This window comes from Ambystoma mexicanum, chromosome 7q, assembly GCF_040938575.1.
Source record: "Ambystoma mexicanum isolate Mex_15411 chromosome 7q, UKY_AmexF1_1, whole genome shotgun sequence".
Classification (NCBI taxonomy): Eukaryota; Metazoa; Chordata; class Amphibia; order Caudata; family Ambystomatidae; genus Ambystoma; species Ambystoma mexicanum.
The window spans coordinates 352,573,654-352,645,742 of record NC_090941.1 but is presented as its reverse complement, the minus strand read 5'-3'; positions in this window follow the sequence as shown (position 1 = coordinate 352,645,742).

Sequence of the window (72,089 nt, the reverse complement as noted above, 5' to 3'; positions counted from 1 at the left end):
CATTACCAACACACAGCCAACACACACAGACCTTGCCCAATTAACAGATCACACAAACTCCAATACAACGGCATGCCACCTGCCATGCAGCAAATGCTAAAAGTCCCCCTCAAACAACCCTGTGTGACACACCTGTAAGACATCAATGCATGATTAATGAGATACTCCACAGCACCATAGAATGCATCTGGCATGTAACACCATCACTGATGCCCTGCATCTCTTCTACACCCCCAGGCACCGATGGAGAAGATACCAGCCAGGATACCACCACAAGGGCATCCACGTCCCGGCCACAGAAAACAGCAACAGACACCGCCACCTCCGGGGCAGCCTTGCAGCCCACACCTACACCCAGTGCGCCTGACACTGTGGACACCCAGCTGCCCACACCTACACCCAGTGTGCCTGACACTGTGGACACCCAGCTGCCCACACCTACACCAGTGGAAGGTGAGGCCCTACAACCACTGGACACCACCGAAGATGACGTGGAGGAGTATGTGGACCAGGAAGGAGTCATGCATGTGGGATGTCCACACTCCCCAAGCCTCATTTTCACCCCCACCCCAAACTCAGCCCTCACCCACCTACAGCAGTGCCGATCCCAGCCTGCACGATTCCAACCTGAGCCCCATCCACGAGGACAGCACTGATAATGCAGGACCCGTCACTGCACCCTCGACCACTGCTGCACCCACCAACAGCCTTGAGGTACGGCTGGCGAGGGTGGAGGCCAGACAGGAGTCAATGTTGGACCTGCTGTGTCAATATATCGCGGATGGCGAGGACACCAGGCGGGAGATAGCCACAGCCATAGCGGGGACCACAACTGCCATAACGGCCAACAATGCCTCGGCAGTGCTGATGAGGGACTGTCTGGGGGCCATCACACAGATCCTGACATCCATCCTGCTGCACATGCAGCGGCCATGACTTGCAACAGGCGTGGAAATCCCCACCGACTCCTCACCAGCAACCACACTTGCTTCCTCTGTCCCCACGTCCTCTGGACCACCCATCCCTGTGCATCCTACTAGAAGGAGTGCGAGGCACACTGAAATGCTGCCCCCGGCCAGCAAGAAGTCCCGCAAATAGTGTGGGAGAACTATGGGAGTGACTCAGATGGTGTTGGGGGTGAATGGGAGCATTAGGGGGAGTTTACTGGGTGGGTTTGGGAGTTCACTTGGAGTTTGGGAGTTCACTGGGGTTTTTTGGGAGTTTACTGGGGGGGTTTGGGAGTTCACTGGGGGTTTAGGGGGGGGTTGTCACATTTTTGCAGTTTGAATCAATACACCCGTTGTGTGAAAAAACATTCAATGCCTGGACATTGTTCATTTTGTGTGTATCCATTTAATGTATGACGGTGTTCAGTGCCCAACTCCCAACATTCCTTGTGTGCATGTCCACATGGACCCAGTGTGTCACTGACATATATCTATCAAAGTCCCTGTGGTTCAGAAGTTTTTGTGAATCAGTGATTGGCGTACTGCCAGGTCATCCTGTGCATCACGTACTAGCAGGGGTGCTGCTTCACCTCCATCTCCATCCTCATCATCCTCACCCACTGCATGCATGTCAATGTCAGGTGGCAGTGGTACATTCCTCCGGACGCACATGTTGTGCAGCATGACACAGGCCATGGTGATCTTTGCCACCTTCTCAGGCCTATAAAGGAGTGCTCCACCAGACCTGCTTAGGCAGCAGAACCGTGCCTTCAACAGGGCAAAGGTCTGCTCAATCACAACATGGGTACGGGTGTTAACCCGATTGTACTCCTCTTCATGGCTGTTCCGCGGGTTCCATACAGGGGTAAGTAGCCACTGCTTCAAGGGATATCCTCTATCACCTGCAAGCAAATACAAATAGGTGTGTGTCACTCTGAGATGCCACCTTCACGTTCCTTTATGTAAGCACAAATATTATCTAGATGCATTCTATACTGCTATGAGGTGTAGTAGTCTGGATGGCGTTGAATAGATGATTCAGGGTGAAATAATGCATGCTGATGCGGATGTACTATGGTTATATGACAATGTTTCACCTCCCATTTTTGCTGTGTATACTACACTGTGCATGGTCACACTAGCCACATTGGCACAGTTGCGATCCTGTGTAGTCATGCATTGCTTGACATACACATGGTGGCCAGGTTGTGCGTCTTACATGTGTTCATTTATATACGTTAATGGTCAGATGTGTGCCAATGATGTGTCATGTTGGTGTTCGGGGGTTCAGGTCAGGAGTCATTAGGTCTGCGTGCATTCTCCACTCACCGTCCATTCCCACCCAGGTGGAGTATGCATCCCCCCCATTCCCACCGAGGTGGAGTATGCACCCCCTCTTCCCACCCATGTGGAGTATGTATCCCCCCCATTCCCACCCAGGTGGAGTATGCATCCCAACACATCACTACCCCGATGCACTGCCATGGGCCAGTCAGGCAACTCACCAAGCAGCCAGGCATGTGGTCCAGCATGTCGCTCCATGTGACGGGGTAGCGTGGAGTTACGCAGTACCATAGCATCATGTGCTGATCCGGGAAATCGTGCGCAGCAATGTGTAATGATCTTGCTGGAGTCACATACCATCTGCACATTGATGGAGTGGTATTGCTTGCGATTGTGGTACACCGCCTCTACAGCATGGGGGACTACCAATTCTGCATGGGTGCAGTCCAGGGCACCAACACAATTGGGCATGCCTGCCAGTGCATGGAAGCCTACTTTGGTGTCGGCTATCTCATGGGCAGTCAATGGTAGAGATATGTGGGTGCTAGCGTGCTTCCGGAGGGCATCCAGCACTTGGGTCAGCATGCTTGAAAATAGTGGTTGTGAAATGCCATGCAGCTGGCCCACTGAAGTGGAGAACAGACACCACCTTTAGTAGTGGGGGGATGGCAGTGCGTATTTCTATGAGGCTGGCAATTTCATTGCCTATCATGTCCACTATGGTGGTGATGGTGTCCCGGTCCAACCGGTACAGGGTGTGGATCTGGTCAGGGGTTAGATTGAATGGGCTGGGTCTGATACGAGGGATTGGTGGCTGCCTAAGAGGTACTACTGGCTGCACTGGTGGTAATTGCTGGGCCTGTCTCACTCGCATTCTCCTCCTGCATCTCCTCTGTGCTGCCTGTTGTTGCTGCTGTAGTTGTTGTTGTAGTTGCTGTTGTTGCTGTAGTTGTAGCAGAATAGGCATGTCCTCCAGCGCCATGATTGCAACAGCTAGTGGTAGCATTTTGGTGTAGGAAGTGGTGTGGTGTGTGGGTGTACTCCTTTTATACTGGGCCAGGCTCCATTGGGTCCACCTGTGGTGATTGTGTGCACCTGTGGCAGTTGGCTTGATTGCTGATTGCTGTTTACGGGTGGTCCGCGATGCCTGTATGGCCGCCATCGTGCAGGCTCTGATTGCCGGCTTCGGGATGCCGGTATTTACTCCCCGAAGGGGCGCGTGTTTGCGCCCATGCCAGTATGAGGGGGCATGGTACGGACGGTGCCGGTATGGGCGGGTTGTCGGGTCGGAATGCCCCGGACCTGTTAACAATGCCCCAATTACCATTCCGCTTTCCTTTTTTCATTACCTCCATTCTCGTAATGAGGCCCATTGTCATTTTCTAAAAAGCTAATATCATTTTATGTTTGGGCATTGTCATTAGGAATCCACACCGTGACATATTTTGGCATTACAGGAGTGGTGACTCAAATGTGTGTCTTTTATTGCCTGTATTTCTTCCGTTAATCACAAACATGGGTGTTTGTTACTTGAAGCAAGGGAATGCTATTTTTATAGACACTGTTTATAAAATGCACGTGGAAAAAAACAGATAAAGTCTCAGATCTCCCCATCTCTGTGACATTTACTAGACAAACACATTTCTATATGCTCTCATGAACATATCACACACAACCACAAAACACACAAGCTAAGAAATTTGGGAGGTCAGAGTTAGTTGGATTGTTCTCTATCTGCACCCTTTACATTGGAATCAGAATGGTAAAGACTTTTCATTATGAGAGCCAAAATCTCAAAATATTCAATTCCAATTGAACAATCTTGAACTAGCTAACTCAATCTCCTCTCCTACCATCACTTTACTGGCTCATTGCTCAACCTCTTATCACCTTACATTACTCACACAATAGACTCTCACAAATGGCAGTGAGCTGTTTCCAAATATCCCACATTTGGAGGGCAACCACACTGTCCAGTTATCTTTCTCCATACTTATCCCACACAAGTGCTTACCCAACTCACAGAGTGGTGGCTTCCATTTGAAATATCTTGTTCAGTCTTCTCTGGATGAAACACACATTGTGTGTCTCCTCCACTCGCCACTTAGAATCACACCAGCACTCAAGACCCAGCAAATTCCAACGTATAAGTCTCAACACCTCAGTATTATCTGCTAGTTTCCCATCTATCACTATGACAACAAACCACACACCTCTATTCGTGCAGGGTAATTTTCAATGAGGCTGCCGAAAGAGCAGATGTGTGATATTGAAGATCACTGTCCATTACTGTACATGACATCACCTTATTCTCTCTCACACACAAACCAGCGCGTGCACGCGCACACACACACACACACGCACACACACACAATCACACACTTCAATAGTCGGTATTTACAAATCAATCAATATTCTCCTCGCCTGGCAAATCTTACTATTCCACTCCTTCTAGAAGTCATATAACTTACACACTCAGCCATACTCTCACCTCACACAATTGGCAATCAGTTATTATGTGAGGGCGGTTCACCAACACCATCAAATCACCCGTTAGGGAATGTGTGCGAATGAGTGGCTGACTTATTGTCTGTATGATTGTGTATGCATGTGTGTTGACGTGTGTCTCTGCATATCTATAGGCTTCAAGTGGAAGGGCATCTTCTGTGTAAAATCACAGGGTATCTTTTGCAGAAATTGGGCCATTATGGGTTTGATTGTAATTCACTTATTTGTTCAAACTAACCACTCAGTTGCCAATCTCATCCAAACCTTTGACTCATGCGCACAAATGCATGTACATTCCAGTGAAACACACATGTGAACATTGATATGTGTGTGCACAATAACAGGCACATGGTGAATGAGGATGGCGTTGGGGTTTCAGTAGGTGGGGCTGGCTCACTTTGCTATGGGCATGAGGTGCAGACCAGTGTGACCTAAGAAATAGTCTGAAAGTCCCTGCAAGTGAAATCCAAAATAATATTGAATATACGAAGACATTTGATACCAATATATTGACATGTCCATGATTACATAAACAAATTATGACAATATCAGTCAAATAGTACAAGTATTTAGGCACGAGAGGTGAAGTCTTTGCTAATGCTATTAATTTCTGGGTTTACAATGGCAATACCTGTTAAAGGTTTTTAGAACCCAATCAAAATGCTGATTGTACCTAACAAATTAAGTATGTAACTAGGCAGTTAATGGCAATACTGAAAAACTTGAAAGTGTACTGCAAGGGAGCATGGCAATTAACATGTCATGTATGTGGTATCAACAGTGAATGCCCTGAATCCATGCCAATTAGTGAATGTGTCACAGGGTGCTGCCTTCAAGCATTGCAAGAGGAGTGCATATTCTGTGGGCCCGGGCAAGGTGGAGCATTGCTTATTCTTAGCAGGGGTGTCACACAATGCAGGTTGGCCACAATCCATGCCCTCTTCTTTGTTGTTATCCAGTGTTGATGTGTGTTCAAAACAAGCAATTAAAGGGATTATTTTTTGTTATAATTCTGTTATGTGTACCATTAATCACACTATTGTTTGTGAAAAAGAAAATTGATCGAATTAGATTGTAGTTGTTATAAAACTATCTTAATTTAATGAAAATAAATATTTTTTTACAAAATTCAAAATCAACTGCTAAATCTTAATACATTCAATGTTTACAGATGTGCACAATTTCAAATCCACATCAATTAACATGAGAAATAAAGTGAAGCCAAGAAAGGCAAATCAAACAAAATACATTATAAATGAACAAATAATAAACATGTAATTATTCATAACGCTATGCAAAGATAATATGCAGAAACAATCAGTTATAATTCTTTGAAGGTCACCCATCAATATGCAGATAATTGCAAAGTTAGGATTTCATACAACAAGCTTTGTTATGTCATGGTGTGCAGACTACTTTCAGCTAAATGGATTTGTATTGGGGCAAGTAGCTCAGTCTTCCTCAAAGTGTTAGTAATTCACAACATGTGTGCTCTGTTAAGTACCAGATTATTGCTTCATCAAAGTAGTTGCCTATAAAGAAATAGCAAATAATATACATATTATAACAAGACCAATGCTTAACTACTTTGCTGATTCATGGAATTATTTGCGCCGAAAAACGGGGATTTGTGCGCCATTCTGCCCGCAAATCCCTGTTTAACAAATGGGGATTTGCGCGCAGAATGGCACACAAATCCCTGTTTTTTGGTGCAAATAATTCCATGAATCAGCACCTTTATCTATTGCAAAAAGTGTATTGCCTTTATTTCCAAGTTCATAATAATTTCTAAATAATCACATTTAACCTTCTCTTTATATTCTGTTTAGTGACTGATGGTTGTGAAGAACAACATAGTCACCCCTTAAAGAGAGGCGAGGCACCCTGTATTCGACCACAAAGCAGAGTGTTTTCAATCCACTTTAGATTGATCCATATACCTGAAGAGGCTTGCCTGATCAATTAATCATGATTAAAACTCGCAACAAAAGCCTACTTCCCTTAACACTACATATACTGTTATCGACAGGCCCCCCAATATAATCAAAGCAAACTTGGTCAAAGTTTGGCAACTGAAAGACACCACATATATACAACTTAGGCACACGTGTATATCCTATCACTAGTTTTTATACCGAGCTGATTGATTATCTTTCTCCAATATTGTTCTGTATAAAATAAATAAAGCCAAAAAGTCGAAAAATTGTTGCAATTTTAGATTCCAGTGTATGTTCTAATGCTCGTTTCAAGTGGCTGGTCAAGATGTCAATGTTGTTGGCTGCAAAGAACAGATGATAAAACTCTCTAACTGACCTAATCTAACACAAAGTTAATCCAAAAATAGTTATCCCCTCTGCACTATTGTCCAAATCGATCAGACCACAAATGTAACTGTTAAAAGACACAGGCTCAAAGGACATTAAAGTCCATGATTTGTCCCATAGGCTATAAAACAAACCCCATTTTTTCTGAATGTGGATATATTTCAGCAGTATTCTTATTTTTTTTTTTTAAAAAAGATGTCTCTTATTTGCAGAGTTTAACCAACGTGATATGCCTAATGTCATTGGGCCTCATTACAAGGACGGCGGTAACCATGGCGCTATTAGTGCCATGGTTGCCGCTGGTATTTTACTGAGTCCGCCATGGTGAATGGCGGAATTACCGCCCTATTCCAAGGTGTGTGGGGGCAGTAATTCCCCATTCACTATGCAACTTCCCCATTCCCATTTTTGCCCCCATAGGGCTCAATGGGAATGGGGAAGGCGCAATTATGGTACCGCAAATTGCGGTACCGTAATTAACTCCAAGGTCCCTTTGCGGGTCCTGTCCTTAACGGCTGGTAAAACCAGCCGTTAAGGTAGGGTCCCACAAAGGGACCTCATAGTAAGGCGGTAAGGGTTTACCGGCACTGGTACCCTTACCGGTACCAGTAAACCCTTACCGCCATCCGTGTAATGAGGCCGATTGTGTTTTATCGCTTTCACGCCCCCTGTGGGGTGTGGACATTGCCTTTGACGGCCCCAGTCTGTGCCAAGGTAGGCCGACCAAAGTCCCATTTCCATGTTTATGGTGGTGTCCGAGAGTGGGAGGAGAGCCTGGACCAGAGCAAAAAATTCTGGTCCAGGGGGCAAGTGGGTAGAGGGGGAGTGGGTAAGAGGGTTAGATTGTTTTGGGTATGGGCATTCAATAGGGAGAGGCTCCACGTACAAAAGAAAATTGTGCAATCCGGGAAGGGCCTCAGGTGACTGGAACAGCAGGCAGAGAATGTGTATCTCACCCACTGTTCCAGCAACCTGACTGGCTACGCACACATCCCCTCATGCGAATGATGATATGTTACAATTGCTAAAGGTAAACTGCAACCTTCGGTTCTGACTCCCCTATTCCCAGACCTGCCAAGCCTACTATTGTGTGCCAGAAATGGATCGAATTCCATTTTGGAAGAAATACTTCTGTTAATGCCCTGTCCTCCCTAAACTCACATCAAATCCATTGCTACCATAACTATTCTGTTATCTGGCGATTCCTGGCATTTACATTGTAAATGTAATGCTACCCATGCGGTTGTATTGCCAAAATAACCACTGTTAAGTGAAATTCAGACTGCATATCAGTATACAATGATTCCCAAGAAAGAGCAACTATTAAAGTAGTGTAACTATTAAAATAGTGTTTATTGTACCAGAGATGGCCAATCCAAAGAGGTACAAACTACAGCTAAGAAATTATTCACTATGGGATATTAACATTTCTAATTTAAAGAGACTATCAGGTATTGTTGATATGTAGTGATTTTCTGAGTGTGAAAAAAACACTTCCTTAGATTCAGGACATGTTTTATAATGTTCACACTAGCAATACCTCCCACTTAACATGCGTGTTTAACCTATTGCAATGAGTTTCACATTTCAGAATGACATTCTTTTCCAATATGGTCTACGAACTGCTGATATTACACAAAGTGAGGGAGCCGTTTTAAATGTGCCACATCCCTGCTGCAAACAATTCACTTATCACACAAAGTTGCACATTTATATTTGGGATAGTCAGCACACTTTACATATCTGAATCACTGGAGCTAGTGTTATATAGTTTCTGTTCCAGCCTTGTTGCTAAACAGTTATGCACTTAATTGGAATCCCCAGTTGAAATGCACTCTTCTGTGTTTCTGTGTTTCATAGAACACTGCAGAGGAGTAATTGTTTTAAACTCCCAACACAAAGGGCCTCATTACGACTTAATAAGGGCATGGCTGCCTCCAAAATCGTGTCCGGGTTCCCTGAATGGGGAAATACCGGGCCATTCCGAGTATGGCGGGCCCGGTATTTCCTCCTTCAGGGAACCCGGGCCCGGTCCTTCCCCATTCCCATTCGAGTCCCTATAGGGCTCAATGGGAATGGGGAGGGAGCTAACAACGGGCCCATTACAAGCGGGCCCGTTGTTAGCTCCCTGGTCCCCTCACAGGACCCGCTATGGACGTCTGGAAAAACTAGACGTCCAGAGCGGGTCCCACGAGGGAACCTCGTAATATTGCAGAATGGGTTTAACGGCGCGGGCACCATTACCGGCGCCGTTAAACCCATTCCGCAATAGTTATAATGAGGCCCAAGAACTGTTATCTTGTTAATGCTGTGAGTAAGGCAGAGCTTTACAGATGACTGCTCAGCTATTCTATGTCAGGAAGTGTAACCCTGCAAAATATGGGACTGAAGTGATATTTATTGCTAATGAATATCTATCACTTCTGTGTGGTCAGCAGACCTTGACATTTCAGAGTTTCGGTTCATAGGCAATAATGTAATTTCAGTGCATTGTTATACATAGACAAATCGTGAAATGCCATGTTCTTCTTCAACACGCGGTTTCCCTGATGAATTGTTCAAAATAAATCAAGAACATGAACCACATGTCTGCATTTACGCCATACTTGTAATGGCTGACGTTAAAATATATGTAATTCATTTTTCTTTTTATCTGAATGCATTCATGCTGGCTGTAAATAGATGAATGTATTCATTGTAGTGCATAGAGTGGCAATCTCGCAATACATATCTTTGCATTGCATTTTCAGAAACATAAAATAACGAATTTAGTGATTCAGATATGTAAAGTGTGCTGACTATTCATCCCAAATATAAATGTACAACTTTGTGTGATAAGTCTATTGACTGTTGATGCCAGAGACTATTTTGTAATTTTCTTTACGCCACCATATGGACAATCAAGGCTATTTCTGGTATGTCCTTTCTTAAAATTAGATATTACAGAGGTGCCTGTTAATTTCTTTTCAGAGCTGATTTGTGATTGAAGTGTAATTATGCTTTTAGTGTTCAATCTCAAATTTCTGCAAATAATGCCAAATTGCAGAGACAAAAGATCAAGTAGACTGTGTTCTTAGCTCAATAAATTACTCATATGTCTGAGATAGTACTTGATTCTATTGTGTTTTAAAATTGGCATACAAGTACATCAGATACCTTGTGTATGTCTTCATTGTATTTCATTGTATTATACAAACATGAATATCCATGTGTTTATTCATTATTATTATTTTGCCATATTTTAGCAAAACAGCATCTGAGCTCTCAGACAAGAGAGGAGGGATCATTGTTAATGCTGCAAGCAATGACAGTAGAACAACTGTATCTTTCTGAGTTAATACATTTTTGTTTACAAAGATCATTGGAAGAATTCCTAACATGAATTTGCTCAGGTGAGTAACAGAATAATCTTCAAGTTACATTTTTCAAGTTAAATGCCTTTGTTCTTGGTGAAGCGTTTTATTATTTGCATGTGTGAATTTAAATTCATCTGCTAATATAAGGTTCCTTACCACTTGATACATTCTTAGATATTAGGAAAGATGTTTAGGGCATGCACTATTTATTTATTTTTACATATGTTAAGTGCACAACAGTATGGGGCATCAAAGCGCTGTTACAACTAGGTTCATTTAACTGGAGGGAGGGGCGCGGTGGATAGGGGTGAGTGGGAGGAGTAATGCAGAGCATTTATAGGAGGAAAGGTTTTTAGGACCTGCACAATGAAGGTTGGGACGAGTAATGCAGAGCATTTTGGAAGTAAAACTATTTGCCAGCTCAACATTTTCAAACTAGTGAAATGGTATCTTGTACTTGGAGAGAGGGTATATTTCTGATCTCTCTGAATAAGATGGAGTTGTTCAGTTTGCCACTTATTCAGGGTCAAATAGGCATGTTTATAGTAATCCAGATTAGCGGGGTGTTACGCTCACCTGGCTCCCACAGGGGCGTCGGTCGAACCCGGACAGCTGCGGTCTCCACCCACCTGATGCGTAGTGCAGCGATGACTGACTGGATCTGCCCTCCTAATCTTTTCTGCTTAACCCGTAGAAATATTCTCCTTATATACTTGAAAGATGAGTTCTCCATCCTGCATGGATTTGCAGGGGCGCGTCAATTCCAGTTACTTCACTGGTTTGAAGGCTCGGGAGAGTTCCGGAGAGTATTGAGTCTGAGGTTCCTGGTGAGGACCAGTAAGTATTTAGTTCATAGAGTTCAATATGTCCAATGTTCACTCTTGTTCCCCCCTTCCTTTCTTGTCTTGCAGCTGGCTCGTGAAAAGATGCTCTTGTGGCAGCTGGTGGCGCTCAGGTAAGAGTCTGTATTACCCGGCGCTATCCGGTAAATGTTGCACATGGAAAACGTGTTGTTTTGTCTCTCTTTACAGATGCGGCACGTGAAAATATGGAGAGTCACAAAAGGATGCCTCCGGTGGTAAATCAGGTAAGTGTATGGTGGTAAGAATTATATTTGTTGGTTCCCTCGGCTCACTTTGTGGTTTTCTTTTGTCTCCTAGGTGCAGAAGTTCGGCGAAGAAATGATGGAGGCAGCGCCGACCCGAAGGATGCTGTGAAGACTGGTGAGTATGGCGCGGCGCTGCAGCTGGAGGTGCGGAGCGTGCAGAAATGCTGTTCTTTACAGGTCTGGAGACGAGATGGATCCAGCATCAGGTGTGGAATAGAAATAAGTTTGTTTTCTAACCTTGTCCCTTTCTTTCCTCTTTGTTTCAGGAGCTCTGGATTTGAGGCAGGCGTGGCAGAAGACTGGATGCAGGCTGCAGGCACGGTGAGCGTTACGCTGCTGGATGCAGAATAACGCGAAGCGTGTGTTGCTGGTCGGGCGTGGTTTAAATAGCCTCAAAAGTAGTCCCAGGTAAGAAGTCCCTAGAACCACACCTGAGTAAAAAATAGTCCCTGTAGAAAAATAGTACCTTTCAGGCTTCATGTTGGATTGGAGTCATTTGCAGCATGGTCTGCCTGAGGTACGTAATGACTATGAGCCTGGCGCCTTAGGCGTCAGGACTGATTTCTACTATGAGCCTGGCCCCTAAGGCGCCAGGACTGAACCCAGATAGCCCCTAGCCGGGGCTGCTGAGGTTTTACTAAATGTCTAGATGCCTGCTCCCGGGGCTGATGGGCTTGGTCCGGATGCCTGGGGGTAGGCATCATGACAGCAGGACTCCTGCTCTAGTAAACTGGATTTTATTGTGTGCTCAAGTTAGGCCATCAGTTTTAGGTGAAAATGGCATATCTGGGTCCAAAGTGATAGCTGAATTGTTGACCCTCTCTACCAAGAAAGAGGAGTGCTGATGGAATTAATTGAATCACAGAATTCAGGGCATAGGAGAAATTAAGAATATTAATTCTCTTTTATCACCATGAATTGGAAATTATGATATATCAACCAGCCCTGTACCGCCTGGAAATATTTGTTAGAGCACCTTTTGCGGGTGTAGCAGCCAATGAGGTTGCTCTAAACCCCAGTCTCACATCTCCAAATCCAGCCCTTCAACAACCCCACCAACTCCTTACGTAAAACTGGCTCCTCCGCACAGGCCGGACCATCGGTGTAACTTCCTGGTCATTGTCATGGAAATGGAAGAGGGGTTCTTTGCAGAGCCCTATCTCCCGTTTCCATGGGCATTCTTTTTTTTTTTTTTTATTCCATGGCATTTTTAAAAATTGCTATTAGCACCTCAAGTATTTGCCTCAGGGTGCTAATAGCTGTAATACTGCGTTCTGTGGGATTCACCCTCCCGGTAATGCCACCAGAGCCTTGCGTTAAGGCCCTTGCTTTGATAGGGACTGTAAACTTGGGCCCCGGGCTTTTATTTCGGTTGGAGAAGCACACAAAATATGGCATTATTGCTTAAATATTTTGTATGGCATAATATATAGTTTAGTGTTTGTTTGTTTGTTTGTTTTATTATTTCAAATGTGCACCAAACCCGGAGGTAACAGGGCACAGCAATAGGAAGATACAAGGCTTACATAGTTACAAGTAATTAACAATATGAGCACATACTTGTACAGGTAAGAGTGCTACCCGGCAAGGGATAAGTAAAAGTTTGAATTATATACAAATCATATATACAGAGAATATACAATTCAGTTGCAAAGACTAATTCCAAAAGGGCAGTGTTAATTAAAAGCAATAGAAAGGAGAGTACCTAGCTTGTAGTCAAGTTGAGCAGAGTGATATATTTCCTTCTAAATTGTAGGTTATGGTTGGTCTACTCTCAGGTCATGGGGCAAGGAATTCCAGAGTTTGGCAACCTTAACAGGAAAGCTATTGCCCCCAATCTTGGTGAGTCTAAATCTTGGAACCACAAGGCAGTTGGCATTACCGCTTCTTATGGGCCTGCTAGAGGTTCTTCTCCTTAGTTTGTCTGTTAGATAACTAGGAGCAGCATAATTTAAAGCTTTATTGGTCAAGGAGGCCATTTTAAACTGTATTTTATTATGAGTGGAGAGCCACTTGTATTGGTGTCTAGTTGAGGAAATGTGAACTCTTTTGTTCATGCCTAGCACAGCTCTTAGAGTTTTATTTTGCAATATGTGTAATCTCTGAATTATAGCTTTATTGGCACCACTGTAGAGAGCATTGCAGTAATCCAGCCTAGATAGAATTAGCACTCTAGCCAAGATAATGCAACTTTCATTTGATGGGAATGGCTTGCCAGCTCTAATCAGTTTACATGTGTAAGCAGTAGTAGAGGCCAGATATTTCACCTGTTTATCAAATGATATAGCCGAGTCAAGGTAAAAGCCAAGGGTTTTTTACCTCTTTGCAGACCTTAGTGACATTTCAAGCAATGGTGAATGAGGAGTATTTGTGACCTAATTTAATGATGTTAGCCTGCATGCCCAGAATTAGCAACTCAGTCTTGTCATCATTCAGGCATAGGCCATGTGTGGCCATCCATGCCTGAATGATGAGGTATGCCCTATTCACCAACGCCAATTCCTTGCAGTGATCCCCAGAAAGTGGGAGGAGAATCTGTGTATCATCTGCGTAGTTGGTGTAGGTGATACCCAGAAGATCCAGATCATTGAACAAGGGTTTGGTGAATATATTGTATAGAGTAGGGGAAACGCAAGAGCCCTGAGGTACACCACAAAGGATTGGCGAAGGGTCTGCCGCTGCTGAACGGGAGAACACCCTCATAGTTCTCTCGCTCAGGAACAATTGTATCCCTTTGATAGCCTCAGGAGAGAATGGGCTGCTGTGTCCAGATGCTTACAAAAGACCCTGTCATCCACCAGGTCAAATGCAGCTGAGAGATCAAGTAATAGGAGCAGTGCTGTGTTCTCTTCATCTCTCAGCTCGTCAATCTGTGTTTTCAAATCAATCAGGGCAGTTTCTGTCCCATGTAGGAGGCGTAAACCCGATTGTATAGTCCCTAGTAGTTTATGTAGCTCAAGATATTTTTGAATCTGTGTTTAGGCAATTTTGTCAAGTATCTTCAATAAAAATGGTACCGTTGTGATAGGTCAGTAGTTGGTGGCGATAAGTGGATCTAAAGTTTGCTTCTTTAGGAGTGGGAGGACCCAGGATTGTTTTAAATTGGCAGGGATGGTACCAGAGGAGAATGAAGCATTGACAGTTTAGAGATGAATGGGGAGAGCTCTCCAGCAGCATCTTTTATTATCTGTGCTGGGCAGATATATCCTTTACAATTAGATGGTTTAAGGGATAAGATGTTTTTTTCTACCTCTAGGACAGATGTTTTAGTAAAACGGAATCTATTAGTAAGAACAGTAGGTGTGGCATTAAGTGGGATGGGAATGTCTGACTGTGGTAGATTCAGAGAATCTTTCTTAAGTTTTATTTTATTTTGGAGAGTGTTGATTTTACTGGCTAGTGCTGGTTGAATTTCTGAGCAAAGTTCTTTAAGTATGGAAAATAGTTCCTTCATACTAGAATTAGATTTAGCGATACATTCATTATGGGAATTTTGTTTAGTCTGGCAAACTTCATTTTTATAATGTGCTGAGGTAGTTGTTAGTTTATTTTTGTTCTCAGTGGAGGGGCAAAGTTTCCAAGTGGTTTCACACTTTCCCTTCAGAAGCCGGAGGTCTTTTAGCTGTGGGGTAAACCACTTGTTAAGGTGAGATTTAGCTTTACTTGCTCTTAATTTGAGTGGAGCAATTTAATCCAGTGTGGTAAGCATTATTTTGTTGTATTCCTGCACCAAGGTACTAAGGTCACGATTGTTGGGTAGAGCATTTAGAGCAGGGAGGATAGCAGGAATCACTTTCTCTACAGTAATATTTTTCTTGTTTCTCGTTAGACAGGGTGGAGCCTTTTGTAAGGTCATCTGCTGGGGTCTGGTGGTTGATAGTGTAAAGGTCACCAAGGAGTGGTCCGTCCAGTGTTGGGGCGTGACAGCAGTAATAGTACTTGTATAATTATAGTCAGCTATCCAGTCTAGCATTCTACCCTTTATGTGTATGGGTTTGTTAACTCTTTGCGACGGGTCCAGTGCATTAAGGGTATTGGCTATATCTAGGGCACACTTGTCCGCCGGATCATCAAATCCTAGGTTAAAGTCTCCTAGTAGCAAGAGTTGGGAAGTTGGTTTGAGGTTAATGGCAAGTATACTGTGTAAGTCTTCCTCAAATGTTCCAAGGGGTCCTGGAGGTCTATATATTAGGTGCATAGACAGTGATTGGGAGTAATATAGAGTGAAATTTGTTTGAGAATTTCACATGAGTGCTGTGCTAGTTTTGGGACTAGTCTCAAGGCTAGGCTCTCTCTAGTAATAATGGCGATTCCTCCACCTCGGGTACCATCTCTATCTTGTCTGGAGATAGCATAGCCATTTGGTATAGCTAGCATTAGAGCAGGCCCTGCAGCGTTATGAAGCCAGGACTCTGTTATAGCGAGGAAGTCCAAGTTATCTTCTGTAATGAGATCAGCTATGTCTATAGCGTGGGACATGGGGGATCTTGCGTTAAGAAGTGCTACCTTGAGGGGTGGCAACTCTGTTTTGGCTGAAAACTGGGTAGGAATGGTACTTTTGGGGACCCTATGCTTAGGGTTAGCTATCCTAGTCTGATTCACAGTAATGCTGAGATTAGAGGATGGAGTAGGCCTGTTAGTAATATTAGAGTGCGTACTAAAGTGACAGTTAGTCCTCTTATTTGTGGGTGGTTGAGATCTTGTAAGAGGTTCATATAATTTGGAGAGTCTGGCACGAAGTTTGAGGTTTCTATTTGTTGTAGGACATGGGATAGTTGCATAATTTCCCAGGCCCATATGGTATGGGTATTTGGGATGGACAAGGCTAAGGTTATTGTAGGTCATATTTTGTTGACTATGTAGTGCTATTTCCGGTTTGACTGTCAGGGTTTTATTGGGGTAGTTTGAGGGTTGCCAGGAATAGTGTCACAACCATAGTAAGAGAGGTGAACATGCTGAGGAATGATAAGGTGCTCAGTGTGCTAGCAAGTAGTGGGGTACAGGAGCTGGGTCCATATATAAGGTGTAGAGCACAGTAGGCTAGAAATAGAACTGAAGTGTAGGTCGCATACATTAAGTACACAACTCACAGATATTGGGCACAGTGGGTTATAAGCAAGGCTCAGATATTAAACACAACAGGCTAGATGCATTGCTCAAATGAGGCACATTAAGCTAGATATATAGTTCAGATAATAGGGTGCAATAGGCTAGATATAAACTCAGATGTAGGCACAGTGGACTAGATACACAACTCAAGTGTTGAGACACAGTAAGCTAGATGCACAATTTAAATATTATGGAGCAGTAGGCTGCGTGCGATCTCAAATGTGGGCACAATGGACTAGATATACAACACAAATGTTAGGCACCGTGAGCTAGATGCACAATTTAAATATTAGGGTGCAGTAGGCTAGGTGCAAGACTCGAGTGAGGCACATTAAGCTAGATACATAGTTCAAATAATATGGTGTAATAGGCAAGAAATAAACCCAAACCCAAACTATAAACTTAAATGCGGGCACAATGGACTAGATATACAACACAAGTGTTAAGGCACCGTGAGCTAGATACACAATTTAAATAATAGGGTGCAATAGGCTAGATATAAAGCCAAATGCAGGCACATTAGTCTGGATGCACAGATCATGTGTAGGGTACAGTAGTCTATAGGTAGGTCTCGAGTAATAAGGCACCATCAGATAGATAGTGTCGGGCTCAAGTCTCATGTAGTAGGCTACAGTAGCTAGGTCGGCTAGTAATGTAGCACATAGAAGTAGCTCAATTAGAAGAGGAAACGGCATAATGGGCAAGAAGTCATCATAGGCAGAGGAAGTAACATGTTGGCGAAATGTACATGATCAGTGGCTGTTTCATAGGCTACAACTCAGGTTATGGTCTGACGTCTGGTCAGACGCTATAGCAGTCTGTCATGATCCATCGATCATGCCCCTTCTGGTCTTCCTGGTCGCTGGTACGTCAGGGGTTACTCGCTGTTGTACACCCAACATGGCCATGTACACGGAACGAGCCTAGGCAGCACGTTCTATAAATTAGCCACTCCCATGCGGCTCCGCGCATCTCAACGCTACCGTTAGCTGTGGCTTGACGTGTGTCGTAGTTCGTACTCCTGAACTGAGTTTCTTCCTGAATTCCCGGTAGCCATTCCTTACTCCTTTTTCTTCCCCTCTCCTTGTACCTGTATCCTTCCACGTTCACGCGGTCCGCCCCCGAAGGCTGCCTTCCTTCCTGGTCTTCCTGGAGTTTCCTTGATCCCGGACGAAGAAGGTGAACGAATCCTGGAATCCGAAGACGGCCGAGCGGGCTTATACAAGACCCGAACAGCACGGAAGAAAACCCCGGTGAAGGATTCCGGAAAGCAGCGAAAACAGGTGAGAAAAAGCGAAACCTGTCACAGATTGAGATGCCACCTGATTGATTTCGATACGGACATGGAAGCGGCCATCCAGGACCTTATGTGTGGTATGCAAGAGTTAACAACAGAAGTACAGAACTTAAAGGCAGAGAACTCCTCCTTAAAGCAATTGGTGTTATCCCGTGAATCCGCCACGAAAGAGAGTGTAATACTGGGCGGCGTTGTTGATAAATATGATTGTTCCACAAAGAGTCTTTGTGGATTCCTTGATTCATGTTTAGTCCACTTCACTTTTAAGCCTTAATATTTTTCTACGCCCAGGGCTAAGGTTGGCTTTATTATCTCGCATCTTTCCGGTAATGCTTTGACCTGGGCCACCCCACTAGTTAACTCTGGGGATGCTCTCCTGGATGACTACGACGGCTTCATACAGGACCTTAAGACCATGCTTGACCGGCCAGAAAAGGTCTACAGTGCCCAGGAACGTCTACTCAACTTTCTACAAGGTACCCAGGATATGCTCACGTATGTCACACGCTTCAAACAGCTGGCTAAAGAAGCGGATTGGTCCTCTGAAGCTTGTTTTACTCTATTTCGAAGAGGGCTAAACAAAGACATCAAGGATGAACTAGCCAGAGTGGCACGCCCAAGTTCCTATCAAGCCTTGATGGATCTCGCCCTACAGATTGACTTTCGCATCCAGGAAAGAAGGGCAGAGAAAAAGAAAAGCAAGTTACCACTCCAGAAGAACACCATTGGAATACCCTTGAAACCCGAAGGCATTTCTACTTCTAGCAACAAGCCTGAACCTATGCAGCTAGGGGCATTCCGTGGACCTATATCCTCCCAGGAAAGGATGCGTAGGATCCATACCGGATTGTGCATGTATTGTGCATCAGATAAACATTTAGTGGGAGAATGCCCAATAGCCCCCCCACGGCGCTCGGGAAACGCCAGCTCCCGATCCTAAATGGAGCACAGGTTCGGGAGAGAGATGCCTGCTCCACATCCATTCCATCCTTGAACTCTCCTGGACAAAATTCTTTGATAATCTTACAGGCCTTCTTATCGCCATCCAAGAAGGAAACATTTCCCATCCTGGCACTGGTGGACTTTGGGGCTATGGGGGTGTTCATAGATCAAGAATGGGTCCTTGAACACCATATTCCTTATGAATCCCGGACTATCATGCAACCTGCAGAAGCAGTTGATGGAAGACCTCTTTCCTCAGGACCCATAACCCTTCAGACGAAGGAAATCAAGCTTGCTATAAACCACATCATCAAGTCGGCTAATTAACCAATGATTCTGGGAATGCCCTGGCTTCAAAAACACAACCCGTACATCAATTGGACAGCAGGTTCCTTGTTCCTTGGTTCTGAGTTTTCTATGTCCCACTGCATAATTTCGGACCTTGTTCCGACACCATCAGAAGGACTTCCTACGAACCATCAAGGTACAATTTTAGTCTCAAACATTATCCGGGTTCCGGAGATATACCAGGAATATTCTGATGTTTTCTCCTCTGCAATTGTCCAGGCGCTACCTCCCCATAGACCAGAAGACTGTGTTATAGAAACGGAACCTACCGCTGTGATTCCCTTTGGAAGGATGTTCATCTTATCCGAACCAGAAAAGAAAGCCCTTCGAGAATACCTGGATATAAATCTTGCAAATGGCACCATACGACCCTCTAAATCCCCAGCAGGGGCCTCACTGTTTTTCGTTCCTAAGAAAGACACCCAGGAACTCAGACAGTGTCTGGACTATCGAGGTCTAAATCAATGCACCCTTAAGGATCGTTATCCGTTACCCCTGATCTCGGACATCCTGGAGGCAGTAAGGGGTGCAGTTGTTTTCACCAAGTTGGATCTCAGGGGTGCCTACAATCTGATCCATATAAGGGCAGGAGACGAGTGGAAAACAGCCTTTAGAACACCCTTTGGTCACTTTGAATACTTGGTCACGCCCTTTGGACTTGCTAATGCCCCAGCGGTCTTCCAACGCTTTATGGATCGGGTGTTCTCAGACATGTTATTTCTTTTTGTGATTGTCTATCTGGACGATATCCTAATATTCTCGAAGGACCCTTCCAAGCACGAAGAACATGTTAAGGCAGTGTTACAACGGCTACACGAAAACAAGCTCCTGGCAAAGCCCGAGAAGTGTATCTTCCATGCATCTACTATACACTACCTAGGATTTGTCCTTAGTCCAGAAGGCATTGGTATGGATCAATCCAAGGTTAAGGCTATATTATCCTGGCCAAGCCCCACCTCTGTGAAACAAATCCAATCCTTCCTGGGCTTGGCTAATTTTTACAGGAAATTCATATCTTCCTTTTCCGAGATAGTCCAACCAATCATTGCCCTGCTAAAGAAAGATGCTCCCTTCCTTTGGACCACAGCTCAAGAGGAAGCCTTCCAACAGTTGAAGACTGAGTTTACCCAGGCCCCCATCCTGGCTCAACCTGATGTCAACCGACCATTCATAGTGGAGACAGACGCCTCCAGCTACACTATTGGAGCCGTTCTAAAACAGCTATTCAGGGACAGGATGGAACATCCCATCGCCTACCTTTCACGGACATTAACTCCTAGTGAAACCCATTACTCAGTCTTGGAAAAGGAACTGCTAGCCATCCGCCAAGCCCTCACAGAGTGGCATCATCTACTCCTCGGAGCGAAAAATCCATCCAGGTCCGCACGGACCATAGAAACCTACACATATTGCAGGCCTTGGAATGTAGGAATAGCCGTCAAGCTCAGTGGGCCTTCTTCTTTGCCCAATACTAGTTCCAGATTTGCCACGTTCCCAGAACACAAAATCTAATAGCTGACGCCCTCTCTCGACGTCCAGACTACGAGCCCCCGGGAGATCGGGCATACCCCAAGATGTTTCCTCATACAATATTTGTAGCTCAAGCAAACAATCTCCTGGAAGACATTCGTATGCAAACTCAGACTTTGGAACTCTGGAAGAGTCTTTCAGAAAAGAATCAGTGGGATCTGAGAGCTAAGGACGGATACGTGTTTAAAAATAATAAACTGGTCATCCCCACACAGAAACTACAACAAAAGATAATAAACCTCTGCCATGATACTCTTCACTCCGGTCATCGTGGCATTTCCAACACCCTCCGTCTAATACAAAGACAATTCTGGTGGCCCAGGATGAAGGTTGATGTTCAACTGTACATTCGATCTTGTTCCGTCTGTAATCAAAACAAACATGACAACCAGAAACAAGTGGGATTCTTATTGCAGCCTATATTGCAGCCTATACCACCAACAAGACCTTGGGAAATCATTGCTCCAGACTTTATTGTGGAATTACCGCCATCCAGAGGATACACCACTATCATGGTCACCATTGACTTGTTCACTCATATGGCTCATTTTACACCTCTGTATAAATTACCATCCTCGTCAGAACTTGCTGGAATCTTCCTGGAACACATCTTCCGACTGCATGGACTTCCTTCCAAGATCATATCGGACAGAGGACCACAGTATATCTCTCAGTTTTGGAAACACCTTTGTAGGATACTAGGAATCCAACAAGCCCTTTCCTCGAGATATCATCCCCAAACCAATGGAGTCACAGAACGGGTGAATCAAACCCTTGAACAATACCTTTGTTGTTTCTCTACTAAGTTCCAGGACGATTGGTCGCTTTTAATACCAGTGGCTGAATTTGCCTACAATAATTCGGACATTCGGCTGTTAAGACCAGCCCTTTTTTTTGTAGCCAAGGATTCCATCCTTCAGTCTTACCTTCAGTCCTTCCGCACCCTACACCAGTTCCAACAGTCGATTCCTGGATTGAAACACTCATCAATGTACAGAGAGAAGCCAAGGAACATCTAGAAAGGGCACAAATCCAAACCAAGCACTATGCATATTCAAGAAGAAGACCAGGGCCTTCTTACACTATTGGGGATAAGGTATGGCTATACTCGAAATTACTGCCCCGATATCTCAGACCGAATAAGTTGGCTCCCCGATATTATGGGCCTTTCCCTATAAAAGAAATCATTAACCCTGTGGCCTTTCGACTCAAACTACCAGATTCCTGGAAGAAAATACATCCGGTTTTTCACAAATCTCTATTGAAGCCTTACATCCAAACCACCCGGACTAATCTTAGACCCAGTCCTGTGATTGTCAATGACCAGCTGGAATACGAAGTCTCTCGAATATGTGACTCCAGATATAGGCAAGGACAACTTCAATACCTGGTGGAATGGAAGGGCTATCCACCCAGTGAACGTACCTGGGAACCAGTTTCAAACCTAAATCCCCCCAGATTGCTCAGAAGGTTTCATCTAATACATCCAGGCAAACCGGGTGGAACGAAGTTTAGAAGGGGGCATGCTGTCATGATCCATAGATCACGCCCCTTCTGGTCTTCCTGGTCCCTGGCACATTGGGGGTTACTCGCTGTAGTACACCCAACATGGCCGTATTCACAGAACGTGGTCTATCGACCTTACGTCCTAGGCAGCACGTTCTATAAATTAGCCACTCCCCTGCGGCTCCGCACATCTCAACGCTACCGTTAGCTGTGGCTTGATATGTGTCATAGTTCGTACTCCTGGAACTGAGTTGCTTCCTGAATTCCCGGAACCCATTCCTTACTCATTTTCCTTCCCCTCTCCTTGTACCTGTATCCTTCCGCGTTCCACGCGGTCTGCCCCCGAATGCTGCCTTCCTTCCTGGACTTTCTGGAGTTCCCTTGATCCCGGATGAAGAAGGTGAACGAATCCTGGAATCTGAAGACAGCCGAGCGGGCTTATACAAGACCCGAACAGCACGGAAGAAAACCCTGGCGAAGGATTCCGCAAAGCAGCGAAAACAGGTGAGAAAAAGCGACACCTGTGACACAGTCACTGTGGCATGGAATGCATTTAAGGGATTGTTATATGATGATATACAACGTAACAGAGCAGTACTTCAGGTGAATACATGTAGCAAAAGCTACTGAGGGTGCTCCGTCAACAGCAGTAAAACAGCAAAGATGGAGGGGAGCCAGGCACACAGTTGGTGTTAAAGGGCATTAGGAATGGCTGTAGTGAAGGCTGCAAGTGATAATTATAGAAATAGTCTCGATAAATGTTATGAAGAGATTCTTGTAGTACGTGTAGGATGGGTGGGGGCCTTGCGCGGATAGAGTGATCCAGTCATACAAGAGACCCATGAGGAAGTCCACAGTGCAATGGGCTGCATTCCTGGTCATTATTTTTTTTAGGTTGATGGTAATCTGGGTGTAATCATCAAAGACTTGACATTTAAATGAGAATGATTCAATAAGATTAATAGGTGTTTATTATAGGCATTGAAATGTTGAGGCAAAACAGTACATCCTTGAGAAACTCCATTTTAAGTATAAAAGATCGGCTCCTGAACTCTTCCCATCTGAATTGACCTGAGTGTTCATTGAGAAATGAAGCTGGCTGCATAATGCACCTATCCTAGATCCCCATAGTTCCTTAATGTCTTGCACTGTGGTATTATCTACAGTGTCTAAAGCCGTGGGGCCATCTATTTTTATTAGAAATGCATTAATGTTGGAATATATTGTGATGTGAGGACCTGTTCTCTCATATCTAGGAAGGCAGTCTGTGTACTACTAAAAGATTGACAACCTGACCGATGCTCATGGAGGAAAACATTTCTCTCAGTGAAAGCTTTTACTGTTGTCATTACAAAGTTTTTCTAAAATGTTGTATAGCAATTAAACATTTGTGAAAGAGTGATCAATTTTAGGATCTACTGTGTCTAGACTTAACATTTCTAGAAATTATTGATTTTCTTTTAATAAAAATGTTTTGTCTCGCAATGAAAAGCATGAATTGCAAATGGATGTTATTATGTTGGCGTTTTTGGTGCTGTAGAATGTATGTGCATGATGCAGTCTTTGATGAGCTATGCTAGTCATGCTAAATATTCTTGTACACATGCTCCAGAAATTCTCACTACTTTAATAAAAGTGTCTATTATTGCTTCATGAATGTGGTTGATCTGTTTTGATAATTAATGTAAACCTGAATAGAAATACGCGTTGTCTGAAAATTCAGAGCTGGCATCGTTGCCAGGTTTTGCGTAGGAAAGTGATTGGGGTCTGTATGGACTGGCAGACAGAATTCTTTTAAAACTGCACATTTTCTGCAGATTTCCTTTGTGCTGGCAAGATCTGGTTTCGAAAGGGCATCTTTTTGTGGCATTTGATTCTGTGATGGTGGCCCCTTAAAAGTACTTTAAAAAAGTTTGAATGTGTTTTGTTCATCATTAAACCATGCATTCAACATTGTATTTGTTTACTTATTATGTCTTAGTGACATGTACCTTTATTGTTCTGTAAAATTCATGAATTAATATGTCTTGAATGTTATTAGGTTTTATGTTGGACCACCTGACTAAAGTCCAGTGATTGAAAGTAAGATTGAAGTTGTTGAAAATAACCTTTCACGTGGTTCTCAAGGAATCATTTACTCTGATTCCATTTTGTATTCTATGAATCTACTTATTTTTGTTTTGTTTTAATTTTTATGAAGAGCCAGGCACCCATAGGCCTCAGCGCGCACACAAAAAACCAATACAAGACAAACAAAAGAATGAAAATATAACAGATGTCAATTCAGCAAATGGAGTAATACTCAGTCAAGCGTACGATTAAAGAGATAGCTATTGTTCCTCTTTTACAAGTCATTTAAGGTTTTAATCTTTCTCAGGTCGGGGGTGGGGCATTCTAGGCTACAGGAGCCTGGGCATCAAAGCCAGCACCCCCAAATGTAGCCAACTTGAATCTAGGCTAGAGAAGTCTTGCTTGGTCCTGAGACCTGAGAGTGCGGGTGGGCTGGTACACCGTCAGACAATCAATGAGGCATATGGGAGTCTCATGAATCCAGCACTTGTGTGTCAAGGTCTGGACTTTATGTGTAAGCTGTGTCTTGACGGTGTTCAGCATAATTGCTATAAAGGACACCCATGACACCCAGGTCATCAAGGAGCATCAGAAATGGTAACATGTAAATATTAAAGAGAGTGGGTGAAATACATGTGGTATGCAACTATTAAATATCATGAGAGGGCCCAACGTAGGTACTGGGATATGAGTGGTAGTGGAAAAGAAAGATTCGGGGTGTATACAACATCTGGTGTGTTTTACCGATTATATGTAGGTTAAGATGTGTCAAATTCAGAATTGACAATACCAGTGTTGAAGCTGTTGGTTCCTTTACAAGAAGCTGACTCAAACAAAAGTTTGTTTTCCACTAGGAAACAGTTTTTGTTAAAGATGTTTGGGAGGCTCTAGAAAATCTGTCCAATCCTACAAGAAACTGGGATTTGGACAGTACACAACTACATAGGACTGTCGTATTTGTGTTTTGCAAACAATTCCACATTTTTGATAGGCTTAGTTTGGTAGGCCACCAAGAGGGTATGCAACCTGTCCACTTGGTTATTTACTGTTGATGCTATAATCAGCAGGCAGTAGTTTTTTTTTCTTCCAAGGAGTTGGTACAGTTATTAACATATCATGCTTAAGAGACTCTTATACAATTATTTGACAGCATTGCATACATGTTGTGCATTGTGTATGTTTGGCTTAAAATTTAAAGTATACATTGTTATTTCAGTTTTTGTCTTCCTTATGACCAGATATGTCATGTTTTTAAGATGTCATTGCTGATACCTGGATTTGTGGGGTGTGTATCTCAGAATTATGAAAGGGGACAGTGTTCAAGGTGTGTCCCGATGGTTGTTCTAATGGATGGTGGGCTAGCAGTTGCTCTCTGAGATGACACTATTGTGCTTTAAATTAGTATTAGATCTGCAGAGTGCATCACTGTCTTACTATTTTGTATTCCGTTTAATACGATTGGTATAGCAAATAATGTTAGCGTGGAGGTTAGTCCAGTGAAGATTATGTTTTTTGCCAAGTTCGGAAGTTGGTAAAGTGAAGAGATTATTTGCAAGCTCAACTATGTGAGATAGCATGAAGAAGAGGTTATGGAGAATTGATTGTTTGGTGTAAAACATTATTTTGCCAGAAGACGGTTGGGCTCACCTCCATTAATACTATGGAAAAGAGATGTGGTCTTGCAGCACTTTAGGCTGTCTGGGAGTTCAGCCACCCTTTATCTGTAACATATTTAGCAGTTTTATGTGTTGGGTGTAGGGTATTATATCAGTTGCTAAGTCACTGAAGAAGGTGAACTCAGGCAGTTGATATGCATATTGTGAAACACCACAGGGAGTCCCTGTGGATCCCATACTCAGGTGGCCAGGGAAAGACCATGGGCCTCATTACGGTTCTTGCGGTAAGCCTGCCACTGCTACTGGTGGGTGGCACTGAGGAATTACAACCCCGGCGGCCCGGAATGTCAGGCACCGGTAAAATGTTGTTCCCCATTCCCATAGAGTCCTATAGGACTGTATGGGAGTGGGGACCATGGAAGCACCAGCACCATTGCTAAAAGTGCCAGTGCTTCCGTGGAAGCTTTGCCTACCGTGACCATTATGCCCCGCAGTGTCCGATCTGTTGGGTGCGGCGGCTCTGGCAGGCTGACTGTAGTATGCTGGTCCGGAAACAACGGTGCCGGTTAGCTTAAAGGCAATATTGTTTCTAGACCAGCACACTTATAATGAGGCCCCATCACATTTGGATAATGACCCTGGGGGTGGACAAGCGAGGGAGGATCACCTGGGTAGGGGGTCCTCAGGGAGTGGGGAAGAAACACCCAATGGTGAGACATGGCTTCCCCTTTTTCGACAACCCATTTAACCCCTATCCCTGTTTATTTTATGGGAAACTACAACTCACATAATTCCTCCCAATGTTGATTTGACAAGTGTACTGCACCAGGGAAGATGAGAAAGGACGTCAAAAGATTACCTCGCCTGGCTTGCATTGGCCCTGTACATGTAATGAAGCCAGGCAGAGTCAGGCACATAGCTTTAAAGATGTGCACTTGGCACTTATTAAGACTAACCAAAAAACTGTCTTTTCTTCTTTTTATAAATAGGAGGGAAGTAGTCCTATACACTTACAGTCATTCTGTGTGGAGGTGCATTCTAAATAACAGCACCTAGGAAAGTTCAGAGAGTTTTTATAAAAAATATATTTAATTTAATTCAGAAAAAATACACACTATAGAGCAAAAACGAATTCAATAATCACATATTCCAATTCATCTTACATAATTCAGAAAGCAACACTTAAACACAAAGTGTAAAAATACCTTAAAAAAAACAACACCATTTACTAATTTGGTTTCCTATCCACATTTGAATTTAAATCGTTAGATAAGGTGGGGAGAGTTAAACTAATAGGTTGTCCTCCATTTCTCTTGGCTCGACATGTTTCAGTCCTTTAACCTTAAGTAGAGAACTTTCTTCAGGAGCTTATCGGTCTGTCACTTTTCAGCAAGCTGTATTGACTTGCATGAATGTAAAGATCACTTCCTCCACAATCTCCTCCTCATTTACTGTAAAAGAAAAGAAAAGACAGGGCTCTATTTAGCACTTAATGTTAATCTATTATAAAGAGTGGTAGGGCCTTACCCTGCCACCCATTACACTCCCCAACTTGGTATGGTTACCTGTGGGGGATTTCTGGTGGTCACTGGTGTGATGGGTATTCAAATCTCTGTGTAGGTTCTGGCTGCTACTCCACCTATAACATGAAACCATCAATTAATCATGTTTTGTGTGTTAGGGAAGCATGTTTTTCACTTGTCCACTCTTCACTCCCTCCATGCTCACAATCTACCACTTAGGTGACTTACCTTTCTAGCTGTAGACACTCTTCTCTTGAGTCTGCTTTAGTACGTAATGTGGTCCTTACTCAAAGAGTACCTCTTCTTATATTTCGTGTTGTCTGCTTATTCCAAAAATCTGGACATAGGAACACACGTGTAAATATGTATTTACACCTTGAAGGGTGAATTCAGTGCTCTTAATGGTGTTCCCCTGCAGGGCTCCTGTCCACACCTCCTACATTGGGACATAGCTTTGTGGCTGGGAGGTCAATGGACGCTCTTCTAAATAGTTTGCTTTAATGTGTGGCACAGTTGTACCACATGGTGTGCCCCTCCTTCTATAATGCGTAGTCTGCTTCAAAAGAAAACCAAAAACAGGTGTAACTGTATTGGTTGTTTACAGTCCCAACGGTGTGTTTTGTGCGATCAACAATGATCCCCCCAAGAGCTCATCTCCTTACCTAGGTGTGTTCTCAGTTTTGTCAATCTGCTATCGACCCACTCACTCGGTTGTGTTCCCGTCCGGTGCTCTTAGAATTTCCTGGTAACCGAAGCAGTGGTTGTTATGACAACATATCATATGCATGTGTAAACTCTATGGACCTATGGCCTTACTTCGGTGGCCCTCTTGGTTGGGGCGAGCAGATTGGCCATATAGGTTGGTCTGCCATATAATCTTTTTTTATTTCCTATATTCTTTAGCCATATTGGAAAGTTGGATATAAGGAATCTCTCACGGGGGGTCAGATGAACCTATAGTTTGTTCACTCTGCCTAATAGTCCTATAGTCTCTATTCAATTTCTTCACATGGCCATGTGTCAGTCCCACTACAGCGAGCACTGGACACTGTTTAGAATGTATTCTGGTAGTACCAACTAGAGAGCCATATGTTCAACACGATGGATCCTCTGTGCATGGCAACCCTACTATATGGTACCATACAGTGTCAAATCTTAGAGTGGTCTAAAACACCTGGTTAAATCATTGTGTAAACCCACATCGTCCTCACTCCTAAGCGTATAAGGATACCAGAGCATATCTAATTTTAAAAGGGTGAATTTAGATTTTGTGCCACTCAACTCCCTCATTGAGGCCTCTACTTTTGCTTTTTGTTATAAAAATGAATTCCTGTTCTCTTCAGATAAGGATCTTTTCTTTTAATCTCACATTGGATCCATAGAATATTTGCAGTATGGTCCATGAAAAGTCATCCAGTTGTGTTTTTTTCATCATGAAGTGCTTGACCATGGATGAAGCTCAATTTTATTTTTTTAAACAACTTTGATTTTGCGTGATTGTCACTTTCACTTTTCTCTTGGTCTTACCTGTGTAGTTGAATCCACATGGGCAAGTAATCATGTACACCACATAGTCAGAGTTACAATTTATCAAACCATTTTGTGCCCATGGTTTGGTCAATCCGATCTCCACTGTTTTTTTAGTGTGTTTACAAAGCCCACATGTCCCGCATAGGAAGTGACCTTAAATAGGGTTCATCCCCCAGGACCTCAGTATAGTATTTACATTTGCCTTTGTATTTAAAAACCTGCTTTTGATCAATAGGTTCCCGATGGAGGCACTTTTACGATAGGTGAAGAGAGGTTGATCTTCTTTCATTCCCTTTTTATCAAAAACTCTCCATATCTTGAGACTTAAGTTTGTGTAGGTAGACACATACACCAATTTGTTCTCAAAGGAAATATTTTCATTTTTTTTCCAGTAATGCCTCTTGGTGGTAATTAAAGGCCAGCTTTGCTGCTTTTTTGACTACCTTCTTGGAGTATCACCTCTCTCTTAATTTCTTAGAGAGAATCCCAGCCTTCTGTTCAAAACACACCTTTGTGCTGCTATTACGTTTCAGACGTAGAAAATGTCCAAAAGGCAGATTATCTCGTAGATGTTTTATATGGTGACTACTACACTGTAGAAAGGAGTTTTTAATCTGTTGGTTTGTGGTACGGTTTTACAAGAAGTCTCCCTTCTTCGTGATAGATCATAATGTCCAGAAAGTTAATCTCCTGGTTGTTCTGTGCCATGGTGAATTTCAAATGTAAGTTTTTTAAAAAATGTTAGCCATTCAAAGAATTGGCTAGCTTTTTCTATATACCCTTCCCATATCATCAGTATATCATTGATGTATCAAGTCCATTCTCTAATGTGATCCCTAAATGGATTGGTTTCCGCGTAGATCTCTGCTTGTTCAAAGCTCTCCACACAGAGGTTAGCCACAGTTGCTCCCACCGCAGTCCCCTCACTTTTCTGGTACATTATACCTTATTAAGACTCCCTGTTAAAATAAAAGTTAGAGCACACATGCACGCTTTGAGCAAGGCTGGGCTGAGGCTGATGTGAACCAGGCTGTGGGAGTTGGAAGGCCAACAGACTGATCAACTGTTGGGAGGATCGAGCCAAAGCCAGGCAAGATTCCCAAGCTTTTGGGAAGCTGTGAGTGTTCGAAAGTCAGAGCCGACTGAGAAGAGGAAAGAAACCATCAAGGTGCAAGGAAATGGCCCAAGACCTTCCTGGGTGAATGGCTCTGTTGGGGAGGAGCACAGGAGGCTTCGGTAATGGCCTTGAGCTGTGGTATAAGATGAAAGACATTCATTTAACACAAACAGTGAGTTATCGAGGGCAGCAAAAGTCTGGTTGATGTTAAAGGGAAAGTGACTGTGATTAGAAGGTTGAAGGTTGCGTATGTGCCGATAAACGCAAATGAAGAGAACAATTGTTAAAAGACATGGATACAAAGTAGCAAAGCGATCCTGAGAGAGGAAGTCACACATTAGAAAGTCTCTGTGAAATGTAATGAACTTTCAAAAGATATTACAAGTGGAGATCAAAGGAAAGAAAGTTGAATAAGAGGAAAAAGAAATATGTGAATTGTGAAATATGCCAAGAGGGCAACAGTAAAATGTAAGAAATTTGGGGAAGGTCAAGAAGGCAAGTGAAGAGAATGAGCACTACATGTACCAAGAGGCATTGGTGCTGCAAGAGAAGATTGTGAATTGAAGTAATATAGAAATCGAGGTCTTAGTGGTCATGCAGAGGTCTATGTCAATTTCTGGTCGTTTCGAAAAGTCTTCGACAGTGAAAGATATATGAGATAAAACGTGTGCAAGGGAACCCCAATAAAGAACAAGCAGGCTGAAACCCGGCAGAAGGAAGCCTGTGCTGAACTGTAAGAAATGGTCTAATAAATTGAAACAAGACAGACTCGAGCCAAGCAGAAGGAAGCCTGTGCAAAACTGTGAGAAATTGAAAGCTTATGAATTGAATATTGATGGCAATGCGGCTGAAGCCTAAGGAAGTGATTGAACTACCAGAAGTTGAACACCTAAAACTGAACCGTTGAACTGTGCCAGTAATTCAAAGTGTGCAAGACTGATATAACTGTGCCATCCACCTATCATTTGCTTATTAAGAGACTCTCTAGACCCTGTGGGGTTGAACCAGGGGAAGGGAGTTGGTACTGAATCCAGTCTGACATTTAATTTTGACACAATAGTTTCTTTTTGTTTTCACTTATCACATTTGTTACCTTGAGAAGGAGAGCAAGGTTAGGTCTTCTTAGTATAGGCCTTTTTATTTTGACCAGACTGACTTGGACGTATTTGTTATTGTTTAATAGTCAAAATTACTCCCATTATAGAGTTAGGACCAGTTAGGAATTCTACCATCCCAAGCAAATTTGTAACAATGTGTTGCACTACAAGGTGAAATGAACAGTATGTATAGGTGTTACTATCTCTCCCATGGCAAACTGACTACAGTTGTAGACTCTGCAGTTACATGCTAAAATGTAATGTACTTTGCATGCATATTTCCTAACAGTACAAGTTAAACAGTACAGAGTGCATGTGTATTGGGCAGATCCAAATTTTGGTCATAGGGTTTCAGGGTGAAGATAAATCCTCTGTTTAACTTAGATTACATGCTAACCTGTGCCACTGCATTGCATGTATAGCAGATACATTGTCATCTGGTCTTTACAGGGTACCCAAACCAGTGCACTGTAGGAAGTTATATTAAAAAGCAAGTTTATTATATATTCTCTGATAAATATGAGCCGTGTGGACAAAGATGACAGAGATGATCAGCACTGTTAACACAAATAAAACAGTCATGTGTCTTCAGTATTGTGCATTAAATATTTAAAACAAACATACTTTTGCAGAACACCTGAGACAGCGTAAACATTGTGTACATAAAGATTTATACCATCATGATCTCTACAACAATAGTAAGCATAACATACTTTCAATGTTATTCAACAAGGTTATGCAATATATATATAACAAATACATTTCCATTGGGATTAGATAACCTTTACAAAAATGTACTTCTCTGATACTGAAACACAATAAGCATAAAGTACATGTATGTTTATGTGATAAGGGTATGCATTAAACATAGCAAAGAAGTAGTCGACCATGGTATTACCTGCACATTACTGGTGATGGGAACAGGCCTCGCAGGTCCAGGTGGGAAGGGCTGAGCTTTGACCACTTGATGCACCCTGACCAGCCACACCACATAGTATTGAACACCCATTTAAAGTATCAGCCTCCCACCCAGCCCAGGGGACTTACAGATAGCCAGCCCTGTCTCCTAACACCCATTACCCTCAAATGTCTTATCCCTATGTCCAGTCACAACAAACACCTACACTGAGGCACACCATTAGCATAGGCTAGTCTTAACATTGTAACAAAATAATAAGCATGGTGATAGAAGAACATATTTTACTAAAGTCATGAATACTAGAGTTAGTTAAAGAGATTGTACACATAAAATCAATGAATTAATTATCTAGTTACCTATACCTAAGTTAGTCTATGTTTAAATCCTTGCAATAACTTAAGTGCTAAACACCCATATGATCGATCAACTTGCTTTCATCGACTAATAATTTCATAAATACCATTTCCAATAACACATTGATTGATGCAGTGATTACCTTCAAACCTTGTTAAAAGACCACTCATGAGCAGGGTTTTTGTTACAGAGTTCATCCACATGCTTAGTATGGTGTACCCTGTGCTAGAGGTTTGACATTTTAAAAAGAAAATCACGATGAGTCTTAAATCGCCATTTCTTATTTTTGATTTGATTACATAGTTTCTTACAGACATTTATAAATTCCTTTAAAACTCATCAATATCATCTCAAGAGACCATTATTAATACAACAAAGACAATTCATGCAATCATTTTGCATTTATTCCTACACACATAAAGAACTTCTTTCAAAAACTGTATTGAAGGGAACATTAAGCCAAAGTCTTCACCACGCAAAAGATGTGTCTAAAAGAGGTCTGGTTCTGCATTCGGTTATCCCCCTAAACCCCACTAGGATGTGCCACAGTGTTTCTACGTGGTCATCTTGAATACAAAATATGCACATGTTGGTTTTGTATTTGCCATATCTCTTCAGGACCTTGTTGGTGGGGAGCAGATTGAATCTTAGTCTTATGAACTGAGCTCTATACCACAGAGATGGGAACAGCTTTAGGTAGTGGGGTCTTTTACCAAAAAACTTTGATTCTTTACACAGTTCCCGTTGCCACCTATGAGAGCTTCTGTCCTCAAGAGTGCTTATCCAATCTTGCTCCCAGATTTTACTTTTGACTTTGCCTGGGTTAGCCAGTCGGAATTTGGTGCTTGAACCCAGTGAATCCAATAAAGCTTGACAATTATTCTCCCATTGAGTCAATATGCTAGGTTCCATTCCGCCTGTTAGTTGTGTGTGTATTTCAAAAGGGAGGGCTTACAACACCAATTAGCACATCCGAAACGGCGAGAGTGCCTTTCAGGCAGTTTTCGCATAAAGCAAAATGAAACCACGTTCGTACCTCATTATAGAAGTAGGTACAAGGATTGGCAGTTTAAGGAGCTTTCTCCAGAATGTCCCTTCCAGACATGCCCAAACCTTGTGAGATGTAATGAGGAAACCTTCTGCTCCAAAAATCAAAGACGGAACAACCTTAGCCTCGTAGAAAATAACCAGCACTTTTAGGGAAAATCAGCCAAACTCCCTATGGAGTAGTATTGCTTGAGACGTCATCATGGCGTTCTTCTTTTTTAGGGACAAGCACCTAGGGCCATCGTCTTGCTTGCTTTTGACTAAAGCACCCAGGAAAGTCACTGACTGCACTTCCATTTACAGGGAATCTTCTAGAAACCATTGACACTCCGATGTCTTCCTCTTATTTCTACTCGCAAAGGTCAGGATCTTGGTTTTAGCAAGATTGACTTCTAGTCCATTCTCCGTCGTGTATTCCTGCAGCACATTTAATGATCACTGTAGTCCAATTCCTCAATTTCTGTAGATGAGATAGCACACAATCCCTCCAAAAATCTTTCCCCATCACATCCAAAAGTGATATAGGGTGACAGTTTTTGGGATCACCTCTCTTATAGATCGGGACAATCACTGCAGATTTCTATGAGTCTGGAATAATCTCTGACCTCAGCATTTTGTTGAATAGGAGATACATAGGGGCTGCCCATTCTTCCAGGGCTTCCTTTAGGATCATATTGGTAAGGCCATCCAGGCCAGGGGCCCTAGACCTACTAGCCTTATTGATGAGCGTGAGCAAGTCACCCTCATCAAAATGGAGGGACCACACCCCCTTCTGTTTGTGCGTGTCCAAAGGCACTCCTTCGCTTCTATCAAAGGTTTTCCATAGTGGCCCAGCCATTTGTGCTCAGACACCATGTTAACCATCGGCAGCCTATTTCTATTTCCTAGCTGGTTAAGCAATTCCCAAGTGGCTCTCACATTTGTATTCATTATTTGTTAAGGATTGCCTCCGAATCCACCTGCAGCAGCTTAGCTTTATGGGCTGCTGTCCAATTTCTGTATTTGTGTTTTCTCCTGGCTATTAGTCCACTAGCTCCATCCCGTTTCCTTTGTTTCAGTGCTCTTATATATTTTGCCAACAAGTTCTTCTCTCTGGCAATTGCAACATCATAGTTATGCAGATCTCTTCCGCTATTTTTGGGGGGTTGCTCAATACTCTAAACCTATTTAGAGTACTCTAGTCTCAACCTATTTGCTCCATTAGAAACCTCTAGAGAAAAGATCCAGAGCTCGTTTTGCGTGGGTTACATCATCTTTTGTAGTGACAATTTTAGGATGGAATGGTCACTATGCTTTTTCAGGTGTATTCTCAAAGAGATGACTCACTTGTTAAGGTGATGCAAAACAAACACATAGTCCAATGTAGAGGAAGAAAATACTGTTTGACCATTTGGTTGCCGGATGGTGCCACCTACATCAAAGCCCTTGACCATAGATAGGCCAGAGGCCTCCATTAGGTCACACCCATCTGCCACCCTCTTGCAACTGGTTCCTTTATCTCTCACTGCTTTTTCCACATCCTCCCTGGACCAGAATAGGCAGGTTTACATCACCATTCACACAAATAACATTGTTAAAGTCTTACTGTTAAAATCATCAATACAGGTACCGACAGACCGCAGGAGGCTAGATGAATTGATCCCCTTTGGGTTACAATAGATATTGATGAGGAGCAAGCACATAGAGGTACACAGAGGCAGCCATCCCATTTTCAAACAAATAGCGTGCATGAATCTATTAGTGCATTTGGAGTCGAGAACACAAAGATCTTAACCATTTTTGACCAATGTTACCAGGCCTGCTGAGGGCCTACCTATCTGACCTACTAAGGCTGGGTTAATATAAGGACATTAGCCATCATAGACAGGTGCCACTGATAGCCAAGTCTCCTGTAGGCAGTGAATAGCCAATTCTCCTGTTGTACTGTCTTCTTTATCTCTTGCCAAGTGGGAGAATCTTCTGGTATTCCAAAAGCCTAAGAACAATCTTTGCCCTTGTGGTTAGTTCTCAACAGGGGCCTTCCCATTTCCCTTTTGGCCATTTCGGGCATCCGAGTTCCCCCCTTATGTGTTAGAGAGATCTTTCTCTCTCCGTAGTGCGAACTTTCAAATGTGACCTTTAGGGGGCCCTCCCATTTGGACACCGGCTTAATGGGCCTCTCGACTGGACTCTCTGTTTCACTGAACCCCATGGCACTTTTTTAATATTTGCAAGGCACTCTTTTTGATGATGCTATAGTAGTCTTGAGCTTTGTGGGTGTTGACCACCCCTTTCTCATAAAGGAAGTTCTGTCCGATCGAAACCCCAAGAGAGCAACTGATGGGATATTCTGAGGCGAGCTTCATTTCAAGTGTAGGATAACTGAGTCATCTGCTCTTCATTTATACAATCAACAATTCTTAAATCCTCAGAGCAGATGAAATGAACATTGGGGATATGATGGAAGAGCTTCATTAAGTTTGCCCGATTTAGAATCAGCTGATTTTTTAGGGGGATCAGTCTAGCCAATCTTAGCTTAAGAGGAAGTCTACTCTCCTCTGGGGCTACATGAGACCTTTTCCCCAGTTTCTCAATTTTGTGGAATTTGATTGAATGTGCTACTGAGAGGTTATCTCCAATAACATGCACCCTTTTTGTGCTGTGTCCCCTTTCCCCAGGGGCACTGCAGGAGTGGACAGCCTTTTATGATTGATTTGTTTCCTTCGATCCTCTAAGGTTTGGAATGTCATTCCCATCTGTCCTTATTTAGGGCAAAATCAGCATCGGAATCAGCATCTCTCGAAAGGGTCAAACTTTCTCTAGGTTTGGCCCATTCTTCTTCCATCTTATAGTCATCATGGGTCGTTCAAATGGACAAGTTGGGGTCAACCTCTTCCCTTAAGCTTACGTTGTCTTTCCTCAAAGGCAAGACCTTTGCATCATTTATGGAAGTCTCAGGAGCCTTTCTCTGCAACCTCTACCCTACAGACAACACTCTGCTAACCAAGGGGGAAAGCGAGGGAGGCGTAGTTAGATTCCTTAAAAAGGCCCACAAGCCATTTGATCTTTTCTTTGTCTTGCTTGCTGCATTACATTTCAGGTCGCCGGCCTGCTTGTCACTTGCTAGAGATCCTTCCAGCTGTTTAGGCTTTTTCCTCTGTTGGAAAATAGGGAAAGAGATGTTGCACCCAAGTTGTTGTTTGTGTATTTCCTTAGCTGGGGGTACAGCCAGGGCCACCTCCTTTTGCCCGTAGATCAAGGTCCCTCTAGATTTCATTTGGACTTCAGTCATTTTCTCATCCTCCAGGGCCTGTGGGGCAAGGAAAGCTTTTGTATCTACAATCACTGTCAAAACTGAAGAATGAATAATAAAGAACATGAGTGTTTGCCTTTTATTCTTTTCTGATTTCCTATTCAGTTCAATCTGGAGGCATGTTTTCACTCATGGAAAGAGTAGAATCTTCATCAGGATTCAACAGCTTTTACACCATTCATAGTACTACTCTAAGCACCATTAAATTGGATAAGCGAACATCCCAGAAATGGGTGCTCGAGAATTTCATTTATTTTTTGGAAAGTTCGACAAGTTTGATGTGTAATGTGGCCTATTCAAATGACCCTAGAATCAACTCCGATCTTCATGGGATTCTTTAAGAATCACACATTTTAGGAGGTAACACGCAAGGTAACTAATTACAAATGAGAAAACAAAACCAAATTTTTGCCTCACTAGATCTGCTATACAACGGCCAGATTATTTTGCATCTCACTTAAAGTAATTATTGCTTACTAGATTGATATCAAAACAATCAGATAGTATTTTTATATCCTCTGGAGGAACCGTTGTCTCACTAGATCAACTGCACAATGGTCACAGTTTAGTTGGCTTTGCAAATGAAGTAATTGTTGTCTCACTGGATTAATTGTACAAATGTCAGATTTTATTTGCATCCCACCTAGAGCAACTTTTTCCTCACTAGATCAATTGCACAAACCCTTAATGACATATTGCCACCAAACCTAAACACATTGTTTATTCAATAGATTGATTGCACAACTGTTAGAATTGTACGTCTATCTCACATTTGAATAATTGTTGCCTCACTAGATTGATTGCATAACTGTTAGATCAGTTATGTGCATCTGGCTAATGGTAATTGTATTGCCTCCCCAGATCTACCACCGCTCACCTAGAGTAATTGCTATTGCACCATTTTGGTCTCACAACTGTTAGATTGCACAACACTTAAATCATCTATTCGCATCTTGATTCATTCGATGTATTGCATTTCTCCTTTAGTAACTATTTTGATTGCACAATCATTAGATCGCTTATTCATTTCTCATCTACACTAATGGTTAACTCACTAGATTGATTGGACAGCTGGTAGAATAGTCAATTACACCCGACCTTTCAGTAAGTGTTGCTACACTAGATTGCACATATCTTTTCTTCCAATGAGCAGCAATAGTATTGTATCAATAGAACAAATAGAGCAATTGTTCATTCACCAGATTGAATCCAGAACTAAGCGACTCCATGATAGCAGACTTATCTATTTGCATCTCACCTTGAGTAATAGTTGCATCCTAAAGGTGCATTTCACCTAGATTTACCAGATCTATGGCACTAAAGTTAGATAACTTATTCGCATCTCATGCAGGCTAACTGCTGACTCACTAGATTGATCTCACTCATGTTACAATATTTATGTGCACATAGATTACTTGCTGCCCCATATGATTTCAAAACTATTACACCATGTATTTACTTCCAATCTACAGGAATTAAATTGTTTCACTAGATCTATTGATATCTTCCTTAGCATTATTGTTGACACAGTGCTTGTCAGATTGATCTTAATGTTAAATTGAATTACAGTTAGATTATTCATTTGCAACTTAATTTTAATTTTAAAATCTTTTATTCAGTATAAACCATTAAACACAGTGTAGAACATCAATGGAATATCTGATTTATATAACAAAAAAGAAATTACCATAAAAGAAATTGCAAGATAAAATACTTAAAAGCAAATAAAAATACCAAATCAGAAAATTAACCCATGGAGGAGAGCACACTTGCAGCCTCTATAGCCTCTATGATTGGCGTTCAACCTGTTAGCTCAATGGCTAGACAGTGCGCACCAGTTTTCTGTCTATAGCCAGAATGAGCGCACAAATGTATTAGACATGATCATACTAAGGGGGTAATTCATAGAATTTTGCACAAAAGTGGCGCATGCGGCTGGCGCACAGTGTGCGCGTGCGAATGTCTGCACCAGCCGCGTGCGCTAAAATCGATTTCCGCGCACAGCGTATTCATGGATTTTAGCCTCCAAAACCAGCTGTGGCGCAGAGTGGCGCAGCGACCCTGCAGCAGAGCCAGTTACGCCCCCAAGAACGCCCTCGAGCAAGGAAAAGCCATCAAAATTCCCAATTCAGCGCAAAGGGCTGCGCTAACCCAGTTTACAGGGCTGCCAAACAGCAAACGCCAAGCGGGGAACGTGTATTACTGGGGTGCGTGTGCAGTTTCACGCGCGAAAGGGCCTGTCCGAGTGGGGTACGTGTATTACTGGGGTTCGCGGGAAGTTTCACACGCGATTTCAGCAGGGAACATGTATTACGGGGTGCGCTGGAACTTTCACACGCAAAAGGGCCTGTGCGAGTGGGGTACGTGTATTACCGGGGTACGTGGGAAGTTACACATGCGATTGGACTGGGTACGTGTATTTCAAGGGTGTGCGAGAAGTTTCACACGCGATTGGGCTGGGTATGTGTATTTCAGGGGTGCGTGGGAAGTTTCACACGTGATTGGGCTGGGTACGTGTATTTCAGGGGTGCACGGGAAGTTTCACATGCGATTGGTCTGGGTACGTGTATTTCAGGGGTGCGCGGGAAGTTTCACACGCAATTGGCCTGGGTACGTGTATTTCAGGGGTGCGCGGGAAGTTTATCACGCGATTGGCCTGGGTACGTGTATTTCAGGGGTGCGCAGGAAGTTTCACACGCGATTGGGCTGGGTACATGTATTTCAAGGGTGCGCTGGAAGTTTCACACGCGATTGGAGTAGGGTACATGTATTACTGGGGTGTGCGGGAAGTTTCACACGCTATTGGCCTGGGTACGTGTATTTCGGGGGTGCGCGGGAAGTTTCACATACGATTGGGCTGGGTATGTGTATTTCAGGGGTGCGCGGGATGTTTCGGGAAGTTTCACATGCGATTGGCCTGGGTACGTGTATTTCAGGGGTGCGCAGGAAGTTTCACACGCGATTGGAGTAGGGTACGTATATTACTGGGCTGCCCATGAAGTTGCACACGCGATTTTGCAGTCGGAGCGGGAAACGCGTATTTCGGGGGTGCGCAGGGAGTCCTACACGTGAATTGGCAGATTGGGTCCTCCCAGGTGTCCCCTCTACCCCCTCCACGGCCCCTGCAGGCAGCCCACACCACAGGGGACTACCCTGCACCCCTGGTCATGTCCCGCAGGCAGCCCATCCACCATGGGCATGCCCCCCAGCCAAGCCACATGTCACGTTGCAATATGATCACCAACTCATGTCTCCCAGCACCCCCACCCCCAGCAGTGAGGGGCACCTGCCGGCAGGCCCCCACTCATGTCCCACACATGTCCCCCAGCACCCCCACCCCCCAGCAGTGCAGGGCACCTACCAGTAGGCCCCCACGCATGTCCCCCAGCACCCCCACCCCCCCATCATTGACAGGCACCTGCCAGCAGGCCCTGACACATGTCCCCCTGCACCCCCACCCCCCAGCAGTCAGGGGCACCTGCCAGCAGGCCCCCACTCATGTCCCCCAGCACCCCTACCCCCCAGCAGTCAGGGGCACTTGCCAGCAGGCCCCCACACATGTCCCCCTGCACCCACACCCCCCAGCAGTCAGGGGCACCTGCCAGCAGGCCCCCACACATGTCCCCCAGCACCGCCACCCCCCAGCAGTCAGGGGCACCTGCCAGCAGGCCCCCACTCATGTCCCACACATGTCCCCCTGTACCCCCACCCCCGAGCAGTCAGGGGCACCTGCCAGGAGGCCCCCACTCATGTCCCACACATGTTCCCCTGCACCCCCACCCCCCCAGCAGTCAGGGGCTCCTGCCAGCAGGCCCCCACTCATGTCCCACACATGTCCCCCTGCACCCCCAACCCCCAGCAGTCAGGGGCACCTGCCAGCAGGCCCCACTCATGTCCCCCAGCACCCACACCCCCAGCAGTCAGGGGCACCTGCCAGCAGGCCCCCACACATGTCCCCCTGCACCCCCACCCCCCAGCAGTCAGGGGCACCTGCCAGCAGGCCCCCACACATGCCCCCCTGCACCCCACCCCCCAGCAGTCAGGGGCACCTGCCAGCAGGCCCCCACTCATGTCCCACACATGTCCCCCTGCACCCCCACCCCTCAGCAGTCAGGGGCACCTGCCAGCAGCCCCCCACTCATGTCCCCCAGCACCCCCACCCCCATCAGTCAGGGGCACCTGCCAGCAGGCCCCCACACATGTCCCCCTGCACCCCACCCCCCAGCAGTCAGGGGCACCTGCCAGCAGGCCCCCACTCATGTCCCACACATGTCCCCCTGCACCCCCACCCCCCAGCAGTCAGGGGCACCTGCCAGCAGGCCCCCACTCATGTCCCCCCGACAGGTCATCACACTCCAGACCCATGCCCCTCATGGCCACCCAAATCCCACCCCAGGCCAAACACCCCACATTGAATTCCCAAAGTCATGATAGAAAATACATAACCAGCATGGCCATGAATCAATGTCCCTCAGACCCAGGCAATGGTGACACATGACTGTGAAAAGATCAACATTGTGACATGCACAAAATAAAAGAGATAAAACCACATCAGTAAAGTATATAATAAATGTATATTCAATAATTAACCAAATGAATAAAAAAAACACACAATAATGGAAATTATGAAGAAAAAGCTGCATGTCCAAAATATTCTAAAAAAATGTGTGAAAGCAGAATCCAAATCAATCCAAAAGAAAATGGGTCCAAAGAGTCTGTCCGTCCAACCAAATCCAAAGTGTAAAAATAAGACACATCCATTGATCCATGGTAAAAAAGAAACTTAAATGAAGTGAAACCCAGTGTTGAACTATATACAAAGTACAAATCCAGGGTCCATGAGCCCAACCATCGAAAGGAAACCTACAAAAACCCTACCTAATGAACAACTGTATACAAAAAGGTGGGGCATAGTCCAAATGCCCCAAATGAAATGAAAACCAAAAGGAAACCTAACACTAATTAACTATATACAATGGCAGCGGGCTAGTCTGACGGCTCACTTCCTGATTTCCCGGGCCAGGGCAACATCGAACTCCTGCTCGATGTCCCGGAGGCGGTCCTCTTCAAAGGCCCCCGAGGGTTCGCAGGGACGATGACATCTGAATCTCCAGGTCCCTGCGAATTGCCTCGAGGCACTCGGCCCACCTCAGAGCCCTTTGCATGGAGTTCTCCGCCCTGGCCATCGTGAGCCGTGCCTCTTCCGCCCGCTGCCGCTCCGCATCTATAGCATGGCCTAACCGCTGCCACACGGAAAACACTTCCCATCCTGGGTCCTCCTGCCCTCCGGCCGATGCATGCCCCTCCGATGTCGAAGGCACCGAGCCACCATAGCTCCCACCTTGTTGCTGCTGCTGCTGTGCCTGTGCCTGTGCCCTGGCTCCTGCTGCCTGCACATCCTCCTCCGGCTGGGGTGCAGTTGTTGAGGTGGCCACCCCTGCTGGACGTCCGACTCCCGACTGTGGCAGGGATGTGTCCTCCACCAGCCTGGCCGGACGGTCAGAGGCAGCTCCACAGGGTACCCAGGTGATACATGGGTGGGAAGATGGCACGGAGGACGACTGGCGCATAGGGGGTTCAGGTGAGGAGGGGGTCGAAGCAAGGTTCAGCAAACGGAGGAATCCGGCCTTGATGACCTGTCCCAGTAGGCTGACGTGGTCAACGAGCCATTCGAGATGACGTGCAGTCTCCCCATGAAAAGACTGCAGGTCACCTCGCATGGCCCATTGACGCAATGCCACCCCACCCAAGACAGGCTCAACCCAGTCCCGGACAGCCACGTCCGCAGGGAGAGGAATGCCAGTTGTTGTAAGCTGATCCCCTCCCTGAAAACGGGTCTGGACGTAGCCATCCCTGCTGGTGTGGGATGATGATGTCACAGGATCGGGGACAGGATTACACACAGGCACCTCTGCTGCGGCCTGTGCTGCCTCCTGTCCTGGCCCCTGCACTGCACCACTGGCACCAGTGGAATCCCCAACTCCAGACCCTGTCTCTTTCCCTTGCGCGGCCTCCTCCTCCACCAAACCCCCCACCAACCTGGATGACTCCGTGCCATCTTCCCTTGTCGGACCCTCTGGGGTCTCAGCTGCCCCTTCTGCTGCTGAGGAGTCCAACTCCGACCTCCGCCTCTTGGACCTATCCTCGGCAGCTGCGGCCTGGGACGCGGCACCGGACTCCTCACTCCCTGACGAGATCACAACCTGGGAGGGGAGCCGGGTCTTGCGTCTACGGCTGGTGGTGTGATCCCTGCCGCTGTGCTCCACAGCACCCTCTCCGCCCTCTTCATCAGTTGACGCTGCAGACAGGGAGAGATAGGAGACAAGCATCAGGACACTGTACAATGGACTGATACACACATGCCAGTTGCACATGAGTGGCAGTGTCAAACTTCAGACATGGCATCACAATCCCCCAAAACACATGGCAAGTCAACTCACACACCTGAGCAATTCCACAGCCATATGGCAACAGCCAGCACCATCCATACACATACAACAGCATGAGCAGCCAAAGGTGAGCCAGACATCACATGAAACACAGGGAATGCACTAGACATGCACACACGCCACCACACTTACATGCATGTGTACACCTCCACCAACTGTCGCAGTGATGAGATCGGCATCCATGTCACATCTGGCAATCAGTCTTCTACCTATCAGTGTCCCAAGCATCCATGTTGCATCACTGTTGCACCCTTGTGAAATACACACACATGCACATGTATACAGTGCAGATACATGCAGCTGGAACTGACATCCATGTGTGACACTACTGCCCCAGGACTTGCTCCACCAGGACACCAACTTTGGTGGCAGTGAAGCTGGTGGCCCTCTGCCTCTCTGGCTGGGGGTTGCCAGTGGTCTCAGATGGTGGTGTGCCCGACATGGCAACCCCAGATGCAATCGTGGGTGGGCAACTGGGTCCTGGGGCTGGGCTGTGGAGCGATGGTATCCCAGTCGGGAGTCTTCGGTTCCAGCAGGGGTGGTCACAGCAACTGCACCCCTGCAGATGGCTGATGTGCAGGCAGCAAATTGCAGGGCACGTGGGCAGCAGGCAGTCAGGCAGTAGCAGATGGCAGGTGGGAGCGTGCTCAGGGCTCTGGGGGGCAGGAAAATGGCCTTCAGGGCAGGAGCGTGGTCTTCGGTGTGTTTTTGTGTGGCCAGCTTGACACGGAGTGATTTGGCACATGAAAATCTAGCACGTCAGCGTGTAATTCGAGGAAAGGGCCTTAGCACGTAAGTGCATCAGCGCATGCATGCACGCGATTCCATTGGACCAAAGGCCCTTAGCTCGTAGGCGCGTAAGTTACATTACGCGCGCAGGCGTTTCCCTCATGGCAAGTGATGACAGAGCACACGTGGAAACACTGCACGTCCGAGTGTCATCACGTGTAATTGGATGAAAGTGCCCGCATACACGCGTCTCTGACGTGTACGTGTGGGCCGGTTTGAAAGCTGCGTGTAGGATGCCATTTTCTTTGTATGTACTTTTCGTGCAGAGCGAGTGGGTGAAATATGTACTTCTTGTTGGTTCACACGCGATTACTTCACAGCGTTTCTAGTTTGTACTCCCTGTTACCTCTGACAGCTCTTTTCTGATTTTTTGTTGAGCCTGTTTCCTCAAACAGAGTTCACTTCTCCTTTTGTCCTGTCTCCTCAGACAGCGTAAAATTCTTCTTTTGGCGGGGGTGTTGCCAACGCGCACACACGCATATTTTTCACGTTCTTTTTCCAGGCAGACGGTGAGTTCCGCACGTACTTAGCAACTGTACTGTAGGCTGCGTGTATTACGCGTATGCTTATTTTTGTGTTTCTGGGTGCCACAGCGTAGGGCGAGTTCATTTTTTCACGCACGTGGTCAACGAGGGGTTGCGTGCAAGTTTATTTTTGATTTTGGGCTGCCTGTGCGTTGCGTGACCCGTCATCTTCCCCCAGGGGTCACAGACAGCCTTGGTAGAGCACTAGGGTACGAATTCCATCTGGTATCCTACCCCTTTGACCCCCAATTGCCCAGGAAAATAGTTTACTGAAACTCCCATACGCACAACAACATCAGTGCCATGGCTGGGAAGCGACCAAGCGGTAAGGGCGGCAAAGGTGGCCGACCCTCAAAAGGTGGGCGTGGTGGGCGCGGTAGGGGACGTGGCCGGGATTTGCAGGTTCCCTTATGCCCCCATGTGTGGAGGAACAATCAGGGACACCCATGCCCCCCCCATCGTTGAGGGAAACGTGACTGACACCATCCAAGCTCAGTCCCTGTTGGACCAGCCCATTGTGGCACCCGACCTGGCACAGGATGACTCCCTGGCTGACTTCCAGGTCAGCAAGTATAGGCCACGTGTGGCAGTGCAAGTTGTTGTCACCAATCCACGTGGATCTGGGGCAGCTATGTCATCTGCTGCCCCAAGTATGCAGGGTGGGGAGGCTGCAGGGGCAGCTGCAGCTCCATCCGCCCCAGCTCTGACTCTCCCAGCCAGGACAGTGTCAGTCCTGGTCCATCATACTAATGTTCCCCCTGACAACATCACACTACAGCCAATGCTTGCACCAAGTCCCATGGTCAGTATGCATTCGCACACTCCTACTATCCAGTCCACCGGTGCTCCTGCCCCTAGTGACCAGAGCAGCGTAAGCCACTCACGATCCCCACCACCTTCGAAAAGAAAGAAGAAGAGTGCTCGTCCACTACAGACTGATACCCCAGACATGACTACACAGTCCGGCACATCAAGGAAGCCTAGCTTCAATGAGGCCGAACGTGATGAACTTGTGGAGTATGTGTCCACACATGACCGCGAAATGTTGATTACTGCAGGGTGCAAGACCACACCTGGTCAACGTCAGGCACACTGGCAGACCGTCGCGGACATCATAAGTGCCCTTGGATTTTTGAGACGCACAGCTGGTGATTGCTACAAGCGGTGGAATGACCTGAAACGCAGGGCAAAGAAAAAGCTGGCCTCAAATCATGCTGCTACTCTGGTGACTGGCGGTTGGTCTCCACCAGAAGACAACGAACTCACTATACATGAGTATGTTGCTGGGACCTACATCACAGAGGAACAGATGCAAGGTGTGGGAGAACTGCCAGATTACGAGGCATTGTCCGGTGAGTGCACATGCATGTGTGTGTGATCCATGTGTATGTTGTGTGTGTGACGGGTTCTGATTGAGTGACAGGTGAGGGTGTGTGTGCCTGAGTGGTTTGGGTCACCCATGTGCTTCATCCAAAACATTCTGTAGCCTTGGATTTGGGTATTACAGTATCCCTTCTGCACACAGTAGACATTTTGCACAACATTACGGCAGTTGTCCTTGAAGTGGCATCTTGCAACAACATTGTTCCGTATTTTCAGTGTTCATCAGGCTGATTCTTTCAATTCTCCCACTTTCACTACGCATTTCTCAGCCCTATTGTCACATATGTGACATGCTTCTGTCATTCATTACACACCACATTGGCCCACATGTGTTAACTTGTTAGGTGAATGAGTACAGCAATCAGACTGATTGAGAATTGGCCTGCTGACATTGATTTTTGGGGCGAGTTTGTATGTGGTACATGATAGTTATTTCATGGGAGGTTTAAGTGAAGAACCATTGATGTGTACCTCTTTCTGCGATCAGTGTATTCTTGTACGCTGCATGTGTTGCAGTGAGTGGCACATGTGTAATATTGTCACACTATGTAGCATTTTTCATCTCATCATGTCCATCTCACATGGATGGGTGACAGTACTCATTCACTGACATATGGCAGTACTTGTCATATGTACCATGCCTATGATACATGCCATCTGTGTGATGGCATGTGTCATGTATGTGGATTAGACATGCCACTCACAGGCCAATGTGTGATGGCACTGCTACCCAGCATGCAGCTAATGTGTTGCTCTTCCATCTTGGTGTCATCAGTGTCTGCCATTTGCCTCCCCTTCCAACTCAGTGACAGTGCATGCATGGGAGGGTTATAGTCATGTGGAACATGTGTCAATCATGTACTGGTTCTGTAGCTTGTCAGGCCTATTTGTGTGCCATGGTGCTAATGCCTGTTTCCATTTTTTGTCTTTCATGTTTTTGCAGGGGATGACGCACTTGATGCTGTTGAGGTTGAGGAGATGGTGCAGACCCAGGAGGGATCTCAGGCACGACCAGGCACCAGTGGGGGACTTTATGTGGTGGTGGGTGAGAACCCAATCTTGCTGCAGACCATTCTCTCCAGGGGTGTCTCTGGGTGTACCTCCCCAGACCTCTATTCAGGCGCTGATTCGGATGATGAGACCTATGTGGCATCGCAGGTAAGTCATTCTGGCAGGGATTCTGTTCTGTCCAACCCACCTGCACCAGGGGTAGAACCCTCTATGGGGATGTCAGTGTTGGTAGGTCCGCCTTTGGTGGTTACGGATGCAGGGTCACACTCCGCAACATTTGATCCTGTTCCTGGGCAAGCAGATCAGAGGAGGAATGCAGTCCTGCAGCCTCAGGCAGTGCCGGCACAGCAAGGCGCAGTTTGCCTTGCCCCAAACCTGTGTGGTACCCGCCGACACGGTGGCCGTACGCCACCAGGCAATACCGCATGAGAGCAATCCATATACGGTATGGCAAACCAACAGGCAGAATCAGCTGAGATGATGGCTCAAGCAATGGAGAGGGTGGCCACTTCCATTGCCCCCCCTGAAAGGCAGATGGAGCAACTACAGCAGGCAACAGACTCGATTTGCCAATCACACAGGGAGGACATGTTGGCATCCAACAGGGACAGACGGGCGGCACTGGAGACTCTACGCCAATCGATATCAATAGAGTCCCAGGGCCACAGGGAAGCCCTGAGTGTAGAACTCCATCACCTCAGGGAGACTCTTGTTGACCTTGAGGCTTCCACTAACTTGAGGACAGAACAGCAGCTGGAGCGGCTCATACGTTCGCTCTCAGCTGAGATGCAGGCAACTCGGGAAGAGATCCAGGCATCACGTCAGGTGGTGCATGGGGAGCTCCGCACTATAATCCTCCAGAACGAGACCTTCCACACCCGCATGCTTGCTGCCATAGAGGACCAGACCAGGGCTTTGCGTGGGCTGCCTCCCATAGTGCCACCACCTCCTGATGCAGCAGCAGAGGGTGGGGAGAGCCACAGCAGCAATTCTCTCACAATAGCGTAGCCGTGCAGGCCATGCGCCCATGGAGGTGTTTTTTTTCCCAACATCCACACAGGTGGCTGTTGGTGTACACCCTGTCCTCTGACCTCCTGGGTGGCCTCCCCACATCCCCTGGCCCCCACATGGCCATTTTTGATTTTTGATTTTTTTACAGTGTGTTGCCTTGTATGGCTCCCGTGGGCATCCACTGTATTCCGGCTGGGCACATGCAGGCTTGTCCTGAGTTTGGGTTAGATGCTTGGGTTTGTGAGACACACACCCCTCCTGCTTCCCGTTTCCATGGGCTTGCAAAGGGTGTGCCCAAGTGACAGTGACTTGCACAGTGATGTTGGACTCCCATGAGCTGTGTGGGCAGTCTGTAGTCAATACTGTGTATACATTCCTAGTGGTTATTGTTGTTGTATTGTACACTGCATGGTGTATTGATATGTGCTTGGGCATCCGTGTCTTCCTCCTAATTTGCAGTTTCCTTCCTCATGTCTTCACAAGGCCGTCTACTTTGCAGATGGGGTTCATGTTGTATGCAGTACACTGGCACATTTACGTGGCAGCAACACTCTACAGTTGTAAGGGGTCGATGTGCTGGCTTATTCAGGTTGTAAGACTACCACTACTTTCACTTAGTACTGTCATGTTTTAGCAATTTGGGGGGTGTGGGGTTCAGGTCTGTATGGGTGCATGCTTGAGAGTGTGTGTGCTGAGTTAGGGGGTGGGGGTTCAGGTTTGTGCCTGATTGGAGATGTTGGCCCGAAGTGTGGTGGGAGCCATGGGGCTTAGTGTTTGGTTGGGGGTGAGGGGGCCATGGGGCATGGTGTTTGGTTGGGGGTGGGAGGAATGGGGCATTGTGTTTAGTTGGGGGTGAGGGGCCCATGGGGCATAGTGTTTGGTTGGTAGAGAGGGGGCCATGGGGCTTAGTCTTTGGTTGGGGATGAGGGGGCCATGGGGCATGGTGTTTGGTTGGGGGTGGGAGGCATGGGGCATTGTGTTTAGTTGGGGGTGACGGGGCCATGGGGCATAGTGTTGGTTGGGGGTGAGGGGGCCATGGGGCTTAGTGTTTGGTTGGGGGTGAGGGGGCCATGGGGCATGGTGTTTGGTTGGGGGTGGGAGGCATGGGGCATTGTGTTTAGTTGGGGGTGAGGGGGCCATGGGGCATAGTGTTTGGTTGGGGGTAAGGGGGCCATGGGGCATAGTGTTTGGTTGGGGGTGGGAGCCATGGGGCATTGTGTTGCACTCCAAGAGTGAACCCAATAATAAAGCTGAAACAGGCACAGTTAGGAGATGTACATCCTTTGCTTTATGAGGAAACCTGACCCAACAAAGGCCATACTCCCTTGACCAACCCGAACAGCAAACTATAGCAGTGAAAAAGAACTGAATGTCCAATCAAGGGTCAATAAAATATATATGATTTGATTGAACAGACGATATACAATTACTAAATTGAAATGATTCATAACAATGGATAATGTGTTGTAATAAATGTAAGTTTGAAATGCAAATGAAATTCGTTACCCCTCAACAACATATTCTTTTTCCATGTGTTTAATACAAATTGTGGGTTGAAGGAGCCTCCTGCCACGCCCCACCTAACGTCCCGCCCACATTTACTTTTCGGGCCACTATAGCCCTCATGTAAGATACTTTCAGCCCTCTCTCAAAATCAGTTGTGCAGCCCTGTCATAGATGTATGTCTTTTAATGACACAGAATTAGTGTTGTTTCGGTAGGGATGCACACAATGTTACACTTCCAGGTGAACAATCTCAGGCTGGTGTGGTAGTGACAGTTGACTGTCCCTTGAGTCATCATCATTGATTGTCAGATGGTATGTGCCATGGGCTGTGGCACTCCACAGGGGTGTGATTTTAGGTGAAGTAATTAGCCACCAGCTGGGTACGGGCTGCCTCACCCCGTGCACTTTCCCCTCCCATGCGCAGCAGGCGTGCATGTGGTTGGGAATGTGGGGGCACCACCATGTCCACGGCAGGCCCGGCGTGTTGCAACGTTGTGCAGGACACATGCTGGCACTATGATCCTGCACACTACTGGGGGAGCGTATAACAGCTGCCCGCTAGAACTGTCAAAGGAGCGAAAGTGTGACTTGAGCACTCCGAATGTGCGCTTCACTATGCCCCGGGTTGGAATGTGGGCTGTGTTGTATCTTACCTCGGGTGGTGTGGTGGGGTTCTGAATTGGCGTCATCATGTGGGTGCTCAGAGGGTAGGCACCGTCCCCTGGGGAGGTGGTGATGGTTATCATTAGTGGGGTTGTGACATTACTCAGTATCTGACATGCATGCATGTGCAGTGGTATTTATACTCACCAAGCAGCCATGTGTCGCCATGCCGCCCAGTTTCTAGGTCCCGGTTTAGGGTTGCCATTCTGTAGATGAAACTGTCGTGGGTGGACCCTGGATAGTTGGCATATACTGAGGTGATGATGCCCTTGGCATCACATACTACCTGGATGTTGATGGAATGCGAGTGCTTGTGGTTTCTATGGATGTGCTCAGATGCCCTGGGGGGACGTAGAGCCACATGGGTGCAATCAATGGCACCTAGCACTTTGGGAATTGTGCCACCCTGTACAAATCCTGGATGGCAGCCTGCCTTTCTGCAGGTGTTCTGGGCAGGTATATGTGCCTGCGGACTGAGGGGTGTGCAGTGATGATGGCCAAGACCTGGTTTAGACAGCGTGACTGCGTGGCCTGTGACACCCCTCCCACTATGGCACTTGTCCGCTGAAATGATCCAGTGGCCAAGAAGTGCAGTACATTAAGGACCTTCTCCAGGGGGCTGAGTGCTTGGGAGCACAGAGTGGGTGATGTGAGGTTATCCTCCCACTCACTGACCAGGTTGAGTATTATGTGAGGTGGAAACCTGTACCTCCCATACACCTGGTCATCAGGCATCCCAAAAAGGCTGGTTCTGGGTATGAAAATTCTGGCCCTGACTATCCTCCTCCTCCTCCTGTGGTTCCCACTGCTGCTAGGAACGGTATATTCATCCTGGTGTCTGAGCTTGTTTGTTGTTCGCGCGCACTTTTATGCTGCGCGGGTCGACGTACGCCTGCTTCCTGCTGGCGTACATCTTTCCGGATTGGCGCATCTCTTTTGGCACATGCCTTAGCCCCCTTTGAATCCATTAATACGTGTTGTAGACGAGCGTGTGGCCGTTCCGCGCACTTGCCTCCTGTAATTCCCCGCCCACCCCAGTAATACATGTACCCCACTCGCCCAGGCCCAATCGTGTGTAAAACTTCCCGCGAGCCCCTGAAATACACGTACCCCACTCACCCAGGCCCAATCGCGTGTAAAACTTCCTGCGCGCCCCTGAAATACACGTACCCCGCTCAACCAGGCCCAATCTCGTGTGGAACTTCCCACACACCCCCAAAATACATGCACACGCTATTTTTGACACAGCAGGTGTCCGTGTTTGTCGCGTAGCCCTTTGCACGTCATTTGTCCTAGAGGGCCACAGTATGGGACATTCATCAGAGCTGTATATACATGCTTTTTGTTAGGGCACATTTTTTTAATGCGCAGGGATGCTACTGCCTGCCTTCGTGTGGCGGACGTATGTTGATGTACATAGTTGATTTTGGTTTGTGTCATGAGATAGCCATTTCACTGCTGGGGGTGGGGGTGCAAGGGGACATGAGTGGGGGCCTGCTGGCAGGTGCCCCGCACTGCTGGGGGGTGGGGTGCTGGGGGACATGAATGGGGGCCTGCTGGCAGGTGCCCCGCACTGCTGGGGGTGGGGGTGCTGGGGGACATGAGTGGGTGCCTGCTGACAGGTGCCCTGCACTGCTGGGGGGTGGGGGTGCTGGGGGACATGAGTGGGGGCCTGCTGGCAGGTGCCCCTCAGTACTGGGGGTGGGGGTGCTGGGGGACATGAGTGGGGTCCTGCTGGCAGGTGCCCCGCACTGCTGGTGGTGGGGGTGCTGGGGGACATGAGTGGGGGCCTGCTGGCAGGTGCCCTGCACTGCTGGGGGGTGGGGTGCTGGGGGACATGAGTGGGGGCTTGCTGGCAGGTGCCCTGCACTGCTGGGGGGTGGGGGTGCAAGGGGACATGAGTGGGACATGAGTGGGGGCCTGCTGGCAGCTGCCCTGCACTGCTGGGGGTGGGGGTGCTGGGGGACATGAGTGGGGGCCTGCTGGCCTGTGGCCCTCACTGCTGGGGGGTGGGGGTGCTGGGGGACATGTGTGTGGGCCTGCTGGCAGGTGCCATACACTGCTGGGGGGTGGGGGTGCTGGGGGACATGAGTGGGGGCCTGCTGGCAGGTGTCCCACAGTGCTGGGGGTGGGGGTGCTGGGGGACATGAGTGGGGGCCTGCTGGCAGGTGCCCTGCACTGCTGGGGGGTGGGGGTGCTGGGGGACATGAGTGGGGACCTGCAGGCAGGTGCCCTGCATTGCTGGGGGGTGGGGGTGCAAGGGGACTAGAGTGGGACATGATGGGGGCCTGCTGGCAGGTGCCCTGCACTGCTGGGGGAGTGGGGGTGCTGGGGGACAAGAGTGGGGGCCTGCTGGCAGGTGCCCCTCAGTGCTGGGGGTGGGGGTGCAAGGGGACATGAGTGGGACATAAGTGGGGGCCTGCTTGCATGTGCCCTGCACTGCTGGGGGGTAAGGGTGCAAGGGGACATGAGTGGGACATGAGTGTGGGCCTGCTGGCAGGTGCCCTGCACTGCTGAGGGGTGAGGGTGCGGGGGGACATGAGTAGGGGCCTGCTGGCAGGTGCTCCACACTGCTGGGGGGTGGGGGTGCTGGGGGACATGAGTGGGAGCCTGCTGGCAGGTGCCCCTCACTGCTGGGGGGTGGGGGTGCTGGGGGACATGAGAGGGGCCTGCTGGCAGGTGCCCTGCACTGCTGGGGGGTGGGGGTGCTGGAGGACATGAGTGGGGGCCTGTTGGCAGGTGCCCTGCACTGCTGGGGGGTGGGGGTGCAAGGGGACATGAGTGGTACATGAGTGGGGGCCTGCTGGCAGGTGCCCTGCACTGCTGGGGGGTGGGGGTGCTGGGGGACATGAGTGCGGGCCTGCTGGCAGGTGCCATACACTGCTGGGGGGTGGGGGTTCTGGGGGACATGAGTGGGGGCCTGCTGGCAGGTGTCCCTCAGTGCTGGGGGTGGGGGTGCTGGGGGACATGAGTGGGGGCCTGCTGGCAGGTGCACTGCAATGCTGGAGGGTGAGGGTGCTGGGGGACATGAGTGGGGACCTGCTGGCAGGTGCCCTGCACTGCTGGGGGGTGGGGGTGCAAGGGGACATGAGTGGCACATGAGTGGGGGCCTCCTGGCAGGTGCCCTGCACTGCTGGGGGTGGGGGTGCTGGGGGACATGAATGGGGGCCTGCTGGCATGTGCCATACACTGTTGGGGGGTAGGGGTGCTGGGGGACATGAGTGGGGGCCTGCTGGCAGGTGTCCCTCAGTGCTGGGGGTGGGGGTGCTGGGGGACATGAGTGGGGGCCTGCTGGCAGGTGCCCTGCACTGCTGGGGGGTGGGGGTGCTGGGGGACATGAGTGGGGACCTGCAAGCAGGTGCCCTGCATTGCTGGGGGGTGGGGGGGCAAGGGGACTAGAGTGGGACATGATGGGGGCCTGCTGGCAGGTGCCCTGCACTGCTGGGGGAGTGGGGGTGCTGGGGGACAAGAGTGGGGGCCTGCTGGCAGGTGCCCCTCAGTGCTGGGGGTGGGGGTGCAAGGGGACATGAGTGGGACATAAGTGGGGGCCTGCTTGCATGTGCCCTGCACTGCTGGGGGGTAAGGGTGCAAGGGGACATGAGTGGGACATGAGTGTGGGCCTGCTGGCAGGTGCCCTGCACTGCTGAGGGGTGAGGGTGCGGGGGGACATGAGTAGGGGCCTGCTGGCAGGTGCTCCACACTGCTGGGGGGTGGGGGTGCTGGGGGACATGAGTGGGAGCCTGCTGGCAGGTGCCCCTCACTGCTGGGGGGAGGGGGTGCTGGGGGACATGAGAGGGGCCTGCTGGCAGGTGCCCTGCACTGCTGGGGGGTGGGGGTGCTGGAGGACATGAGTGGGGGCCTGTTGGCAGGTGCCCTGCACTGCTGGGGGGTGGGGGTGCAAGGGGACATGAGTGGGACATGAGTGGGGGCCTGCTGGCAGGTGCCCTGCACTGCTGGGGGGTGGGGGTGCTGGGGGACATGAGTGCGGGCCTGCTGGCAGGTGCCATACACTGCTGGGGGGTGGGGGTGCTGGGGGACATGAGTGGGGGCCTGCTGGCAGGTGTCCCTCAGTGCTGGGGGTGGGGGTGCTGGGGGACATGAGTGGGGGCCTGCTGGCAGGTGCACTGCAATGCTGGAGGGTGAGGGTGCTGGGGGACATGAGTGGGGACCTGCTGGCAGGTGCCCTGCACTGCTGGGGGGTGGGGGTGCAAGGGGACATGAGTGGGACATGAGTGGGGGCCTCCTGGCAGGTGCCCTGCACTGCTGGGGGTGGGGGTGCTGGGGGACATGAATGGGGGCCTGCTGGCATGTGCCATACACTGTTGGGGGGTGGGGGTGCTGGGGGACATGAGTGGGGGCCTGCTGGCAGGTGTCCCTCAGTGCTGGGGGTGGGGGTGCTGGGGGACATGAGTGGGGACCTGCTGGCAGGTGTCCTGCACTGCTGGAGGGTGGTGGTGCAGGGGGACTAGAGTGGGATATGATGGGGGCCTGCTGGCAGGTGCCCTGCACTGCTGGGGGGTGGGGGTGCTGGGGGACATGAGTGGGGGCCTGCTTGCATGTGCCCTGCACTGCTGGGGGGTAAGGGTGCAAGGGGACATGAGTGGGACATGAGTGCGGGCCTACTGGCAGGTGCCCTGCACTGCTAGGGGGTGAGGGTGCAGGGGGACATGAGTGGGGGCCTGCTGGCAGGTGCCCCGCACTGCTGGGGGGTAGGGGTGCTGGGGGACATGAGTGGGAGCCTGCTGGCAGTTGCCCCTCACTGCTGGGGGGTAGGGGTGCTGTGGGACATGAGAGGGGGCCTGCTGGCAGGTGCCCTGCACTGCTGGGGGGTGGGGGTGCTGGGGGACATGAGTGGGGGCCTGCTGGCAGGTGCCTGTCAGCGCTGGGGGGTGGGGGTGCTGGGGGACATGAGTGGGGGCCTGCTGGCAGGTGCCCTGCACTACTGGGGGGTGGGGGTGCAAGGGGACATGAGTGGGACATGAGTGGGGGCCTGCTGGCAGATGCCCTGCACTGCTGGGGGGTGGGCGTGCTGGGGGACATGAGTGCGGGCCTGCTGGCAGGTGCCATACACTGCTGGGGGGTGGGGGTGCTGGGGGACATGAGTGGGGGCCTGCTGGCAGGTGTCCCTCAGTGCTGGGGCTGGGGGTGCTGGGGGACATGAGTGGGATCCTGCTGGCAGGTGCCCTGCACTGCTGTAGGGTGGGGGTGCTGGGGGACATGAGTGGGGACCTGCTGGCAGGTGCCCTGCACTGCTGGGGGTCGGGGATGCAAGGGGACATGAGTGGGACATGAGTGGGGGCCTGCTGGCAGGTGCACTGCACTGCTGGGGGGTGGGGTGCAAGGGGACATGAGTGGGACATGAGTGGGGGCCTTCTGGCAGGTGCCCTGCACTGCTGGGGGGTGGGGGTGCTGGGGGACATGAGTGGGTCCTGCTGACAGGTGTCCCTCAGTGCTGGGGGTGGGGGTGCTGGGGGACATGAGTGGAGGCCTGCTGGCAGGTGCCCTGCACTGCTAGGGGGTGGGGGTGCTGGGGACATGAGTGGGGACCTGCTGGCATGAGTGGGGACCTGCTGGCAGGTGCCCTGCACTGCTGGGGGGTGGGGGTGCAAGGGGACTAGAGTGGGACATGATGGGGGCCTGCTGGCAGGTGCCCTGCACTGCTGGGGGGTGGGGTGCTGGGGGACAAGAGTGGGGGCCTGCTGGCAGGTGCCCCTCAGTGCTGGGGGTGGGAGTGCAAGGGGACATGAGTGGGACATGAGTGGGGGCCTGCTGGCAGGTGCCCTGCATTGCTGGGGGTGGGGGTGCTGGGGGACATGAATGGGGGCCTGCTGGCAGGTGCCATACACTGCTGGGGGGTGGGGGTGCTGGGGGACATGAGTGGGGGCCTGCTGGCAGGTGTCCCTCAGTGCTGGGGGTGGGGGTGCTGGGGGACATGAGTGGGGGCCTGCTGGCAGGTGCCCTGCACTGCTAGGGGGTGGGGGTGCTGGGGACATGAGTGGGGACCTGCTGGCAGGTGCCCTGCACTGCTGGGGGGTGGGGGTGCAAGGGGACTAGAGTGGGACATGATGGGGGCCTGCTGGCAGGTGCCCTGCACTGCTGGGGGTGGGGTGCTGGGGGACAAGAGTGGGGGCCTGCTGGCAGGTGCCCCTCAGTTCTGGGGGTGGGGGTGCAAGGGGACATGAGTGAGACATGATGGGGGCCTGCTGGCAGGTGCCCTGCACTGCTGGGGGGTGGGGTGCTGGGGGACAAGAGTGGGGGTCTGCTGGCAGGTGCCCCTCAGTGCTGGGGGTGGGGGTGCAAGGGGACATGAGTGGGACATGAGTGGGGGCCTGCTGGCATGTGCTCTGCACTGCTTTGGGGTAAGGGTGCAAGGGGACATGAGTGGGATATGAGTGGGGGCCTGCTGGTAGGTGCCCTGCACTGCTGGGGGTGGGGGTGCTGGGGGACATGAGTGGGGGCCTGCTGGCAGGTGTCCCTCAGTGCTGGGGGTGGGGGTGCTGGGGGACATGAGTGGGGGCCTGCTGGCAGGTGCCCTGCACTGCTAGGGGGTGGGGGTGCTTGGGACATGAGTGGGGACCTGCTGGCAGGTGCCCTGCACTGCTGGGGGGTGGGGGTGCAAGGGGACTAGAGTGGGACATGATGGGGGCCTGCTGGCAGGTGCCCTGCACTGCTGGGGGGTGGGGTGCTGGGGGACAAGAGTGGGGGCCTGCTGGCAGGTGCCCCTCAGTGCTGGGGCTGGGGGTGCAAGGGGACATGAGTGGGACATGAGTGGGGCCTGCTGGCATGTGCCCTGCACTGCTGGGGGTAAGGGTGCAAGGGGACATGAGTGGGACATGAGTGGGGGCCTGCTGTCAGGTGCCCTGCACTGCTGGGTGGTGCGGGTGCTGGGAGACATGAGTGGGGGCCTGCTGGCAGTTGCCCCACACTGCCTGGGGGGTGGGGGTGCTGGGGGACATGAGTGGGAGCCTGCTGGCATGTGCCCCTCACTGCTGGGGGGTGGGGGTGCTGGGGGACATGAGAGGGGGCCTGCTGGCAGGTGCCCTGCAGTGCTGGGCGGTGGGGGTGCTGGGGGACATGAGTGGGGGCCTGCTGGCAGGTGCCTCTTAGCGCTGGGGGGTGGGGGTGCTGGGGGACATGAGTGGGAGCCTGCTGGCAGGTGCCCTGCACTGCTGGAGGGTGGGGGTGCTGGAGGACATGAGTGGGGGCCTGCTGGCAGGTGCCCTGCACAGCTGGGGGGTGGGGGTGCAAGGGGACATGAGTGGGGCATGAGTGGGGGCCTGCTGGCAGGTGCCCTGCACTGCTGGGGGGTGGGGGTGCTCTGGGAAATGAGTGGGGGCCTGCTGGCAGGTGCCCTGCACTGCTGGCGGTGGGGGTGCGAGGGGACATGAGTGGGACATGAGTGGGGGCCTGCTGGCAGGTGTCCTGCACTGCTGGGGGGTTGGGGTGCAAGGGGACATGAGTGGGACATGAGTGGGGGCCTGCTGGCAGGTGCCCTGCACTGCTGGGGGGTGGGGGTGCTGGGGGACATGAGTGGGGGCCTGCTGGCAGGTGCCCCACACTGCTGGGGGGTGGGGGTGCTGGGGACATGAGTGGGGGCCTGCTGGCAGGTGCCCTGCACTGCTGGGGTTGAGGGTGCTGGGGGACATGAGTGGGGGCCTGCTGGCAGGTGCCCCTCAGTGCTGGGGGGTGGGGGTGCTGGTGGGCTTGAGTGGGGGCCTGCTGGCAGGTGCCGCTCAGTGATGGGGGGCGGGGGTGCTGATGGACATGAGTGGGGGCCTGCTGGCAGGTGCCCTGCACTGCTGGAGGGGGGGTGCTGGGGGACATGAGTGGGGGCCTGCTGGCAGGTGCCCCACACTGCGGGGGGGTGGGGGTGCTGGGGGACATGAGTGGGGGCCTGCTGGCAGGTGCCCTGCACTGCTGGTTTTGGGGGTGCTGGGGAACATGAGTGGGGGCCTGCTGGCAGGTGCCCCTCAGTACTGGGGGCTGGGGGTGCTTGGGGACATGAGTGGGGGCCTGCTGGCATGTGCCCCTCAGTGCTGGGGTTGCTGGGGGACATGAGTGGGGGTCTGCTGGCAGGTGCCCTGCACTGCTGGGGGGTGGGGGTGCAAGGGGACATGAGTGGGACATGAGTGGGGGCCTTCTGGCAGGTGCCCTGCACTGCTGAGGGTGGGGGTGCTGGGGGACATGAGTGGGGGCCTGCTGGCATGTGCCCCTCACTGCTGGGGGGTGGGGGTGCTGGGGGACATGAGTGCGGGCCTGCTGGCAGGTGCCCTGCACTGCTAGGGGGTGGGGGTGCTTGGGACATGAGTGGGGACCTGCTGGCAGGTGCCCTGCACTGCTGGGGGGTGGGGGTGCAAGGGGACTAGAGTGGGACATGATGGGGGCCTGCTGGCAGGTGCCCTGCACTGCTGGGGGGTGGGGTGCTGGGGGACAAGAGTGGGGGCCTGCTGGCAGGTGCCCCTCAGTGATGGGGCTGGGGGTGCAAGGGGACATGAGTGGGACATGAGTGGGGCCTGCTGGCATGTGCCCTGCACTGCTGGGGGTAAGGGTGCAAGGGGACATGAGTGGGACATGAGTGGGGGCCTGCTGTCAGGTGCCCTGTACTGCTGGGGGGTGCGGGTGCTGGGAGACATGAGTGGGGGCCTGCTGGCAGTTGCCCCACACTGCTGGGGGGTGGTGGTGCTGGGGGACATGAGTGGGAGCCTGCTGGCATGTGCCCCTCACTGCTGGGGGGTGGGGGTGCTGGGGGACATGAGAGGGGGCCTGCTGGCAGGTGCCCTGCACTGCTGGGCGGTGGGGGTGCTGGGGGACATGAGTGGGGGCCTGCTGGCAGGTGCCTCTCAGCGCTGGGGGCTGGGGGTGCTGGGGGACATGAGTGGGGGCCTGCTGGCAGGTGCCCTGCACTGCTGGAGGGTGGGGGTGCTGGAGGACATGAGTGGGGGCCTGCTGGCAGGTGCCCTGCACAGCTGGGGGGTGGGGGTGCAAGGGGACATGAGTGGGGCATGAGTGGGGGCCTGCTGGCAGGTGCCCTGCACTGCTGGGGGTGGGGGTGCTCTGGGGAATGAGTGGGGGCCTGCTGGCAGATGCCCTGCACTGCTGGGGGTGGGGGTGCGAGGGGACATGAGTGGGACATGAGTGGGGGCCTGCTGGCAGGTGCCCTGCACTGCTGGGGGGTTGGGGTGCAAGGGGACATGAGTGGGACATGAGTGGGGGCCTGCTGGCAGGTGCCCTGCACTGCTGGGGGGTGGGGGTGCTGGGGGACATGAGTGGGGGCCTGCTGGCAGGTGCCCCACACTGCTGGGGGGTGGGGTGCTGGGGACATGAGTGGGGGCCTACTGGCAGGTGCCCTGCACTGCTGGGGTTGAGGGTGCTGGGGGACATGAGTGGGGGCCTGCTGGCAGGTGCCCCTCAGTGCTGGGGGGTGGGGGTGCTGGTGGACATGAGTGGGGGCCTGCTGGCAGGTGCCGCTCAGTGATGGGGGGCAGGGGTGCTGATGGATATGAGTGGGGGCCTGCTGGCAGGTGCCCTGCACTGCTGGAGGGGGGGGTGCTGGGGGACATGAGTGGGGGCCTGCTGGCAGGTGCCCCACACTGCGGGAGGGTGGGGGTGCTGGGGGACATGAGTGGGGGCCTGCTGGCAGGTGCCCTGCACTGCTGGGTTTGGGGGTGCTGGGGAACATGAGTGGGGGCCTGCTGGCAGGTGCCCCTCAGTACAGGGGGCTGGGGGTGCTTGAGTACATGAGTGGGGGCCTGCTGGCATGTGCCCCTCAGTGCTGGGGGCTGGGGTTGCTGGGGGACATGTGTGGGGGTCTGCTGGCAGGTGCCCTGCACTGCTGGGGGGTGGGGGTGCAAGGGGACATGAGTGGGACAAGAGTGGGGGTCTGCTGGCAGGTGCCCCTCAGTGCTGGGGGTGGGGGTGCAAGGGGACATGAGTGGGACATGAGTGGGGGCCTGCTGGCATGTGCTCTGCACTGCTGGGGGGTAAGGGTGCAAGGGGACATGAGTGGGACATGAGTGGGGGCCTGCTGGCAGGTGCCCTGCACTGCTGGGGGTGGGGGTGCTGGGGGACATGAGTGGGGGCCTGCTGGCAGGTGTCCCTCAGTGCTGGGGGTGGGGGTGCTGGGGGACATGAGTGGGGGCCTGCTGGCAGGTGCCCTGCACTGCTAGGGGGTGGGGGTGCTTGGGACATGAGTGGGGACCTGCTGGCAGGTGCCCTGCACTGCTGGGGGGTGGGGGTGCAAGGGGACTAGAGTGGGACATGATGGGGGCCTGCTGGCAGGTGCCCTGCACTGCTTTGGGGTGGGGTGCTGGGGGACAAGAGTGGGGGCCTGCTGGCAGGTGCCACTCAGTGCTGGGGCTGGGGGTGCAAGGGGACATGAGTGGGACATGAGTGGGGCCTGCTGGCATGTGCCCTGCACTGCTGGGGGTAAGGGTGCAAGGGGACATGAGTGGGACATGAGTGGGGGCCTGCTGTCAGGTGCCCTGCACTGCTGGGGGGTGCGGGTTTTGGGAGACATGAGTGGGGGCCTGCTGGCAGTTGCCCCACACTGCTGGGGGGTGGGGGTGCTGGGGGACATGAGTGGGAGCCTGCTGGCATGTGCCCCTCACTGCTGGGGGGTGGGGGTGCTGGGGGACATGAGAGGGGGCCTGCTGGCAGGTGCCCTGCAGTGCTGGGCGGAGGGGGTGCTGGGGGACATGAGTGGGGGCCTGCTGTCAGGTGCCTCTCAGCGCTGGGGGGTGGGGGTGCTGGGGGACATGAGTGGGGGCCTGCTGGCAGGTGCCCTGCACTGCTGGAGGGTGGGGGTGCTGGAGGACATGAGTGGGGGCCTGCTGGCAGGTGCCCTGCACAGCTGGGGGGTGGGGGTGCAAGGGGACATGAGTGGGGCATGAGTGGGGGCCTGCTGGCAGGTGCCCTGCACTGCTGGGGGGTGGGGGTGCTCTGGGAAATGAGTGGGGGCCTGCTGGCAGGTGCCCTGCACTGCTGGGGGTGGGGGTGCGAGGGGACATGAGTGGGACATGAGTGGGGGCCTGCTGGCAGGTGTCCTGCACTGCTGGGGGGTTGGGGTGCAAGGGGACATGAGTGGGACATGAGTGGGGGCCTGCTGGCAGGTGCCCTGCACTGCTGGGGGGTGGGGGTGCTGGGGGACATGAGTGGGGGCCTGCTGGCAGGTGCCCCACACTGCTGGGGGGTGGGGGTGCTGGGGACATGAGTGGGGGCCTGCTGGCAGGTGCCCTGCACTGCTGGGGTTGAGGGTGCTGGGGGACATGAGTGGGGGCCTGCTGACAGGTGCCCCTCAGTGCTGGGGGGTGGGGGTGCTGGTGGACATGAGTGGGGGCCTGCTGGCAGGTGCCGCTCAGTGATGGGGGGCGGGGGTGCTGATGGACATGAGTGGGGGCCTGCTGGCAGGTGCCCTGCACTGCTGGAGGGGGGGTGCTGGGGGACATGAGTGGGGGCCTGCTGGCAGGTGCCCCACACTGCGGTGGGGGTGCTGGGGGACATGAGTGGGGGCCTGCTGGCAGGTGCCCTGCAATGCTGGGTTTGGGGGTGCTGGGGAACATGAGTGGGGGCCTGCTGGCAGGTGCCCCTCAGTACTGGGGGCTGGGGGTGCTTGGGGACATGAGTGGGGGCCTGCTGGCATGTGCCCCTCAGTGCTGGGGCTGGGGTTGCTCGGGGACATGAGTGGGGGTCTGCTGGCAGGTGCCCTGCACTGCTGGGGGGTGGGGGTGCAAGGGGACATGAGTGGGACATGAGTGGGGGCCTGCTGGCAGGTGCCCTGCACTGCTGAGGGTGGGGGTGCTGGGGGACATGAGTGGGGACCTGCTGGCATGTGCCCCTCACTGCTGGGGGGTGGGGGTGCTGGGGGACATGAGTGCGGGCCTGCTGGCAGGTGCCCTGCACTGCTAGGGGGTGGGGGTGCTTGGGACATGAGTGGGGACCTGCTGGCAGGTGCCCTGCACTGCTGGGGGGTGGGGGTGCAAGGGGACTAGAGTGGGACATGATGGGGGCCTGCTGGCAGGTGCCCTGCACTGCTGGGGGTGGGGTGCTGGGGGACAAGAGTGGGGGCCTGTTGGCAGGTGCCCCTCAGTGCTGGGGCTGGGGGTGCAAGGGGACATGAGTGGGACATGAGTGGGGCCTGCTGGCATGTGCCCTGCACTGCTGGGGGTAAGGGTGCAAGGGGACATGAGTGGGACATGAGTGGGGGCCTGCTGTCAGGTGCCCTGTACTGCTGGGGGGTGCGGGTGCTGGGAGACATGAGTGGGGGCCTGCTGGCAGTTGCCCCACACTGCTGGGGGGTGGTGGTGCTGGGGGACATGAGTGGGAGCCTGCTGGCATGTGCCCCTCACTGCTGGGGGGTGGGGGTGCTGGGGGACATGAGAGGGGGCCTGCTGGCAGGTGCCCTGCACTGCTGGGCGGTGGGGGTGCTGGGGGACATGAGTGGGGGCCTGCCGGCAGGTACCTCTCAGCGCTGGGGGGTGGGGGTGCTGTGGGACATGAGTGGGGGCCTGCTGGCAGGTGCCCTGCACTGCTGGAGGGTGGGGGTGCTGGAGGACATGAGTGGGGGCCTGCTGGCAGGTGCCCTGCACAGCTGGGGGGTGGGGGTGCAAGGGGACATGAGTGGGGCATGAGTGGGGGCCTGCTGGCAGGTGCCATGCACTGCTGGGGGGTGGGGGTGCTGGGGGACATGAGTGGGGGCCTGCTGGCAGGTGCCCTGCACTGCTGGGGGGTTGGGGTGCAAGGGGACATGAGTGGGACCTGAGTGGGGGCCTGCTGGCAGGTGCCATGCACTGCTGGGGGGTGGGGGTGCTGGGGGACATGAGTGGGGGCCTGCTGGCAGGTGCCCCACACTGCTGGGGGGTGGGGGTGCTGGGGACATGAGTGGGGGCCTACTGGCAGGTGCCCTGCACTGCTGGGGTTGAGGGTGCTGGGGGACATGAGTGGGGGCCTGCTGGCAGGTGCCCCTCAGTGCTGGGGGGTGGGGGTGCTGGTGGACATGAGTGGGGGCCTGCTGGCAGGTGCCGCTCAGTGATGGGGGGCGGGGGTGCTGATGGACATGAGTGGGGGCCTGCTGGCAGGTGCCCTGCACTGCTGGAGGGGGGGGGTGCTGGGGGACATGAGTGGGGGCCTGCTGGCAGGTGCCCCACACTGCGGGAGGGTGGGGGTGCTGGGGGACATGAGTGGGGGCCTGCTGGCAGGTGCCCTGCACTGCTGGGTTTGGGGGTGCTGGGGAACATGAGTGGGGGCCTGCTGGCAGGTGCCCCTCAGTACTGGGGGCTGGGGGTGCTTGAGTACATGAGTGGGGGCCTGCTGGCATGTGCCCCTCAGTGCTGGGGGCTGGGGTTGCTGGGGGACATGAGTGGGGGTCTGCTGGCAGGTGCCCTGCACTGCTGGGGGGAGGGGGTGCAAGGGGACATGAGTGGGACATGAGTGGGGGCCTGCTGGCAGGTGCCCTGCACTGCTGAGGGTGGGGGTGCTGGGGGACATGAGTGGGGGCCTGCTGGCATGTGCCCCTCACTGCTGGGGGGTGGGGGTGCTGGGAGACATGAGTGCAGGCCTGCTGGCAGGTGCCATGCACTGCTGGGGGGTGGGGGTGCTGGGGACATGAGTGGGGGCCTGCTGGCAGGTGTCCCTCAGTGCTGGGGGTGGGGGGTGCTGGGGGACATGAGTGGGGGCCTGCTGGCAGGTGCCCTGCACTGCTAGGGGGTGGGGGTGCTGGGGACATGAGTGGGGACCTTCTGGCAGGTGCCCTGCACTGCTGGGGGGTGGGGGTGCAAGGGGACTAGAGTGGGACATGATGGGGGCCTGCTGGCAGGTGCCCTGCACTGCTGGGGGTGGGGTGCTGGGGGACAAGAGTGGGGGCCTGCTGGCAGGTGCCCCTCAGTTCTGGGGGTGGGGGTGCAAGGGGACATGAGTGAGACATGATGGGGGCCTGCTGGCAGGTGCCCTGCACTGCTGGGGGGTGGGGTGCTGGGGGACAAGAGTGGGGGTCTGCTGGCAGGTGCCCCTCAGTGCTGGGGGTGGGGGTGCAAGGGGACATGAGTGGGACATGAGTGGGGGCCTGCTGGCATGTGCTCTGCACTGCTGGGGGGTAAGGGTGCAAGGGGACATGAGTTGGACATGAGTGGGGGCCTGCTGGCAGGTGCCCTGCACTGCTGGGGGTGGGGGTGCTGGGGGACATGAGTGGGGGCCTGCTGGCAGGTGTCTCTCAGTGCTGGGGGTGGGGGTGCTGGGGGACATGAGTGGGGGCCTGCTGGCAGGTGCCCTGCACTGCTAGGGGGTGGGGGTGCTTGGGACATGAGTGGGGACCTGCTGGCAGGTGCCCTGCACTGCTGGGGGGTGGGGGTGCAAGGGGACTAGAGTGGGACATGATTGGGGGCCTGCTGGCAGGTGCCCTGCACTGCTGGGGGGTGGGGTGCTGGGGGACAAGAGTGGGGGCCTGCTGGCAGGTGCCCTGCAGTGCTGGGCGGTGGGGGTGCTGGGGGACATGAGTGGGGGCCTGCTGGCAGGTGCCTCTCAGCGCTGGGGGGTGGGGGTGCTGGGGGACATGAGTGGGGGCCTGCTGGCAGGTGCCCTGCACTGCTGGAGGGTGGGGGTGCTGGAGGACATGAGTGGGGGACTGCTGGCAGATGCCCTGCACAGCTGGGGGGTGGGGGTGCAAGGGGACATGAGTGGGGCATGAGTGGGGGCCTGCTGGCAGGTGCCCTGCACTGCTGGGGGGTGGGGGTGCTCTGGGAAATGAGTGGGGGCCTGCTGGCAGGTGCCCTGCACTGCTGGGGGTGGGGGTGCGAGGGGACATGAGTGGGACATGAGTGGGGGCCTGCTGGCAGGTGCCCTGCACTGCTGGGGGGTTGGGGTGCAAGGGGACATGAGTGGGACATGAGTGGGGGCCTGCTGGCAGGTGCCCTGCACTGCTTGGGGGTGGGGGTGCTGGGGGACATGAGTGGGGGCCTGCTGGCAGGTGCCCCACACTGCTGGGGGGTGGGGTGCTGGGGACATGAGTGGGGGCCTACTGGCAGGTGCCCTGCACTGCTGGGGTTGAGGGTGCTGGGGGACATGAGTGGGGGCCTGCTGGCAGGTGCCCCTCAGTGCTGGGGGGTGGGGGTGCTGGTGGACATGAGTGGGGGCCTGCTGGCAGGTGCCGCTCAGTGATGGGGGGCGGGGGTGCTGATGGACATGAGTGGGGGCCTGCTGGCAGGTGCCCTGCACTGCTGGAGGGGGGGTGCTGGGGGACATGAGTGGGGGCCTGCTGGCAGGTGCCCCACACTGTGGGAGGGTGGGGGTGCTGGGGGACATGAGTGGGGGCCTGCTGGCAGGTGCCCTGCACTGCTGGGTTTGGGGGTGCTGGGGAACATGAGTGGGGGCCTGCTGGCAGGTGCCCCTCAGTACTGGGGGCTGGGGGTGATTGAGTACATGAGGGGGGGCCTGCTGGCATGTGCCCCTCAGTGCTGGGGGCTGGGGTTGCTGGGGGACATGAGTGGGGGTCTGCTGGCAGGTGCCCTGCACTGCTGGGGGGTGGGGGTTCAAGGGGACATGAGTGGGACAAGAGTGGGGGTCTGCTGGCAGGTGCCCCTCAGTGCTGGGGGTGGGGGTGCAAGGGGACATGAGTGGGACATGAGTGGGGGCCTGCTGGCATGTGCTCTGCACTGCTGGGGGGTAAGGGTGCAAGGGGACATGAGTGGGACATGAGTGGGGGCCTGCTGGCAGGTGCCCTGCACTGCTGGGGGTGGGGGTGCTGGGGGACATGAGTGGGGGCCTGCTGGCAGGTGTCCCTCAGTGCTGGGGGTGGGGGTGCTGGGGGACATGAGTGGGGGCCTGCTGGCAGGTGCCCTGCACTGCTAGGGGGTGGGGGTGCTTGGGACATGAGTGGGGACCTGCTGGCAGGTGCCCTGCACTGCTGGGGGGTGGGGGTGCAAGGGGACTAGAGTGGGACATGATGGGGGCCTGCTGGCAGGTGCCCTGCACTGCTTTGGGGTGGGGTGCTGGGGGACAAGAGTGGGGGCCTGCTGGCAGGTGCCCCTCAGTGCTGGGGCTGGGGGTGCAAGGGGACATGAGTGGGACATGAGTGGGGCCTGCTGGCATGTGCCCTGCACTGCTGGGGGTAAGGGTGCAAGGGGACATGAGTGGGACATGAGTGGGGGCCTGCTGTCAGGTGCCCTGCACTGCTGGGGGGTGCGGGTTTTGGGAGACATGAGTGGGGGCCTGCTGGCAGTTGCCCCACACTGCTGGGGGGTGGGGGTGCTGGGGGACATGAGTGGGAGCCTGCTGGCATGTGCCCCTCACTGCTGGGGGGTGGGGGTGCTGGGGGACATGAGAGGGGGCCTGCTGGCAGGTGCCCTGCAGTGCTGGGCGGTGGGGGTGCTGGGGGACATGAGTGGGGGCCTGCTGGCAGGTGCCTCTCAGCGCTGGGGGGTGGGGGTGCTGGGGGACATGAGTGGGGGCCTGCTGGCAGGTGCCCTGCACTGCTGGAGGGTGGGGGTGCTGGAGGACATGAGTGGGGGCCTGCTGGCAGGTGCCCTGCACAGCTGGGGGGTGGGGGTGCAAGGGGACATGAGTGGGGCATGAGTGGGGGCCTGCTGGCAGGTGCCCTGCACTGCTGGGGGGTGGGGTGCTCTGGGAAATGAGTGGGGGCCTGCTGGCAGGTGCCCTGCACTGCTGGGGGTGGGGGTGCGAGGGGACATGAGTGGGACATGAGTGGGGGCCTGCTGGCAGGTGTCCTGCACTGCTGGGGGGTTGGGGTGCAAGGGGACATGAGTGGGACATGAGTGGGGGCCTGCTGGCAGGTGCCCTGCACTGCTGGGGGGTGGGGGTGCTGGGGGACATGAGTGGGGGCCTGCTGGCAGGTGCCCCACACTGCTGGGGGGTGGGGGTGCTGGGGACATGAGTGGGGGCCTGCTGGCAGGTGCCCTGCACTGCTGGGGTTGAGGGTGCTGGGGGACATGAGTGGGGGCCTGCTGGCAGGTGCCCCTCAGTGCTGGGGGTGGGGGTGCTGGGGGACATGAGTGGGGGCCTGCTGGTATGTGCCCCTCAGTGCTGGTGCTGGGGTTGCTGGGGGACATGAGTGGGGGTCTGCTGGCAGGTGCCCTGCACTGCTGGGGGGTGGGGGTGCAAGGGGACATGAGTGGGACATGAGTGGGGGCCTGCTGGCAGGTGCCCTGCACTGCTGAGGGTGGGGGTGCTGGGGGACATGAGTGGGGGCCTGCTGGCATGTGCCCCTCACTGCTGGGGGGTGGGGGTGCTGGGGGACATGAGTGCGGGCCTGCTGGCAGGTGCCCTGCACTGCTAGGGGGTGGGGGTGCTTGGGACATGAGTGGGGACCTGCTGGCAGGTGCCCTGCACTGCTGGGGGGTGGGGGTGCAAGGGGACTAGAGTGGGACATGATGGGGGCCTGCTGGCAGGTGCCCTGCACTGCTGGGGGGTGGGGTGCTGGGGGACAAGAGTGGGGGCCTGCTGGCAGGTGCCCTGCACTGCTGAGGGTGGGGGTGCTGGGGGACATGAGTGGGGGCCTGCTGGCATGTGCCCCTCACTGCTGGGGGGTGGGGGTGCTGGGGGACATGAGTGCGGGCCTGCTGGCAGGTGCCCTGCACTGCTAGGGGGTGGGGGTGCTTGGGACATGAGTGGGGACCTGCTGGCAGGTGCCCTGCACTGCTGGGGGGTGGGGTGCAAGGGGACTAGAGTGGGACATGATGGGGGCCTGCTGGCAGGTGCCCTGCACTGCTGGGGGGTGGGGTGCTGGGGGACAAGAGTGGGGGCCTGCTGGCAGGTGCCCCTCAGTGCTGGGGCTGGGGGTGCAAGGGGACATGAGTGGGACATGAGTGGGGCCTGCTGGCATGTGCCCTGCACTGCTGGGGGTAAGGGTGCAAGGGGACATGAGTGGGACATGAGTGGGGGCCTGCTGTCAGGTGCCCTGTACTGCTGGGGGGTGCGGGTGCTGGGAGACATGAGTGGGGGCCTGCTGGCAGTTGCCCCACACTGCTGGGGGGTGGTGGTGCTGGGGGACATGAGTGGGAGCCTGCTGGCATGTGCCCCTCACTGCTGGGGGGTGGGGGTGCTGGGGGACATGAGAGGGGGCCTGCTGGCAGGTGCCCTGCACTGCTGGGCGGTGGGGGTGCTGGGGGACATGAGTGGGGGCCTGCTGGCAGGTGCCTCTCAGCGCTGGGGGGTGGGGGTGCTGGGGGACATGAGTGGGGGCCTGCTGGCAGGTGCCCTGCACTGCTGGAGGGTGGGGGTGCTGGAGGACATGAGTGGGGGCCTGCTGGCAGGTGCCCTGCACAGCTGGGGGGTGGGGGTGCAAGGGGACATGAGTGGGGCATGAGTGGGGGCCTGCTGGCAGGTGCCCTGCACTGCTGGGGGGTGGGGGTGCTCTGGGAAATGAGTGGGGGCCTGCTGGCAGGTGCCCTGCACTGCTGGGGGTGGGGGTGCGAGGGGACATGAGTGGGACATGAGTGGGGGCCTGCTGGCAGGTGCCCTGCACTGCTGGGGGGTTGGGGTGCAAGGGGACATGAGTGGGACATGAGTGGGGGCCTGCTGGCAGGTGCCCTGCACTGCTGGGGGGTGGGGGTGCTGGGGGACATGAGTGGGGGCCTGCTGGCAGGTGCCCCACACTGCTGGGGGTGGGGGTGCTGGGGACATGAGTGGGGGCCTACTGGCAGGTGCCCTGCACTGCTGGGGTTGAGGGTGCTGGGGGACATGAGTGGGGGCCTGCTGGCAGGTGCCCCTCAGTGCTGGGGGGTGGGGGTGCTGGTGGACATGAGTGGGGGCCTGCTGGCAGGTGCCGCTCAGTGATGGGGGGCGGGGGTGCTGATGGACATGAGTGGGGGCCTGCTGGCAGGTGCCCTGCACTGCTGGAGGGGGGGTGCTGGGGGACATGAGTGGGGGCCTGCTGGCAGGTGCCCCACACTGCGGGAGGGTGGGGGTGCTGGGGGACATGAGTGGGGGCCTGCTGGCAGGTGCCCTGCACTGCTGGGTTTGGGGGTGCTGGGGAACATGAGTGGGGGCCTGCTGGCAGGTGCCCCTCAGTACTGGGGGCTGGGGGTGCTTGAGTACATGAGTGGGGGCCTGCTGGCATGTGCCCCTCAGTGCTGGGGGCTGGGGTTGCTGGGGGACATGAGTGGGGGTCTGCTGGCAGGTGCCCTGCACTGCTGGGGGGTGGGGGTGCAAGGGGACATGAGTGGGACATGAGTGGGGGCCTGCTGGCAGGTGCCCTGCACTGCTGAGGGTGGGGGTGCTGGGGGACATGAGTGGGGGCCTGCTGGCATGTGCCCCTCACTGCTGGGGGGTGGGGGTGCTGGGAGACATGAGTGCGGGCCTGCTGGCAGGTGCCATGCACTGCTGGGGGGTGGGGGTGCTGGGGACATGAGTGGGGGCCTGCTGGCAGGTGCCCCTCAGTGCTGGGGGGTGGGGGTGCTGAGGGCATGTGTGGGGGCCTGCTGGCAGGTGCCCTGCACTGCTGGGGGGTAGGGGTGCTGGGGGACATGGGTGGGGGCCTGCTGGCAGGTGCCCTGCACTGCTGGGGGGTGAGGGTGCAAGAGGACTTGAGTGGTACATGATGGGGGCCTGCTGGCAGCCACCCTGCACTGCTGGGGGGTGGGGGTGTTGGGGGACATGAGTGGGGGCCTGCTGGCAGGTGCCCCTCAGTGCTGGGGGTGGGGGTGCAAGGGGACATGACTGGGACATGAGTGGGGGCCTGCTTGCAGGTGCCCTGCACTGCTGGGGGGTGAGGGTGCAAGGGGACATGAGTGGGACATGAGTGGGGGCCTGATGGCAGGTGCCCTGCACTGCTGGGGGTTGGGGGTGCTGGGGGACATGAGTGGGGGCCTGCTGACAGGTGTCCCTCAGTGCTGGGGGTGGGGGTGCTGGGGGACATGAGTGGGGGCCTGCTGGAAGGTGCCCTGCACTGCTAGGGGGTGGGGGTGCTGGGGACATGAGTGGGGACCTGCTGGCATGAGTGGGGACCTGCTGGCAGGTGCCCTGCACTGCTGGTGGGTGGGGGTGCTGGGGGACATGAGTGGGGGCCTGCTGGCAGGTGCCCCACACTGCTGGGGGGTGGGGGTGCTGGGGGACATGAGTGGGGGCCTGCTGGCAGGTGCCCTGCACTGCTGGGTTTGGGGGTGCTGGGGAACATGAGTGGGGGCCTGCCGGCAGGTGCCCTGCACTGCTGGTGGGGGGGGTGCTGGGGGACATGAGTGGGGGCCTGCTGGCAGGTGCCCCACACTGCTGGGGGGTGGGGGTGCTGGGGGACATGAGTGGGGGCCTGCTGGCAGGTGCCCTGCACTGCTGGGTTTGGGGGTGCTGGGGAACATGAGTGGGGGCCTGCTGGCAGGTGCCCCTCAGTACTGGGGGCTGGGGGTGCTTGGGGACATGAGTGGGGGCCTGCTGGCATGTGCCCCTCAGTGCTGGGGGCTGGGGTTGCTGGGGGACATGAGTGGGGGTCTGCTGGCAGGTGCCCTGCACTGCTGGGGGGTGGGGGTGCAAGGGGACATGAGTGGGACATGAGTGGGGGCCTGCTGGCAGGTGCCCTGCACTGCTGAGGGCGGGGGTGCTGGGGGACATGAGTGGGGGCCTGCTGGCATGTGCCCCTCACTGCTGGGGGGTGGGGGTGCTGGGGGACATGAGTGCGGGCCTGCTGGCAGGTGCCATGCACTGCTGGGGGGTGGGGGTGATGGGGACATGAGTGGGGGACTGCTGGCAGGTGCCCCTCAGTGCTAGGGGGTGGGGGTGCTGAGGGCATGAGTGGGGGCCTGCTGGCAGGTGCCCTGTACTGTTGGGGGGTAGGGGTGCTGGGGGACATGGGTGGGGGCCTGCTGGCAAGTGCCCTGCACTGCTGGGGGGTGAGGGTGCAAGCGGACTTGAGTGGTACATGATGGGGGCCTGCTGGCAGCCACCCTGCACTGCTGGGGGGTGGGGGTGTTGGGGGACATGAGTGGGGGCCTGCTGGCAGGTGCCCCTCAGTGCTGGGGGTGGGGGTGCAAGGGGAGATGACTGGGACATGAGTGAGGGCCTGCTGGCAGGTGCCCTGCACTGCTGGGGGGTGAGGGTGCAAGGGGACATGAGTGGGACATGAGTGGGGGCCTGCTGGCAGGTGCCCTGCACTGCTGGGGAGTGGGGGTGCTGGGGGACATGAGTGGGGGCCTGCTGGCAGGTGCCCCGCACTGCTGGGGGGTGGGGGTGCTGGGGGACATGAGTGGGAGCCTTCTGGCAGGTGCCCCTCACTGCTGGGGGGTGGGGGTGCTGGGGGACATGTGTGGGGGCCTGCTGGCAGGTGCCCTGCACTGCTGGGGGTTGGGGGTGCTGGGGGACATGAGTGGGGTCTGCTGGCAGGTGCCTCTCAGTGCTGGGGGGTGGGGGTGCTTGGGGACATGAGTGGGGGCCTGCTGGCAGGTGCCCTGCACTGCTGGTGGGTGGGGGTGCTGGAGGACATGAGTGGGGGCCTGCTGGCAGGTGCCCTGCACTGCTGGGGGGTGGGGGTGCAAGGGGACATGAGTGGGACATGAGTGGGGGCCTGCTGGCAGGTGCCCCTCAGTGCTGGAGGGTGGGGGTGCAAGGGGACATGAGTGGGGGCCTGCTGGCAGGTGCCCTGCACTGCTGGGGAGTGGGGGTGCTGGGGGACATGAGTGGGGGCCTGCTGGCAGGTGCCCCACACTGCTGGGGGGTGGGGGTGCTGGGGGACATGAGTGGGAGCCTGCTGGCAGGTGCCCCTCACTGATGGGGGGTGGGGGTGCTGGGGGACATGAGTGGGGGCCTGCTGGCAGGTGCCCTGCACTGCTGGGGGGTTGGGGTGCAAAGGGACATGAGTAGGACATGAGTGGGGGCCTGCTGGCAGGTGCCCTGCACTGCTGGGGGTGGGGGTGCTGGGGGTCTTTAGTGGGGCCTGCTGGTAGGTGCCCTGCACTGCTGGGGTTGGGGGTGCTGGGGGACATGAGTGGGGGCCTGCT